The sequence below is a fragment of the Pistacia vera genome, unplaced genomic scaffold (assembly GCF_008641045.1).
Source record: "Pistacia vera cultivar Batoury unplaced genomic scaffold, PisVer_v2 Contig478, whole genome shotgun sequence".
NCBI lineage: Eukaryota > Viridiplantae > Streptophyta > Magnoliopsida > Sapindales > Anacardiaceae > Pistacia > Pistacia vera.
In genome coordinates this window covers 1,333,831-1,405,919 of record NW_022196310.1, presented here as the reverse complement: position 1 = coordinate 1,405,919, position 72,089 = coordinate 1,333,831, and the positions used below count along the sequence as shown (strand labels likewise).

The following is a 72,089-nucleotide window of genomic DNA, read 5'->3' as shown; positions in this document are numbered from 1 at the left end:
ATGACATGCATATATATAGTATTTTATATATATATAATACTATATATATGCATGTGGTAACTTTATCATAACTTTGGGGCATGCAACAATTACACATTTCAAGGGAATCATTACACAAACACTTTTGTCATATTCCACCTGGAGATAAAATAATGATACTGTTATTTAATTATTAACATCATTTCAAGACTTTTCAAAAAAGTCATGCATGGCATAGATAAATAGATTTTATTACTTCAAGAGTAATCATTCTATAACACAAGTTACCTTAAATAAAGTAATAATTTTTATGATACATTTATCTTCTCAAAAACAATCATATCATCTTGCATCACCCTTCTTTTTTGAAACTATTTAAAAACAAATTATTATATTTCAAAAATATAATAATTTATGTCATGCAATGATGCATTATATGATAATTTGATCAAATTAAATACATACATTAAAATTACCGTCATCATATATACATAATATCATAATTCATCACATGAATTAATAATCCATAACTTCATGCCAACATTATTTTCCACCACTAAACACTTACAACATTTGCATACTTGATAATCCGTGGATTATACAGTTTTCATTAGACCTTTTTGTTGGATTTTAGGTACTTTCTAGTGCATTTTGACCTGAATTGTTGCTTAATTCTTTACTTTTCGTGTTTCAGGTTAAAATGGACATTTTGAGCAATTAAGGACAAAATTGGATATTTTTTACTCAGAAATTAAGGATCTCAGAAGATAGGAGAGTTCCGAAGCAGGATAAAGCACGATGAAGCTTGTTCCTAAGGGAGAGTACCGAGAATCGAAGAATCAAATGAAGAAGCAAGCAGAGTGGCAGTTCTGTAATTTCAGAACTTTTCAAGAAGCTTCGCCCCGACGAAGGAATTGTCTTCGCCGCGGTGAAGTAAGCCAGGGACGAGCGTGTCTGCTTCACTCTTCGCCGTGGCGAAGAAGAATGGCGAAGTATTCTTCTTCGCCACAGCGAAAGTCATTATTTTCAGTTTTGTTAAACGCACAGTTTCGCTTTGTGCTTGTTTTGGCTGGGTAATTTGGACAAGGTATAAACGAAAAACTTAGCCTTTTGCCTAGGGAGTCTTCGTCTTTTAGGGTTAGCTACTTTTACATTTTTCCTTGGATAAACTTTGAGCGATTTGGATTGCAAAAGGGAGAAGATTCGATTCTAACTAAAGGATTCATCTTTTGGGGAGATTTCTTATCTTTTATCTCAGTTTCATTATGTTGAACTTGATTATTTCCGTTTTTCGTTTTTGTATTATTGATTTAGCTATGAACTAATCTATTTTGGGTTAGGGTTTTGATTGTAGTTTGGATTTTTAATGGGTTAAGTGTTTGATAGTTTTATTTTTCATATGAATATGCTTTGGTTGTGTGTTTACTCTGAGTTTTAATGCTGTATATGATGAACATGATGAGATTGAGAAATGAATCATGTTAGGCTTCTTGGGTAATCACCATTATAGTATTGGATGCTAGAGATAGATTCAAGAATTAATGAAATCATTGTAGGATTCTTTTGCTTAATGAGTTTGGAATTGTTAATCTTCAATTTGTTGGGTGCGGAAGGTTAATAAGGATGAATAAGAAAACATAGCCCGAGAGGGTATGTTTAACACCTTAGTGAGTTCGATTTACAACCATTGCGTATGAATGTGAATGTAGTGTAATTTTTAGGTTTAACCCATAAAATCCAAATGAAGTCAAAACCCTACCCATTTTGCTTGAATTGATTATCCGTGTTTTCATTTGCATTCTTAATTAAGTTTTTAGTTTAAAAGTCATTATTAATTTTAATTAGAATTAACTCCCATCAATCCAAAGAAATCGATTGCTTCAACTTGATAACATTAGGAAACTCAGTGCTTTGCTAACAATCCTCGTGGGAACGATACTCTACTCATCATTTTATTACTTGTGCGATTAGTATACTTGCTACATTTTGCATGTTGTAGGAAACACGCATCAATACTCTTCATACAAAATACACTTTAATCAAATTAAAGGATAACACTTTTAGCATGTCAAAGCATAAACAATTTAATCAAAGTCATGGATATGAACATGCGTGATTATTTCTTTAAATAAATAATAATGCAAAATTTCCCAAAACATTATTCATCAAAGCATGAATGAGATGACAAATTTTATGGCAAAAAATAGTCATGGCCGAACATGACAAAGAAGAAAGCCATAACATAACACATGCATGTAGTTCTCAATACATCTCATGCAATAACCATCATCCATGCAAACATTATCACATTTTAACACATCTAATCATATTAGAGCAAGATGAAAAACACATTTTCACAAAGTAAGGAGATGGCCGAATCATATACATGCATCAAACATGCTTATTCCAACTAACAACTCATTTAATACAAAAGTATGCTTATTATCAACATTACTATCATTCAAAACACATGAGAATGACATGAAAAACAAACATTTACCTTTGATCTAGGTGTGGCTGAGACATGCATGTAAAGAGGTCGGATGGAAAACTCATTTTTTGAACCAAAGCACTAACATGCAAACTCAACCGTGTATGATGAACATGTGAACACATGGAATAACAAGACTTTTGCTCAAAACCAACATGCAATGAGCTTTTAAGCTCTGATACCATATGAAAGATCCATGAAGAGATGGTAGAAAATGTTGATTGGAAGCATGTAAACAAGACGTGCATGTAAAGATATGGATTAATAGGATTCAAAAACCGTAAATAAAGCATAAAAACATTATACCTTCTCCTAGTGCTTAGGTTTGATTAAGCCAATATTCAAAAGTATGAATCCTCCACACTTTAATACCACCGTGAGAGAATGAGAAAGTGGCCGAACCTAAGAGAGAGAGCTTGTTTTTCTTTTGAGTGAACAAATGAACACTTAACCTAAAATGCAACCATTTGCATTTATATATGCATGGGTCATTTTGTAATTACTTGTTTTTCACTTGCATGCCCCAATAAAATCTTATTCTAAAAAGAGCCCAAGCATTTATTAATTTGCCCTTTGAACAATCAATATTATTCAAGGGCCCATTTAATCTATACTAGTTTACATTAATAACCCATAAGTTTACCCTTTTGCCCTTTAACTATTAAAAGGTTATTTTAGTTCATCTCATTTATCTTAATGCTTTAAGATATAACAATTAAATACAATTAATTATTGCTTGACCATTTTAACCTTTAAAATGTTACGAATAATTTTCTTTGTAACTATGACCATAGAAATCCTGTCATTACCCTCGAAAGGTGCTAGCCCTCTTCGGATAATCATTTCTCTCTCTTATCCTTCTCTAACTTCATAAGGCTATTGGTGTGACCATACAGGTCCACCATGGCTTAGCTGTGAGCTGGTTTCTGGATGAATCCAGAAACCTGTCCAAAGGCCCACAACTATGGTAAACATCTAGCAATGTGCCATAGTCCCTAAACCACGATGAAGAAATACTTCATCGAACCCTTTTCAGATCATATGTACCATGTAGGTAAAGTCCTTCCATTGATATATCCTAATCGAGTACGGATTCATGGAACGTCAAAATCCTAAACTCTATCTTCTACCGAATCATCGATCAATATGTCTAGAACTTGTCATCACGAACTTGCTTTCGTATGACTAATAATATACTCTGGCCAGAGATTCTGATTTCTGACATTTATCGATGTTCATCCAGGAACTCGAATTCGGATGGAGTCAGTGGTACTCCTGATCCTAAATTTCCGAGTCAATGGATCCCTTCTTGACCATCGTTTGTTTCCGCATAAGAACAATGCATGACCAAATAGGCTTTTATCATACGAAACATGACTAGTCTCGTACTTATACACCGTATGAACCATACGCATCCATATCGAATCCGACCACAATGTCTCAGGTCAAAGGACTACATCATGCACTGATATAACCAAACAATAAATCATTGACAACGTGCTTTTCCAAGTGATTTGTCGTTATTCGATCACGTTCGAAAAACAGTTCATCAATCGCTAATCCATACTAATGCCTCAGTGACATGACTATCATCATCATCCGTGCTTATATCAACTCATGATAACTTTCGAAAGCATCCAGTATGCCTACTTTGCAATATAATTGCCCAAATTATATTGCTTCCGTAGGGAACCTTTTGATAAATTCATTTACCGATTAAATGAATCATCTGGACATTTCATATACATACTTTATTTTAAATGCATGACTGAATAAAGGAAGCAATTTATATATATGAATTGAAGAACTATTTCTTCCATTATTTATGATACATATAGATACAAGACAAAATGCTCTGAAACCGACAACACGAATGGTTTCTAGGGCATACACTAACAAGGTCGCTTCTTGCGGGATTAATCAACTTATGGCATCAAATGAGCTCATCATTCCTGAGACACTTCTAGGCGAACAGGAATTTCTCGATGCCGTCGAGCTACCTGAGCAACATACGGCAGGAGAGGAATGAATCCCTCCTGTCTTACATAGACAGATTCCACAGGGAACTCTACAAAGTGGCTCATACTTCCGAGGAGTCCGTTCGGACTCTCATTATCGTGAGGGTTTGCCTGTGGATAGATTTGTGGAAGATACTGCAATCCGAGGATGATGTTTCCCTCACTCGTTTCAACAACCTCACTAAGAAATACCTCCGAATTGAAAATTATGTGGCCGCTCTCAATCGCCATGACCTCAGTCCCTCGAGCAATGCTCCCAACCGGGGGGAGAATAGTAGAAGGGCTGATCACAGATGGGCTAATGACGATCAGCGGAAAGGAAAGAAACAACGATTTGAGCCCAAGAAATCTTATGCCCCAATTCCTCATCGTGATCGCAATAAAAATCAATACACTCCTTTGAATGCCTTAGTGTCAACCATTCTGGATAAGTCAGAGGAGCCCAGCCTGCTGGGAGAGCCAAACCCCATGAAGAATCCCCCCTCAGCTAGAAGCAGCAAAAAATATTGCCGCTATCATTGGGATAATAGGCATCACATTAATGAGTGTCGGGCTCTCAAGCAATCAATCAAAGACCTCACCAAGCAGGGGCATTTCAAAGAGTATGTCAATGGTCCGACTCCCGTTCGGGAAAAGGATAAAGAAGAACCAAGGAAGAAGCGTCGTGGTCGCAAGGGTCTCTACTGTGTAGGGATCATCTTTGGATGACCACACCTCCCTGGGAATTCTCTAGGTGGGTAGGAGAGGTATGCTCGAGAAGCACGTCATGACCCCGTCAATGTAATGAGCATGGCGTCGATCACCTCCTTTCAGAAAGACACGGTGCAATTGCATCATCCCCATAAGAATGCACTCATCACTGTGAATATCTTGTTTCAGCGAGCTTTCAAGAAAATACAACTGGATGAGGTAGACCTAAAGCCTGCCTCCATCCCTCTCTATGTTTTTACTGGGGATTATATGATTCCTAGGGGAACAATCTCACTCCCAGTCATGTTGGGTGAAACCAACAAAATGACCAAAATGATGAAACTTTTGGTGGTAGGCTGTTTGTCCGCCTTTAATAGCATTTTAGGAAGACCTCTACTGAGAAATTTCAAGGTAGACACCTCCATCTACCAGCTAAAAATGAAGTTTCCCACCCCACCAGGGATCGAGGAAGTAAACGGATCTCAACGCAAATCTTGGGCCTGCTACATAAGAGTAGTGCAAATGGCATGCAAGAGAAAAGAAAGGCCAGTAGGCATCCCAGCGCAGGCTATGGCTATCAGCAAGATCGAGCCACAGCCCAACCTAGTAGAGGATAACATAGATCCTCGCATCTAAGAGTGCCCCCACAGTGGGCCAGTTGAGGACTTATCTGAGGTGTCAGTCGATCAAAATAAGCTGACCCAAGTGTTGAGAATCGGGAGTAATCTCAACCCTCAACTCGCCAAAAACCTAACAAGCTTCCTTAGAGATAATGTCGATGTTTTTGCATGGACTCATGCTGACATGGCCAGGATTAGCCCGAATGTCATATGTCATGTACTACACATTGACAATGCGATCAAGCCGGTTTGCCAGAAGAGAAGAGCAATGGATCATGAACGATATGTTGCCTTAAAAACTAAGGTAGATAAGCTCCTTTTGAACGGGTCCATTAGGGAAGTGTTTTACTCGAGCTGGGTTGCCAATCCGGTCTTGGTAAAGAAGCCCAATGGCAAGTGACGAACCTGTGTTAACTTAACTGACCTCAACAAAGCCTATCTGAAGGACTGCTTTCTTTTGCCAAGGATCGACCAGCTCGTTAGTGCCACCTCTGGGCACGAGCTGCTCAGTTTTATGGACACCTACTCTAGATATAATCAGATCCCGATATACAGGCCAGACAAAGAGCATACCTGATGCGTGTTTCCTACAACATGCAAATGTAGCAAATATACTAGTCGCACAAAGTAATAAAGTGATAAGTAGAGTATCGTTCCCACGAGGATAGTGTTATTAAGAACCGATTTCCCTAGTTTAAGTCCTAATTAAAGCAACAATAAATTGGATTGATGGAAAATTAATAACTAAATACAAATTAACAAAGTATAAATGAAAGATAATGAAATTAAAGCAAAACCCAACAACTTAACTAATTAAACAATGCTAAAAAATGCTAGGGTGTTGATTTCACCTAGATACGCTAACCCAAATCATAGAATCTATTACCCAAGTTCTAATTCCTTGATTGAAAATCGAATTCCCTAAGTTGTAAAACATACCTTCTCATGCTACATTTCCCTACTTATCCCTATTAAGCTTCCGCACCCAACAAAATGAAGATTAATAGTTCAAAGGATTTTAAGCTTTGTGGAATTCTATCTAGATTTCATAGATCGCTAAACCTATCTCTAGCGTTTGCTAATCTATGGTATTTATCCCAAGAGGCACAATCACAAATCACTTCTCAGTCTCATTGTGAACAACACACATTTGAATGGTGATCAAGCATCCAAAAGTCATTAAGCAAAGAGATAAACACTCAATCATGAAATTAAAACTCAAAGTAAATCAATTCATATAAATTTGAATCATTGTATCAAGGTTACATCAAACCCTAGCTAAACAACTCAGTTCATACTCAAAAACGAAATAAAATAACAAAAACAAACTGAATCAAGATTCATCATTGAAAAACAAGCAAAAGATGGAGAAATCTTCTCTAATTTGAAGCCCAAATCTTCAATAATCTTCTCCTTCCATGAGCTACCTCCCAAATGACGAACCAAGACTCTTTTCTCTTCCTTTTCACTCTAATTTATACCTCTCTCACTTAAGGATGAAGCCCTAGCAAGCCAAAACGCGTCGTTTTATTTTTACATCTGATGCAGGTTTCGCCGTGGCGAAGATTTTTCCTCACCGCGGCGACTAATTTCGGGCCAAATTTGAGCCTGATAGAGTCTGAATCTGGAAAAGTGTTAAACATATGAATTGTAGCTCTTTCAATTATCTTTCTGGTAATTCAAGAATCACACAATCCAAGGTCTACACCTCAAGTTATGGCAGAAATACTAAAGCACATCCAAAGATATTTTTTCTTCAGTTCCCAACGTACTTTTCACGACTTCAAGCCAATTTTTCACCTTGTCCAGTCAAAATTAGGAAAAACCCAAAACATGAAAGTTATACCTCTTCTTCTTAGTTTTCCAGATCTTCTAAATTCAGGTCATTCCAATTTTCCAAGCTCAAGTTACACAATTTACGCTCAAAACTATCATTTATGCTAAAAATCATCGTTTAGGCCTGCAAAGACAAATTAATAGAATTAGGTAGCAATTATGGCCCAAATTGTATGAAAAGTATCCTAAATCCTATCAAAATTCAATGCAAAATCATAGTGTAAAATATGATTATCAATACCTTGTTCGTTACAGATCGGGGATTGTATTGTTACAAGGTCATGCCCTTCGACCTAAAAACGCTGGGGCAACTTACCATCGATTGGTTAACCATATGTTTTCCCAGCAGATCAGAAAGCCGATGGAAGTCCATGTTGATGACATGCTGGTCAAGTCGCACGTCGCTTCAGATCACATAGCGCATCTCACTGAGATGTTCGACGTAGCTCAATCCTCTTAAATGCTCATTCAGAGTATCCTCGGGAAAGTTCCTGGGGTATATGGTTAACCAGAGGGGCATCGAATTCAACCCTAAGAAGATCCAAGCTCTGATATGAAAACCCTGACCAACCAAAAACAAGTTCAGAGCCTAAATGGGAGAATAGCGGCTCTCAGTTGCTTACCATTTTTCAATATACTTAGGGCCAACAAAAAGTTAAAGTGGACTCCAGAGTGTGAGCAGGCTTTTCAAAGTATAAAAGAACACCTCGGAAAGCCACCTCTCCTATCTGAGCCTCTTCCTAAGGAAATTCTACTCCCGTACTTGTCCGTCTCTCAACATGAGGTCAGTGCAGCTCTTATTCAGGAAGAAGGCAGAGTTCAATGGCCAGTGTATTATGCGAGCAAGCGACTGTTGGATGCCGAGATGTGGTATCCAAAAATAGAGCGATTAGCTTATGCCCTGCTGATCGCTTTCAGAAAGTTTCGACCTTATTTCCATGCCCACACAATCTATGTTCTGACCAACTACCCGCTCAGACAAGTTTTTCAGAAGCCAAAAGCTTCGGGTAAGTTACTCAAATGGGCAATGGAACTGAGTCAGTTTGATCTGCATTACAGACCGAAAGCAAACATCAAAGGGCATGCTATTGCCAATTTCATTTTAGAATTGTCGTACCAGCCGAATCGAGAATCCGAGCAGCAAGCCAGCAAAGTCATCCAAGAAATCGTTTAGAACTTATCAACTTGGAGCCTCTATGTCGATGGTTCCTCGAACAGGAAAAGAGTCAAAGCATGTCTTCTTTTCCTCAGCCCCAAGCGGACTCATATCCATGGAAATCTTTGATTTGGGTTCCAAGCTATGAACAACGAGGTCGATTATGAAGTGCTACTCGTTGGTCTACGATTAGCGAGAGAAATGGGATCAATCATAATCAGTATTCACAGCAATTCCCAACTGGTTATTAATCAGTTCTTGGGAGAATATCAAGCCAAGGAAGAGAACATGATCAACTATCTAAAGAAAGCTGAGGCCGCACTCGAGTCTTTCAAGCACTTCACGATCAAGTAAATTCCAAGAGACAGTAACTCTATCGCGGACGCCTTTACAGGAATAGCCTCGTCGCTAGACTCAGATGTGCCAAAAATTATTCCAGTTTGATACATAGAGATTCCTAGTATCAACTCACCTAAGAAGGCCATAGCTATAACAGAGTCAATTTCCTAGATGACTCCAATCATTCAGTATCTCTGAGATGGGACTCTGCCCAGTGACAAGATTGAGGCAAAAATCCTGCACACCAAAGTTACTCGTTACACGCTCGTCGGAGATCAGTTGTACAAGCGAGGGTTTAGCACCCCTCTTCTCCGATATGCAACTGATGAAGAAGTAGACTATATACTAAGGGAGATACATGAAGGGATCTGCGGTAATCACAATATCGCATGATCCCTCGTCAACAAAATTGTCTGCCAAGGGGAACTATTAGCCTCTACTTTAGGAAGACACTGTCAATTTTGTGAAAAAGTGTGACAAGTGCTAGTGGTTCGCGAACATCCTACGAGCTCCTTCTTACCATTGGCCATTCTCCATGTGGGGGATTGATCTCATTGGGCCCATGCCAGCCGGAAAGAGGGGCATCAAGTATGTTGTGGTCGCGGTAGATTACTTCACCAAGTGGGTCGAGGCTAAACCCTTGGTTACAATCACTACCAAGAAGCTCAAAGACTTTGTCTTTAAGAATATAGTGTGTCGCTACAGATTCCTCATACACTCATCTCTAATAATGGGAAGCAGTTCGACAATGAGAAATTCAAGCAGTTTTGCGATCAGCTGGAGATCCATAAAAAGTTTACCTCAGTCGTAAGATCGCAAGCTAATGGTCAGGTTGAAGCTGTCAACAAAACCATGAAGCACACTCTAAAGGCCAAGCTTGGCGCTATCAAGGGTAATTGGGTCGATGACCTCCCAAAATTTCTATGAGCATACAGAACAACTCTGAGAACCTCTACTTCAAAAAAGCCTTTCTCGCTAGCATATAGCTGCGAGGCTATGATCCTAGTGGAAGTAGGAACTGGTTCGCTCCGGAGAGACCTATTCAATGAAACAAACATTGAAGCACTTCTACATGCAAGTCTGGACCTAGTTGAAGAACACTGCGACAAGGCTCGGTTAAGGATAGCATCCTACTAATAGCGTGCGAAAAGGTTCTTCAGCTCTAAGTTCAGGAGAAGAGACTTTCAGGTCGCCGACTTGGTTCTGAAAGAAGTCCTTCTTGGTACTAGGGAACTGAGTGTGAGGGTACTGGGACCTAACTGGGAAGGTCCATACCACATCGCCAAGGTAATATGACCAGGAACATCTCACCTCAAGAAGCTTAACAGTTCCGAAGTACCGCGATCTTGGAATGTTAAGCATGTTCGCCCTTATTACCAATAATTCCAAACTTGCTCTTAATTTTCTATTTCTTTTACTTGTAAAGTTTTCCTTGTAAACTCTATAAATAAGATCGTTCTTCTTTGTCTTGAACAAATATGCCTTGTATGATCTTGTTCATTATGATGTTTTATAAGTTTCCTGTTCAGATATGCAACATTAGTCTTATGGAAAATTCGGACTTTCTTTTTTATGCTGCGATTACATAAAAACATAAACTTTGAGGCTCAATAGCTAAATACATGGCAATTGAATCATGAGCCGAGATCATAAAGAGCATACTGCTAGTAGGAAGTGGAATTAATACAATGAATTCAAAAGCATCAAACCTCTCTTGTTCGAAAGAATCGAAACACATCGAAATGGTAGAAGTGCTATCACAAGTGGCTAGAAATACTTCTTTTATATATGTAATTTGAGTAAGTATAGTGGGTAGCCAAAAAAGATAAGTAAGAAAGAGTCAAAAGAAAAGTTATGTAGAAGCAGAAGAAGCGATCACTGGTCTCCACCTCCAGGCTCTATGGGCGCAACCTTTGTATCCCCTGGTTGATTGCCGACCATTCGATCAACTGTTGGGTCCTCAAGAACGTATTCCTCCAGCTGGTCATCCTCTAGAGGAGGCTCTTGTCCCTCTTCCTCCTCAGCCTCATCATCAGCTTGGGCCATGGAAGCAAGGATGTCTTGATATTCAATTAGGAGGTCAGAGAGGTCCATCCTCGAATTCCTTGGTCGCAAGCTGTAGATGGCCTGAATTGCCCAATCAGCAACCTTCCTCTCAAGTTTAAAGTTTTGCCTTTTCATTTGATCAGTTAATGAAGCGACCTACCCTTGGGAAAGCTCGAGGTCCATTTCCAGTGCTCTCTTCTGCTTCTCAGATTTTTCCCACAGTCGAGCTCTCTCTTCTTCCGCCTTCATGGCAAGCTCAGAGTTTACCTTCAGCTCCTGCTCTTTCTCGCCACACTCTTTAGTGAGTCTGGCCATTGTCCTTTGGAGCTCTTTGTTCTCCTCGCCTCTCTTCTCGAGCTCAACCTTCTGGAATTCAACTGTACGAAAGGCAGAGTTTCTCTCTATCAAATACTGATTCACCCGGACCTGATACGCTTTTACCTATGTATCCAGAGCCGCGATATCCTGTTTCAGCTTGGCATTCTCTTCCCTTAGCTCGTGGAACCCCCTAGTAGAGTCCAGATTGGTCTTCTGTTGGGCCATATGCAAGACGAGCAGAGATTGCATGAGAAAAGAAACAAGAGTTGACCTCCATTTTCCTAAAAATCATAAAGGGTAAGAAAATCAATTGATATTGGGAAGTCCTCGACAAGAACGAGCTACTTTACCTGGCTTTGCAACTGAAGCATTATAGCCATGAAGTCCGCGGGTTAGGGAGCCATGAACTCCTCAAATGCTGCAGCCAGTTGGCACTCCAGCAGGGTATACACCATTGATTGCAGATGTTCCAAGAGTTGTCCCATGGAATCTAGCACAGGCGTGTCTGCCCCCAGAGTAACTAGTATCTCATCAACCTGTTATTTGCCTGTTCTCTTTCGGGCAACCACGACCTCCCCCTATCCTCTGTGTGAGCTCTCAAGGATCACTGAAAAGCTAGGTGTGCGCCTGGGGGGCAACCTCGAGCGGAAAGCCTAGTAAGGCTGCAATCTCTTAGGCTGCACCCTTAAGCCTTCTGGCTCGGACTCCTATTCTTTAGCCTGTAGCTGGTTCCTTTTCTTAGATCGAGCAGCCGTGGGTTTAGAAGCTTCCCCATGTCACTCTAAGGGTGTTCGCGCACCAGTCTGTATCCCTCTTTCAGGGACATCGCCAGAGATCGTCTTAGCTGGCTCAGTTGGGGCGACTTGGGGAAATATGAACCCCCTGGTCCTCATTGTCGGCCTTGGAACTCTGGGTGGCATGGTCACTACATGAAAGTATGTTAGTGAAAAGATCACTACAAGCAAAAGAAAGAGGTTCTAAGTGTGAGGAAACTTACGAACTAAGGGTTCCAGAGATGCTTCCGGATTGAAAAAACCATATTTTCTCAAGTTGGCATTAGTCACGAGCAGTCTCGCATCGCGACTTTGCTCAGGTAGATTACCGAATGCCATAATTCGGTTGAAATCAATCAGAGCCGTCAATCTGGTCGTCTTATTTCCTGAAATGAGACGAAAAAGTTCGTTAGAAACAAAAATTGAAGGAAAAGGAATAGTTTGCAAATTGAAAGAGAGAAAAACCTACTCGGCTCCTTAAACTGGCAGATGCCATTATACGGAAAAAAGAGAAATTTGGTTTCATAAGCCCCGACGTTACTAAGGTAACCAAATATTCCTCCCTCGATCATAGATCACTTCGAGAGGTAAAAAAAATCTTTATCCTTGCTCTTCTTTAGATAGTAAGAGCATGCGAGCTCCAGCGCTATCAGCTCGCTAAGGCCATTTTCGCCACATGTGATATATGATAATCCGTGGATTATACCATTTTTATTAGACTTTTTAGTCGGATTTCAGGTACTTTCTAGTTCATTTTGACCTGAATTGTTGCTTAATTCTTTACATTTCATGTTTCAGGTTAAAATGGACATTTTGAGCTAATAAAGACAGAATTGGAAATTCTGGACTCGGAAGTAAGCGGATCTCAGAAGTTGGGAGAGTTCTGAAGCAGGGTAAAGCACTATGAAGCTTGTTCCCAAGGGAGAGCACCGAAGATCAAAGAATCAAGCGAAGATGCAAGCAAAGGGGTAATTCTATAAATTCAGAATTTGTCAGGAAGCTTGGCCACGGCGAAGGTTGTTCTTTGTCGCAACGAAGTGCACCAGTCATGCACCAAGCCTGCTTCTTTCTTCACAGCGGCGACGGTTGTAATTTTCAGTTTTGTAAAATGCACAGTTTTACTTTTGCGTGTTTTTCTGAGGAATTTGGGGCGAGGTATAAATGAAAACACTTAGCCTTTTTGGAAGAGGTCTTCGAATAGGGTTAGAGCAGCCTTTTACATTTCCTTAGTTTCATTTTGAGGAATTTTTGGAGATTGAACAAGGGTAAAGATTTGATTTCGAACCAGGGGATTCGTCCTTTTGGGGAGATTTCTTGTCTTTTCTCTTATTTTCATTATGTTGAACTTTAGTATTTTCGTTTCTTTCATTTGTGTTGTTGATTTAGTCATGAACTAACCCATTTTGGGCTAGGGTTTTTATTGTAGTTCGGATTTTTAATGGGTTAAGTTATTGATTATTTTCTTTTCATATGATTTTGCTTTGATTTTGTGTTTATTCTGCATTTATTTGTTTTATGTGATGAACATGATGAGATTGAGAAATTATTCATGTTAGGCTTCTTGGGTAATCACCATTTTAGTATTGGATGCTAGAGATAGATTCAAGAACCAATGAAATCATTTTAGGACTCTTGTGCTTAATGAGCTTAGAATTATTAACTTTCAATTTGTTGGGTGCGGAAGGTTAATAGGGAAGAGTAGGAAAACATAGCCTGAGAAGGTATGTTTGACACTTTAGATAGTTAGATTTACAATCAATGCATGTGAATATGAATTTAGCTTAATTCTTTAGGTTTCACCCATAGAGTCCAAATGAAGTCAAAATCCTACCCGTTTGTTTGAATTGATTTTATCACGTTTAAATCTTGCTTTCATAGTTTAATTTTAAATTTAGTAAATTTTGTTTTAGTTATAGTTTAAATTGTTCCCTTAAATCCAAAATAATTCGATTGCTTCAACTTGAAAACGGTAGAAAACTTAGTGCTTAGTGACCAATCCTCGTGGGAACGATACTTATTCATCATTATATTAACTCGTACGATTAGTATACTTGCTATATAATGCATGTTGTAGGAAACACGCATCAATATATATAGCGACAGCTATCATATACGCATTAAGCATCAGTTGCAATAGAGCGACCTCGAAGTGGTCAATGATCGACCTAATGAAGGGGTGAAAAGGTATCAATGCCCCGCATTTAAAGATGCCTCCGAAATCGTAACCATTCCCTCTAGGGGATTCCGAGCTATATATGTCCTGTGCTGGTAGACATCCACACTAAGTGCATACTGGTCCACTGCCTTTTGTATCTCATCCCGGGTGGCCACCGACAAGGTCTCTTGCATGGGACCTACTTAGGCACCCGACGTCTACGAGCTTGTCCCCTTAGTTGCTTTGGTCGTTGAGGCATCCATAGCTCCTAAAGTCTGAAAAAAAGGCGTCACATAGAGATAACTCAGTCTCTGTACAGTGTTCCATACGATGACGTGGAATAGCAAAAGAAACCCTAATGTGCCTTCCTTAAACCCTAGAAAAACCCTAAAAACCCTTGGAAATGAACCCCCAAGGATTCGTGCCCTAAGTTCTCACTCTTTTTGAAAGAAAAAGCCCTCTTCTCACACTGTCTGGAAATACGCACTGTAAAAGCTTACCAAACAGTTCATACCCACCATTATCACAAAAGTCAAGCAATCAGCAAAATAATAAAAGAAAACGAAGGAGAAATCCTCTTTATCTCTTGGCTGCGGGGAATGAACTTCCTATCGTAACGAAGAGTGCGCATCAACTAGAAGAAAGGCGGACTGATTTCATGAGAGTTTTGCTTTTTCTCTGAAAATATGAGTTATGTGACAAAACTTGAAGCGGGCCCAGGGTTTTATAGGGGGAAAATGACAACTGGCTTCCCTAGGCAAGTGACACTTGGGCGGGATACGTTTCTCACCATTGATTGCGACCACGTGTCATTAATCCGCGAGAAGAAGTAATTGCCATGCTTTGTGAGTGCCAATCAATGCTTCCCTCCATTAGAGCAACCAAGCATCAGCGCAGTTATCTCCACCATATTAAATGCGCCCTCATCCTCATTTAGTGTTCTGAAAGAGAATGTCGTTTCAGCATGGCTTGCATTTAATGCGCATGGCTGGTACTTATTGCGCAATGGACACATTTGTCAGAATAAAGATTATTTTATTGACCAGACTAGCTGTTAAGCGCAACGGATAACATCTGAAGAGGTCATTCGAGTAAAAAACTATTTGTCATGTATCGGTTTCAAGACGATGTGATTCCTTGCTTTCAATAAAAATGTGTAAGTATTCTCAGGTCGCAAGCTGCGGATGAGATTCAAAGCATGTCGGTATGGCACTGAGTAAAGTCTGACCTAGGTCATTGAACCTGTGGGAGAATGCCACCTCAGGTCGCTTGTGCCATTCTTAAAGGTATATATTGCGACCTCCTTGCAGCTCGATCAGCTCGACCAAATGTCATTCGGGACAAGTCAAGTCATGGCATAATCATAAAGTTCTCAAGGTTCAATCCTTAAACCTTAAAAACTGGAGGCTTCTGTTATGCCTAAAAAGTCAGGGCTGACATGGACTCTCATCAGCAGGAGCCAATCAGAATTCAGGGAGGATTTTTGTCATCTAGACGTTGCCACATCTCGCAATGATGGAAAAGGTATGGTTCTCATAAGTGCAGCAGGTGAATGTCAAGCTTGCGAGTGGCTAAGAATCGTCCACCTACCCAAGCCCTATGCAATTTAAGGATATCTCTCGTGCATACAACCAATGAGAAGCGAATTAGGAATTGTACCTCACCTGTCGGACTACAGACTCATGATTATTACCTTGAATCCTCCCACTATAAATAGAGGGCTCCTCTCTCATTTACGGGATTGGCACACTCTCTCTCTCTCTCTCTCTCTCTCTCTCTCAGCTCTCTATATAATATATATATATATATATATGATATATCTATATATATATATATATATATATATATTATATATTTGATTATATATATATATATTCTCTCTAGATTGGACGTAGGAATCGCTTTTGAGAATCCGAACCACTTTAAAACCATCTTTTATTTACTCTCTTGCTATACATTTCCATATCACGTGTAACTTCTAAGCTCGCTTAGCATTTTGCATGTATGAGTCGTTGGTGTCAAAATCAAGGATCAACACATTTAGTTTTCTTTTATACATCCTGCAGGTTGGTGATGTTGATAAGGACCATAAATGTTGGCAAAGGTCTGAATGCATAAAGGAACAAGAAACCACTCTCTCAGGTCAACATAACTTCTACTAGATCAGATGTTGTTGTTGAAACTGCAGCAGCCAATCAGGATTTGCTGCCATCGACTTGTACATTCTCAGCATACAGTGTTGTCCTTGTGTATTCCTTTTATATAGAAAGATGATGAGCTAAAATGGCAGGACTTCTCGCCTTTGAATCATATGATAATGATGTTTCTAGCTACTAATGTGCACGCAATTTAAGTTCCTCCTTTTTCTCCGCATGAGAGGTTTCTGCGGTATTGTAATTGTGAGCAGTGTTTTATACAGTGTAGTTTAGGTTAAAAAATTTGAAAGAAATGAAGATATCCTTGGGTGGTGTGGCTATGAAATTGAGATTGGATGTTATGGTGGCACTAGAGAAGTGTAGCTTTGAGGTTCTTATAGCATTCCTCAGTTTTATCAGCAGTTGCAAATTATGTTATATTTTTAGTGATGACGATTGAAGTTTTTTGTTGGCTTTTAGGCATGTTGAGTAACTATTGAAGGAAGGATTGGTTGATTGGTGCTTGGTATTCTTTTGATTGTTTATTCAATTGTTGGTGTGTGAGGGATGAGCTACTCAATAGGAGAATGAGTTACATAAAGAAGATGTGTTGTCTTGGAATGTGCTTAATAACTGAGTAATACTACATCAACAACTCTCTCTAACAAACTTTCTCTTATAACTTCGACGTGGCAGCTTACAATTGGTTAGTTTATAATTAATTAGTGAGACTCATGCAAGACCCATGTGAGATTCGTTGTGAACTGACTAATTGCAAGCTGCCACGTCAGAGTTGTGAGAGTTGTGAGAGAAAGTTGTTGGTATAGTATTATTCTTTATAGCTTCATGCATCATGATCGCAAGTAAAACAACTTATTCACTGTACTTAACAGTTTTATTAGAGTGTTTTATGAAAAGACATAAATACCCGTAATCAATTTAAATCAATTTATTTTTAATTTTATGTAAGAAAGGTTATGAAAAAGGTCTAACTATCAATTGATTTATATATAGTTTATTAATCCATTTTATATTTAATTAATTAAAAAAATAATGCAAACAACATCAACATATCAATCACGTAAAAACTATAAAATTCACTAACACGTAATGTAACTGAAAGGGGTATATAAAGAATATCACATGAACATGAAGTTCACTACTATAAACCCTGTACGTTAAACTTGAAAGTAGAGAAGCATGTCAGAAATGCAATCAAAGAGAAGGAGACCCGACCTCAGGTTCCAATTTATTGGAGCATTTATGTACTGTTTTCTCAAGTTATTTTTATTTGTAGGACATTTGTTTTTCTGGGTTTATGTTGTCATGAGGATGGAATTTATGTTTCCATGATGCTGGATATATTAGTTTTAGCTACTCTTCATTGTGTTGACGGTTTAACTCCTAATCATTCTATAATTGCTCAGTTTTTAAACTCAATATCATATTCTGGGTTCATACTGCTTTACTGAGATTAGATTTTCTCGTTTCTGGGTTCATAGTGTTTAACTTTATATCTCTCAAAGATCACTATCTCGGTTTCTAAGTCTTTTTATTTACTGTTTTGCTCCTTATTTTCCCTTCACTTTACATATATAGCTTTAGCTTTAGACATACAAAAAACAAATATAGATAACAAAATCAGAATATCTACCCAATTCTAAACAGAAGATTGTAACCAACTTTATATATATAAAGTTGGTTACAATCTTCTGTTTAGAATTGGGTAGATATTCTGATTTTGTTATCTATATTTGTTTTTTATATGTCAAAAGCTGCAGCTCACTAAGTGTTTGATAAAAGTTCTCTATGAAATTAACAAAATAAAGAAAGAAAATTTTGTTAGCCACTTTGAGGAGTTTGTCACTCATGGGGATTTCCCTTATAGATGAATTCTGTTTTTTACTTGAACCTTATGGGAAAATTTGGCCCCTCAATTGTACTTCTTGTCGAAATTCCTTTTAGCAATGTGTGTTCATTGGGGCTTTCTGAGATTTTTGTTTATTGTTTGTTAATCTTGTAGGAGGTGTGAATGGCTGTTTTCATTGTGCTTGGCCCTGTGAAATTTATCCTATTAACGTTATTTTTGTGATTACACTGCTAGTTATCTAATCACCCGCTTTCAATTTTGTTTTAGCTTCAAACGCATGACAAGGTTATCAACAGCATTGAAATGTGGCTTTGTTTCTCCTTTTTCTTTTTACCCTATTTCCTAAGGGAACGTTGTATCTGAACTTCTCAGTTGCAGGCTTTTGTTTAGTCACTGAGAAACTGTGATGCTTCTTTTCTCAAGTATTTATTTATTTTCAGATGAAAAGGTTGAATAGTGAGAGACTACAGATGAATGAGAGAGAAGAAGAATATGGGACCAAGCCTAACTTACTTTGTTTTGGAATGAACATTCAGTTCACTCAGATTCATTTCAGCTGTAAATATAAATGCAGTTAGTTTAGGTTTCCATAAATTCAGGTTGGCTACGACTTAAGACTCTATGCTTGCAAGACTAGATATGTTTATGTCAGATCTTTGCTCTCTCTCTCTCTGAAAAATCAAAATGCTGATTAGACACTTGAATTTTGCTAAACGATTGACAGCCTTTCATCAATATCAAAAGTTCCACATCCGCCTCTTAACCACCACAAAGTCAAATCATCCTCACCTCTCCAACTCCACCACCACTTCCCCAGTCAATCCTGCCCACCTCCTTCGAGTCTGCACTGTCCTTTACCAACAACAAAACTCACCTGAGTCACGCCTCCACTCAAGCCTCTCCACCTGCAACTTCAACCTTACTCACGAATTCTTCCTCCAAGTCTGCAATAGCTTCCAACTTTCTTGGCACCCCATTTACCTCTTCTTTCAATACACTCAAAAGGCAGACCCACATTTTACCCACAATTCAATCACCTTCAACAAGATGGTGGACATAATAGGTAAATCAAGAAATATTGATCTGTTTTGGGAGGTTTTGCAAGAGATGGGACAGCGTCGTCTAGTAAATGATAAGACTTTTAAGATTGCATTAAAGACTTTGGCTGAGGTTAGGGAGTTGAAAAAGTGTGTGAACTTTTTCCATATAATGAATGATTGTGGGTGTGATTATAGTTTGGAGAGGTTAAATAAGGTGGTGGAGATTTTGTGTTCAAGTAAACTTGTTGTTGAGGCCAAGTATTTGGTTTTGAAGTTGAATGAATGGATTAAGCCAAATGGGATTACTTATGGGTGGTTGATTAAAGGGTTTTGTGATGTGGGTGACTTGATTGAGGCTTCCAAGATTTGGAACTTGATGGTTGATGAAGGGTTTATTTCAAGTGTTGATGTGGTTGACAAAATGATAGAAACTTTTTTCAAGATTAATAAATATGAGGAGGCCATGAAGGTTTTTCAGATGATGAGAGTCAAGAGAATGGATGAGTTGGGGCTCTCAACTTATAGACTTGTGATCAATTGGATGTGCAAAAGAGGAAAAATTTCTCAAGCTTATGTGATGTTTGAGGAAATGCTCAAGAGAGGGATTGAAGCTGATAATTTAACATTGTCATATGTAATTTATGGGCTTTTAGCAAGGGGCAAAGTTAGAGAGGCTTATAAAGTTGTTGGAGCTGTTGAAAAATCAGATATTAGTGTGTATCATGGATTGATAAAGGGGCTTTTGAAGTTGAGGAGGGGAAGTGAAGCAACACAAGTGTTTAGAGAGATGATAAAGAGAGGGTGTGAGCCTACAATGCATACCTATATAATGTTATTGCAGGGGCATTTGGGGAAGAGAGGGAGGAAAGGAGTAGATCCATAGGTGAATTTTGACACCATTTTTGTTGGAGGTTCAGTGAAAGCAGGGAAGTCATTAGAAGCTACCAAGTATGTGGAGAGAGTGATGAACAGAGGAGTTGAGGTACCTAGATTTGACTTCAATAAATTTTTGCATTATTATTCTAATGAGGAAGGTGTGGCTATGTTTGAGGAAGTGGAGAAGAAACTAAGGGAGGTGGGGTTGGTTGATTTAGCAGATATATTGAAGAGGTATGGGGAGAAAATGGCATAAGATGAGTTCATAGATCTAATTGTGAATTTTACTTGTATAAATTACTAGACATAGCATATTGCACTACTCGAGTCATGATTTATCTTTCAGAGTGAGTAGAGCAATGATAAGCAGTCTGATGGTTGTTCAATAGAATTTTGTAATGTCAAAATATGAAATAAAATCAATAGTTGATATTACACAGCATTGTAACACCATATAATCTGTTTCATTCGTGGATGGGAGATGTGTGCTTTTGGATTGATAACAATTTGATCTTCTCACTCATGAAATTGTTTTATTTGTTAACATGTGAGATTAACCGAGCATTCAAGATACTATAAATAAAGATGGTCATTATATTAATACTATATTTTCTCTTCGTTTCATCAAAATTTTTAAGTTTAATCTCTTTGTGTCCAACACCAAGGTTATAAGTTAAAGAGCAATTTTCTTTTTTAATTCTTTTTTTTTTCAGAGATTTAGTAAATGTTTAACCTTAAAATTGTGAATATATGTATGTACTTTTTTTTTTAATATAAATTATTACATTTACGAAATTGAAATGGTAATTATTGATAGAAAAAATAACATAATCCAATTCATCAATCTAATGGATATAATAAAACTTAATATGATCATTATTATGTTATGTCACATCAATTTATACTATATATAATTTTTATTTCCTTAAATAAATTGTATTGATATAATAATTTTTTTTAAATAAAACAAGTGGGAATCAGGGATTACAAAATATCTCTGGGAATCAGGGGAACGAAGTATTAGTATGCTTCCCGCATCAAACAAATAATAATAATAAAATAAGCCGTTATAACAAGAATTGCAACGGTCACCTTTTCAAATATTCAAAATGAAAACGAAAATCCCCCCAATTTAACACTCACTCTCCAAACTATATAAACCAAATTATCTTACACACAATTACAAAACCCTAACCATTTTCCACTTTTTTTCCTTCTAACAGTTGAAGAAAGATCTAAATCTCAGTCCTAAAATGGCTGAAAACAAACCAGAAGCGAGGAAAATCCCAGTCTTTACAGTAATAAAGAACGGTGCCATTCTCAAGAACATCTTCGTCATCAACAAACCACCACCACCATCACCCTCCATCACGGCCGTCGAAAATGAAGAAAACTCAGTTCAAGACGATGAAGAGGAGGAGGAGGAAATCTTGATGGTTGGTCGACATCCAGATTGCCACATCATGTTGACTCACCCTAGTATCAGTAGATTTCACCTCCAGATTCACTCTAAACCCTCTTCACAGAACCTCTCTGTCATCGATTTATCGTCTGGTTTAATATAAAATCCTTGATTTTAGGTGGTGATATCTTCATTTAATTTTCATGCGTTTGTGTTTTATTTGGAGGGTTTTTGGTACTTGATGGATTCAGTACACGGGACGTGGGTATCAGAAAGAAAGATTGAATCTTGTGTTCCTGTGGACTGAATGAGGGAGATACTATAAAGATTGGTGGGTCAACTAGGATCTATAGGCTGCATTGGATACCTTTGAGCCACGCATACGATATGGATAAACCGTTTGTATCACCCTTGGATGTGCCCGTCGCAGAAGAGAAAGAAGAAAAATCAAGTGAAACGCATCAGGTGAGTTTACGGCTTACTAGTGAAAATGATGATGCGCATTTGTTTTTAATTAAATTTTCTTGATGTCTTTTAGCTTAGATTATGAATTCAAAGTAAATTTTTCTTTTGTAACAAATATAGAATGGTACTGGAAGGAATGAAGAAGAACTTGTTGAGTGTTAATTGTGATGAATAAAGTAGTTGAAGGTCTTTGTTAAGTTGTTCTAGTTTTCACTCTGTCTTGGTGAAAAAGTGAATTGAGAGTTCATTGGTAGTGGAACCAAAAGAAGAATTGAGTTTGGGTTAACAGTGAAAATGATGAATACCCATTTGTTTTTTTTCTTTCATTAAATGCCCTGACTTTTTTCTGCTGGATATGAATTGAGAGTAAACTTTTCTTTTGTAATAAATAACATGTTGGGTGGATAATTTTAGGTGAAAAGCTTATTTTGGGTGTTTTTTAAATTGTTCTTCTTTTTGTTTTCGGACTGTCTAGGTTGAAAATCTGAGCCATTTCAGATTGGAAAGAGTGAATTGAGTGGTTCATTGGTGTGGAACCAAAAGAAGAACAAACATGCCAGGTGCGAAGATATGATTGCATGTTCAATGTTAGATTAAAGTGCTTTGAAATGTTCTTGATATCTTCTGTTTTTTCTGTTTTTACTTGGCATAGGGTTTGATTCTTTTTCAACTGAAAATTGGAACAACTTGAAAAGAAAAAGTCATTGGTGGTGGAAGAAAATGAAGAAGAATTTGTCAGGTGAGAATTTTGGTTGAAGAACTAAGAAGATGACTAGAAAATAAATTTGAGTGTTTGTCCAAAATTTGTGACTTATATTCTTCTTTCCTTGTACAGGATGAGATTTCATTTTAGTTCATGATAAACCAAGTCATCTCTGGATTGTTTTTGGAGGGGATTTTTTCCTTGTTTTGTGATAGAGATCAGAGTTCTTCCGGAGCAGAGATTCCATTTTCTGGGATTGTACCAATAGACTTGGCTTGTCCTCTGGGGGTAATATGTCAGTGCCTGAAGAGCAGCAAATTGATAAAGAGTAAAATCCCTGTCATGGTTCTATAACAGAATTTATGCCAGAAACTGAAAATTTAGAGAGTTCCTTAAGATTAGGGAAAAATTCCAGGTTTACTCTGGCAAAACGGAAAACCAGTCCATTGCAAGAAGACAATGTAATGAAGAATAATTTAGAAGTTTGGGCTGGTTCTCTATGAAAGAGTGTATGAATTCATCTCGGTTTTAGGGGGAGTTGATCAGAGATCAATACTGAACAGGTCCACAGAGAAAATGAACCCCTGCTGTCCGTCGTTATGCAACCATCTGAGGAGAAAGCAAGAGAAGCCTTCGATGGACAAAAACTTGAATTTGCTATCGGTTTAAACTCTGTTGCTCTAATGAAGAAGGCTTTCCAGAAGCTAATTGTCTGAAGCTGGAAACCACAGCCCAGGGCAGCCTTGAACAGAAGGAAATACCAAGCTTTTGTTCTTTCGTTTTGAAGAGTCTTTGAACTCGTCTTTGCCTGTTGGGGAAGTACTCACGGAGATTACGGATAACAAAAATAGCCCTCCACATCTCTGTTTTATACAAAAGGAGTTGAAGACCAAGAAAACTCTAAGTTTCTCCACTGAGATCAGATAGAAAGCTTAGCTCACATAGCTTTGGTCAAGAAGAGGTAAACCAGCGAGTGTTCTACAGATTCAAACTGGTAGAAGCGAGGAAAGACACAAGAAGTCACAGTAAGCTGATGTAGAACTGCAGATACAGGAGGATATTGAAAACAATCAATTTCAAAGATACTTTTGCTGTTTTGAAGAGGAGGGAAGAAATCTTTACTCCAAACAAGGAGATTTCTCCCCAATACTCTTCCACTAAAGTCCTTGAAAAGAAGGGTAAGCTGGAAAAAATTAAGCCTTCCAGGTCATACAGAAAATCCTCCTCAAAGGTTACTATTAGCCCCAATATCCAGCCAGAAGAAGACTTGATTTCTTCAGACAAAGAGAACCAGACACCAAAAGTTCTCCAAGAGCAGAAATTAGCAGGACATGCTCCTAGTAATCAAGTGAACTTGAAAGATGAGAGGGCGATAATGAAGAAAAGAGCAGAAAGGGTGCCATTTCAATCCCTTGTGGCAAACTTTTCAGGTCGGAGGGGATCAGAAGCCTCACTTTCTAATGCCACAACAAGAAGCAGTCATTCTGTCAATTTGTCTCAAACCATGAAGGTCACTAATTCCTCGTCCATTGGAGAGAGAAGGAGAAGCTGGGCCATGGTAGTGGATGCCACTACTCTTCTAGACAAGGAGTCAAGGAGATCATTACAGCTATTACAAGGTCTCAAGGGGACTCAATTGATCATTCCAAGAATGGGTAAGATATCAAATTATAAATGGTTTCCTCATTTGATATTATATTTTCTGACATTTAATTTTATCAACTTAGTTTACTGCCGAGTTATTTATTTTTCCTGAAAAAAGGATTATTGTCTTTTAATGCTACAGTCATAAGGGAGCTGGATTGTTTGAAACGCCGTGGTAGTCTATTCAGAAGAACAACTGAAGTTTCCTCAGTGTTGGAATGGATTGAAGAGTGTATGGTGAAAACGAAGTGGTGGATTCACATTCAAAACTCAGTGGAGGAGGGAAGGCCAGTTGCACCAACCCCTCCTGCTTCTCCTAGGTCTCTATTCAGTGAAGGGAGTAGTGGGAGTTTTCCTTGTGGAACTAAACGCTGGGGGGTATTTTCTGCAGCTACTACAAGTTTTACAGAAATTGTTTCACCAGCAGCAGAAGACCATATCCTTGATTGTGCTCTTCTCTTCAGGAAAATGAAAAATGATAGACAACTCGTCCTGCTCAGCAATGATGTCACTCTGAAGATCAAAGCCATTGCAGAGGTAACTCTATTTCTTTTGAAATAACTGTCTCTAATGTTGTTATGTTTCAGTCTTTTGAGGGCTTTCAGAGTTTAAATAGAAGCAGTGTGAGATATAAAGTTCGTTAATCTGTTTGTTTCAGGGTTTGATCTGTGAAACAGCTGAGGAATTCCGTGAGAGTCTAGTGAACCCCTTCTCCGAGAGGTTCTTGTGGGCTGACAGCTCGCCTAGAGGACTTACATGGTCGGTCTTAGATGACGTAGTTTTGAAAGAGAGGTACAGCCGTGGCCCTTTGAAGAAGACCTCAAAGGGAGGAGATGGTGCAAAAGGTTTGAAGCTCATTCTGCTGCATAACTCTCATTATGCACAGATGAGAAGTTCAGTTCGATAGAAGAAGAACAGTTTTAGCTTGTACTTAAAAGGATCATGCTTCAGTAGGATTGTTCCTCTGGACAAACTGGTGCTTGGAACTTTGTAATTGCTAATGAGTGCATTGCCCCGTATTCTAAACATCTCTTGCCACTCCAAATTTGTTCTGCTATTTTTATGACTAAGGATATTTAATGGACATCGGTGATAACAATAAGCAAACCTTTTTTATCCACATGCATAAATTAAAAAATTGTATCAAAAGTCAAAACTTGTAAAAATTAGATCTTCCTAAACATTAGTTTTCTCCAACCTACAAAATTGGGGAATAGATATCAGTTAACTCCATGGTTGTCAAATTGTGGATCAAAAATCTAATTTTTCAAATCATGTATCGCGTATTGTATCGTATCATATCGCAGAATATGTTTTTTTTTAAAATAATAATAATAATAATAAAATTTTTCTAAAAATTAATATCATTCTCATGATTAATTAACAAATTTTGAGGTATTATCGGCTTTAAATTATGGTATTACATAATCAAAATTAATCACAAAATTAAGAATATATATCATTTCCTCTCAACCATTCATATTATTTTCAAGATCAATGTCAATATCTATAACTTCACTTGTGTTATTATTACCATGCAAAATGGACAACACATCTTCCTTTTCACTTTTTCTATGCAAAATTGATAAATTTGGACAGGTTTTAGTGAACCGAGTTGGGTGACCCGAATTTGACCTGAATTTTTTTTGGACTTTTGGCCCAAATTAATAAAGTCGTATCGATTTGTATCGATATTTTCAAGGATACAAACGGATACATATCATATCGTAGAATACATATCAACATATCGAAAAGTTTAAGATACACTCTCTGATACGTATAGTTGACGACCCGTATTGAATCGTATCATAGGATATGTATCGCGTACAGTATGATACTAACAACCATGATTAACTTTATGCCAACCGTCACGATAATATAAAGGTTGCAAGCATTTTACGGAATTTATTGGGTGCATGGTTGTCAAATCGTGTATCGTATCGTGTACGAAAACCTAATTATTCGAATCGTATATCGCGTATCGTAACGTATCGCAGGATACACCTTTTTCAAAAAAATAAATAAAATAATAAAAATTCTCTAAAAATTAATATCATCCCCATGATTAATTAACAAATTTTGTGGTATTATTGGCTTTAAATTATGCTATTACATAATCAAAATTAATCACAAAATTAAGAATCTATATCATTTCCTCTCAATCATTCATATCATTTTCAAGATCAATATCAATATCTATAACTTCACTTGTGTTATTATTATCATGCAAAATGGACAACATATATTCCTTTTCACTTTCTCCATCCAAAATTGGTAAATTTGAGCAGGTTTTAGTGAACCAGGTTGGGTGAACCAAATTTCACTTGAAAAATTTTTTGGACCTTTGGCCTAAATTAATAAAGTCGTATCGATTTGTATCAATATTTTTAAGGATACAAACAGATACGTATCGTATCGTAGAATACATATCAATATATCAAAAAGTTTATGATACACTCTCTGATTCGTATCATAGGATATGTATCGCGTATCGTAGGATTCTAACAACCATGATTGGATGAAATGAGTTTATAGGTAGTTTTTTAAGTCCACAATCAAATCCAAGGTTTCTAATTTTAATGCTGAATTAGCGGTTAATCTGAATAATAAAATAATTGGCATGACCCTTGCTTTCTTACCCTTAGATTGACAAAGGTCATTTTTTATCGTCTTTGCACTATAAAAGAGCAAAAAGCAACTCAAAACCTGGAACCAGCATTTTGCTTCATCTCTTTCTTCAAAAATATTTGTCATGGTTATGAAGGTACATGGTGTGTATTGAAGATGGTTTTTCTGAGGATGTCTACATTTTGTAATGGCTTTGGCTATTATTTATGAAGAATGATGTAATATCAATAGGAGATTCAGTAGCTTAAATGGCTGTCATTAAGTTCTTTGATGTGTTCTCCCATGGTTAGCTTCTGGGTGATTTTGGGTAATTTATAGTGTGATTAGTTATATAATTATAGTGTACAATTATTATAATTAATATAATATATTGTTTTAGAAATCCTTAATTTAATAAAACAAATACTACTAATAATAAAATCTATTAATTTTATTGATGCATTTCATAAACTTAATTAAAATCGTCAAAATTACTAATAAACGTTGGTAGTGCTAAGAGGCCTAGGCCACCATAATAAAAAACAAGATGAATACAGTTTTAAAGTAATAAACTCTTGTGGCCAAGCCGGCAGGCCACGAGTACTTACCAGAGCCCTGACGTCGGGATTAGTCTCATACCTTCGGGTATGTGGAGACCCAAGGCTTTCAAAAGAGAAAAAGAAAAAAAAGTAATAAACTCTCAACTAGAAAAGTTTACAGTAACACAGCTAATTTTTGTAGCATTTCAAGATTTTGTGTTTTTAATGGAGTTAAAAGAAACAAGTGTGAAGAAATCGGGGTTTAAATTGTGTTTATTTTGCATTTAAGAGTGTGAATACTGGTTTAAATTATTAAGACCGACTATGTTTGAAAAGCGACACTTAACTCTTCTAAATGAACGAAATTTAATAATAAACTAATTAAATTCAAATGCTTTAAAAATAGACATTAACAATAACTCAATAAGTAGTTATTGCATGAAATAGGAGTTAATTCCTTTGTACTCCCTATGGTTTCAATTAATATTTTTAAGGACAACAGTTTCAAATACTAGAGTTTTGGTCTCTTTCTTTTCAAAATAATACTGTCTTAGTCCTTTAACTTAATAAAATGTTAATTGATTATTAAATTTATGATACAAATGCCCTTTTTAAAAAAAAAAAAGAAAAATTATTTACACAAACAACACTAAATTAAATAAACATTTTACACACTAAAAATTCAAATTAAGTAAACACATTATATACTACAAATTCATCACATTTATATAATTTTAATTTTCAAAAGTGTAATGCGTTAGTGTGTGTGTATACATATATGTTTAATAATATTATAATAAATTTAAAAGAGGGTTTTTTTGTCATTTAAATATAAATTTAATAGTGAATTAATGAGTTAACGACTTTTTCTCACGCATAAAAAGTTTAATGACACTTTCTTACCCTCAGATTTTTAAAATACCTCTATTATGTTTATTTCTGGTTTGGGTGGAAAATATAGTGATTTACGAAGAAGAAAAATCCCCTCTTTTTCTTCTCTTCTTAGTTTCTTTTATTGTTAGCAATTGCTGTTAGCATTGGGGAGTGCCAATGACTAGAAAATCAACAAACAAACCACAAATACTGCAAATAAACATTCCTCAATCATCTTTCAACCCAACAAACACAAAAATTGAATGAATCAAACTCAATTAATCAATCAAAACACAAAAAACCCTAGGGTGGGGAAGCTTCAATCGCCGGCAATTGGTGAGCAAACAAGATCGAGAATATTGGGGCTTTTAGAGAGGAAGATCTAGGGAGTCAATTGGTAGTGACAAGGATGATTTTCGATAATGGAATTGACTGGAAAAGCACGCGGTTGGTTTGCATGATTCTTTCCTTTTTCGGCCGATTTGGCGTTGGGAATCCCGTTTGAGACACCAATCAACTCACTGGCCCCCCATTTGCAAAGCCCCAAACCTTCTCAACGCCAATTGCACGTCGTTCTTCACTCTCCACCACCTAGGGTTTCACTGTTTTTGCATCGATTTTGCTTGATTCCAGTGGCCAAAATCCAATCTTTCACTACACTTTCAACCTCTGATCTTCTATCTTCAAAAGCCCTCAAACCCCAGTACTTAATTACTCATTGTTCATCGGTCATGAATTGTTGCCCTCCGTCGTTTGCTATCTTTTGGAATTTTAATTTTTGATTTCAGATGCAAAATATTTGTTGACCATTCTGCCCTCACTTATAAAAGACTTTTGACCATCTTGTCCTTCCCCACAATGAAAATTACTAAGAAAATTATGTTTTGGGTACTAAAGTAGTATTTTAAAAGTCAGAGGGTGCGACAATGTCATTAAGCTTTTGTTTGGGTGGTAAACAATCATTAACTTGTGAATTAATCTTTTATGGAGTCAGAGGACTAATAGTAGTATTTTGAAACGATAAGAACCAGAACTTCAGTATTTGCAACAATTGCCTTTAAATGTAGACTGAAACCACAGGGACTAAAAAAATTAATTCCATGAAATAAGGGTAAATAAGTGATTATGTATTGTATATGCTACCAAAGACAAAAGACAAAAGCAAAAAATAAGTCAACTAAAATACATTTTATTCAAGCACACAACATGTGTTAAAAAAATATAAAAAAAAAACCAATCAAATTATTTAAAAAAAAAATAACCCATCAATATGCCATTTCATATAAGAGATTCACAAAGGCACCACCTCCTTCTCCAATTCCTCTCTACAAACTTCTGTTAAACCTTGCTGACCCTGATTCACCTGTTGGTCTAATGGCATAGTGGAAGCCATAGCAATGACCCTTCTCTTGTTACCTTCAAACGAGAAAAAGTGTCTGTTTGGTACTACGAAACGGTGAAAATTGGTGTTGCACTTCAGTGAACAAGGAGATGAGGTGTCAATCACACCCATGAATATCTGCATTGTATGCAATTCATTTCAGTGGCTTCCACTACAAATTTTGCTGACCCTTCAGGTGTATGCAATTCCTTCTCCATTTCCTCCCTGCAAACTTTTGCTATGGCTTCCACTCAGTGGCGGACCTAGGATTTTTGCCCAGGGGGCTTCTGTGGCTTCGCCATTGTTTGTCAAACAACTAGTGAGAAATTAAAAAAAAAAATCATTAAACCTTAAACAAAGAAAATAATATAATATAATATAAATTATCTGAAAGAAAATAATGTAACAACATAATACTTTACCACTTGAATAAATCTATGAGAAGCATAACCTTGAGCAAATTATGTTGAAAATAACATTCAATTCACGAGGAAACACAAGAAAATTTTTATGTGGAAAAACCTCTTCAATTAAAGAGAGTAAAAGACCAGGGAAATCTAACGATCTACTTAAATCTAATATAATTAAAAGAGTTTACAATAATCACAATCCACCAAAAATGTTCTACACAAATTTCTTATTTCTCCTCTTTTTTTATCTTTTTATCTTTTAATTTTTTTTTAATTTTTATTTTTTTTACTTTCAAAGATTATAATATAAATTTTCATGACTTTGATCAGGCCTAACCTAAGCTAAAGTCAACCAAAACTTAAATTAAGTCAACGTTGTCTTGACTTTTAATATGAATTAATAAAAAAAGGGGAATTTTTTTTAGTATAAACATAGATAATAATTCAAACTTCTTTAATAATTTTGAGCAGCTAAACGGTGACGTTTGAAATGTAGGAAAATGGTGGGTGAAGAATAACGTTCAGTAAAATATAGTTAAGGTTTAATTTGGGAAAGCATGAACATTTTTAAACACAAAACAAACTCACAAGATCCATGCCTTTTTCCATCAAATTAGAATAAAAACCCTCCAAAAAATAAGCATGATTCAACCCTAAAATAAACTATAATGAAATGAGCAATGCACATACCTAAAATTGAAAAAACAGAAAACGAAGCTGATTGTGGCACCTTGATGAGTAAAAGCTTCAACAATTTCAGTCTTCAAAAGTTTTAAGAATGAATAACATAGAGAAAGTGAAAGAGAGAATGAGAGAATAAAGAATTTTAGGGATAAAATCATAAAAAACAGATGGATGTAGAAAAGAGTGGAGAGAGTTTTAAACTTTTAATGTGATGTAGGCATAAAATATATATGTTAATAGCAACTTTTTTATGAATCTGGATATATATATATATACACACACACGTGAAGATAGGCCTAGAGATATATATATTAATAGAATTTTTTTATGGGCCTATATAAACATTTTTTTTTTTTTTAAAAATGTGAGGGTAGGGCCTACCCTCCAAGGGGCTGGGTCCACCCCTGCTTCCACTATGCCATTAAACCACATACAAAGCAAGTGCAAACTCATCTCTTCGTTCACTGAAGTGCAACACCAATTTTCACCAATTTGTGGTACCAAACAGACACTTTTTCTCGTTTGAAGGAAACGAGAGAAGGGTCATTGCTATGGCTTCCACCATGCCATTAGAACAACCGGTGAATCAGGGCCAGCAAGGTTTGAGTGGTGACTCATTTATTCGACAAAATTTGAGGAAATTGTCACCTTTTCAGCCAATTTTGCCTTTTGAGGTAATTGAGAACAATCCTTTCAAACTCCTTTAAATGGTCTTGTTTGTTTTTGGTCTTTTGTGCCGATTCAAATAGATTTGGTTTCCTGCCGCTAATCCATAGGAAGTTGTTAATGACATGCGTTATATTATTTCACTCTTACTCCATCAAAGTGCCAGATCTATTTTGGAAGGACAGGGGTTTAAGATTTGATATTAGAAAGCGCTGAGATTAAGAAATTAATGTATTAAAATTTCTTTTTGGGATATTTAAGGGCTTTTTTAGAATTCCATGTGTTAAATTTTATTATTTTGAGATTTTTTGTGTGGATAACTTGTTCACGCTCTAGATTCACTCCTATGTAGTAGATCATTCTTTTCATGTATAATATAATACTCTGCTAAATGGTAATAATAGTAATAATGTGGTTGATGTGGATTTTGAAATAAGAAAGGAAACGAAGAAATAGGAGAAGAAAATGAAGAATCAATCAGAAAACAGTTTAGAATCTCGCAAATTATTGTGGGAATTCAACAGACAATAAACTCAATAAATTATTGCGGAATTGCAAGAGAAACGTTCGATGGACAAAAACTTGAATTTGCTACTGGCTTTAAACTCTGGTTGCTCTAATGAAGAAGGCCTCCCAGAAGCTGAATTGTCTGAAGCTGGAAACCACAGCCCAAGGGAAGGCCTTGAACAGAAGGAAATACCAAGCTTTTGTTCTTCTGTTCTTGAAGAGTCTGTGAACTCGTCTTTGCCCGTTGGGGAAGTACTCCCGGAGATTACGGATAACAAAAATAGCCAGACTCCACAATCTCTGTTTTATACAAAAGGAGTTGAAGACCAAGAAAACTCTGAAGTTTCTCCACTGAGATCAGATGGAAAGCTTAGCTCACATAGCATTTGGTCAAGAAGAGGTAAACCAGCGAGTGTTCTACAGATTCAAACTGGTAGAAGCAGAGGAAAGACAGCAAGAAGTCACAGTAAGGCTGATGTAGATCTGCAGATACAGGAGGATATTGAAAACAAATCAATTTCAAAGATACTTTTCTCTGGTTTTGAAGAGAAGGAAGAAGAAATCTTTACTCCAAACAAGGAGAATTTCTCCTCAGATACTCTTCTACTAAAGTCCTTGAAAAGGAAGGGTAAGCTGGAAGAAATTAAGCCTTCCAGGTCATACAGAAAATCCTCCTCAAAGGTTACTATTAGCCCCAATATCCAGCCACAAGAAGACTTGCACTTTTCTTCAGACAAAGAGAACCAGACACCAAAAGTTCTCCAAGAGCAGAAATCTAGTGAACTTTGAACAGGAGAGGACGATAATGAAGAAAAGAGCAGAAAGGGTGCCATTTCAATCCCTTGTGGCAAATTCTTCAGTTCGGAGGGGATCAGAAGCCTCACTTTCTAATGCCACAACAAGAAGCAGTCATTCTGTCAATTTGTCTAAAACCATGAAGGTCACTAATATGCTCGCCTAGAGGACTTATATGGCCGGTCTTAGATGCTGTAGTTTTGAGAGAGAGGAAGAAGACCTCAAAGGGAGGAGACGGTGTAAAAATTTTTAAGCTCATTCTGCTGCATAACTCTCATTATGCACAGATGAGAAGTTCAGTCCGATAGAAGAAGAACAGTTTTAGCTTGTACTTAAAAGGATCATTCTTAGTAGGTTTGTTCCTCTGGACCTGGTGTAAAAGGTTAGTCAATGGACCTCGGGGATAACAATAAGCAAATAGTATACTACTTTTTCCCGCTCAAATAATTGCTTAATGATATTTTTCTACCCATAAACTTTTAAAATACTACTTTATCTCCTAAATTTATATTCCCTTTTTTATTTCAACATCGTTGCAATCTCAAACCACCACCATTCACTTCTCCGATCATCACTCACCAAAATCCCTTAAACCCTACTCCCGTCAACTCCACCAATTGTCAGCAATCAAGTGATTAGGGTTTGCACAACCACCCCTCCCAAGTCAAATTCTGATAAATCCCAATCACCAAAGTCCAACTTTTTATTACCAAAAGACTCATTGACCTCCCCTCTTCAAAAGCCCAGATAGTATGGACCGAGTTTGTTCTCTGTTCGTCATCGAAATATAAATTTAGATAGTAAAATAGTATTTTAAAAGTTTGTGGGTAGGAAAGTGTCATTAAGCTATTATTTGGATGGGAAAAAGTAGTTAACTCATGAGCAAAACCTTTTTATTCACATGCATAAATTAAAAAAATTGTATCCCGACGTGTAAAAATTAGATCTTCCTAAACATTAGTTTTCTCCAACCTACAAAACTGGGAAATAAATATCGATTAACTTTATACCAACAGTGGCGATAATATAAAGGTTGCAAGGGTTATATAGAATTATTGGGTGTAAGGCGTCTATAGGTAGCTTTTTAAGTCCACAGTCAAATCCTAAGACCCTATCCTGGACAAACGGTAGAAATTAGTGTATGGTAGAGGCAAAGGGAATTTCTAGTGTAGCTGTGAAATTCGGAAAGAATACCAACTGCGAACACTAATGAAAATTTTAAACCAAAGATCCTGATATTGTAGAATAAACTAAAGAGATCCATAAATTTTTTAATAATTAAGTATAAGAAATTATATTATGGCAGCCGTAATAATGAAATATGAAAAACACATAAATTTGAATAATGAAGAGGGCAATTTTGCGTTGTTGCTTTGTTTAGCTTTTGTGTTTAGTTGCTTAGTTTAGTAATTAGTTAGCAGTCTTAATAATTACTTAATTTTTTTATGCTTAATCTAGGGCTTATCCTATGATAGGGTGGCCGTTTTTTATATGACCTTTTGTAAATTATTTCTCTTTTCTAATAATTATTTATTTACCAAAAAAAATAAAAAAAAGAGAGATAGCAATTTTAATGTTGAATTAGCTGGTAAATCTGAATAATAAAAACACTTTTCTAATTGGCATGACAAGGGTTTCTTACCCTTAGATTGACAAAGGTCATTTTGTTCTGTCTTTGCACTATAAAATAGCAAAAAGCAACTCAAAATCTGGAACCAGCATTTTGCTTCATCTCTTTCTTCAAAGAAATTACTTCAAAATTATTTGTCATGGTTATGAAGGGACGTGGTGTGTATTGAAGATGGTTTTTCTTCAAAGAAATTACATGACCAAATCCAGCTAATCGTGTACCGTTTTAGCAACTGTCAGTCAAATCTGACCGATCTATATCATTTCGACAACTGTCAATCAACATTCGTCCTGGATGGTTAGGGGTGTTTTGGCTAATTTTTAAACTTTTATTATGACAAAGGTACTTTAGCAAAATCTCAAATGTAGTGGGTTATAAAATAATCAAAATAATTATAATATATAAAGAAGAAGGACAATTCAGTAATCTATATAACATACCCATCAATTTATTCTCTCAACCAAATATATCCATATAACATACTCAACAATTTATTTTAATTTAACCAAACATATTTAATATAACATTCTTATTAATCTTCAAAGTAATCTATCTTTCTTTTAATATAACAATCTCAGTAATATAATATTCTCAAACCAAACGCCCCCAAGTAGTTATGCATAAAATAAGAGTCAACTCCTTTCCAGTCCCTATGGTTTCAGTTGCTAATTTAAGGACAACAGTTTCAAATGCATTTTTATATCAATGTTTAATAAATTTAAAAGAGCGTAATTTTGTCATTTTAATAAATTTAATAGTGAATTAATCTTTTACAGAGTCAAAGGACTAATAGTAGTATTTTGAAACGATAAGAACCAAACTTCAGTTTTTGCAACAATTGTCCTTAAATGCAGACTGAAACCACAGGGACTAAAAAGAATTAATTCCATGAAATAAGGGTAAATCAGTAGTTATGTATTGTATATGCTACCAAAGACAAAAGACAAAAGCAAAAAATAAGTCAACTAAAATGCGTCTTATTCAATCATACATAATGTGAAAAAAAAAAAAAAATACTATATATATGAAGATTCTTTATAAGAGTTTTTGTATAAAATGATGTGACAGCTATCATATTATTAGTTTTATATCAATCTTTTTTTTCTTTTCACAAATTAACGATGGAACAGCTGCCACGTCACTTTTTTTTTTGTACCTCTACCATTTCCAAAAAAAAAAATAACCCATCAATATGCCCCTTCACAAAGGCACCACTTCCCTCTCCAATTCCTCTGTACAAAGTACAACCTCATCCTCTCGTCATAAAAACTAACCTAAACACCCCCTATACAACGATTGGTCATTGATGTCTGACAAAGTCGGGTTTTTAGATTTGGGTTGTTTGCATTTTGGTTTCTCTTCATATTCATTTTCTTAAACTGACATGTTTTCTCCATTTTACCCTTCAACATTAAACTTCACTAACATTAAGTGAGATAACTGTCACTTTTTGCAAATAATGGAGTTCCATAATATTTCGTTAAACCTTGTGCATGTGAAGAAAGTATCCAATACTCATTTGAGCTAGCTCAGCTTGTTGCCGTGCGCAAGTCCACCAGAAGGTGCCGCCGCCTCTCACTTTGTTCACTGCGCCTGCTGTCCTGCCGCTACTCGTCGCCCACCATTTCCGGCGTTGTCAGTAGGCCGTGCGTATACTCTATTTTTTTTTCACTAAAAGTTTCATTATTTTTTTTTTTTTATGGGAAATAATTAGTTAATATATGGACAAATAAATTTATGCCTGTTTGTGTATTTACATGTTTTATTAATATATTTTGAGTATTTTAGTGTAAAATGGATTTTTATTTTTTCTGTTAATCAGTTTAGTTTCTTAGATATGTTTGATGTTAGTTCACTGACAATTGGAAATGAATATTTTCAAAAATAAAATATTGAGTACTTTCTGTCAAAATGAAATCTTGTTATATTATTAGTCTTGCATTTGATGTTACAACTCTAGTTATTTTCTTTTTTAATTTTTAATTTTGGATATTGGTCCAGTGTTTTGGGTGATGCCTGGGAAAGCAAGTCAAAAAAAAAAAAAAAAAATTATAAATTCAAGCCAAGCCCTTCCCAAATATGGGCGGCATATTTCAGTAGCTCTCTTACAACCTTAAGAGATGTTTGGTTCTTGCTAGGTTTACACGACTTCCTTTCTTAGTTCTGGCTGTCTCCAATTTCGTAACTTCATTCTCTTAATTAAGGTATGCTCACCGAACCTATTTTCTCCCTGTCTGGAAATTGGGTTAATTGCACTTTCTTTGTATGTGGAAACTTAATGCTATTCTCGTAAACATGTTTGGAGGCTGAAATGAATTGCATACAATGCAGATATTCATGGGTGTGATTGACACCTCATCTCTTTGTTCACTGAAGTGCAACACCAATTTTCACCAATTTGTGGTACCAGACAGACTCTTTTTCTCGTTTGAAGGAAACAAGAGAAGGGTCATTGCTATGGCTTCCAGTATGCCATTAGACCAACAGGTGAATCAGGGTCAGCAGGGTTTGACTGGTGACTCATTTATTCGACAACATTTGAGGAAATTGTCACCTTATCAGCCAATTTTGCCCTTTGAGGTAATTGAGAACAATACTTTCAAACTCTTTTGGAAGGTCTTGTTTGTTTTTGGTCTTTTGTGCTGATTCAAATATATTTGGTTTCCTGCTGCTAATCCATACAAAGTAGGAAAATGCTCTATTACTACCTGCTTGAGTATACCGAATTTTGTTTTGGTGAATTCACTTCCTTTGAAATAGTGGATTCCCTGTTTTCTTAAAAGAAAAACATATATATATTTTTTTATAGGTTTTGTCGATCAAACTTGGAAGAAAACCTGAGGATATTATCAAAATAGATGCAAATGAAAACCCCTATGGTCCACCTCCAGAGGCAAGTAATATGCAACATCATACTCCCTTTCTTATGTTCTAGTCTATAATGATTACTGGTATCATTTTTACATCTGAATACTCCTTAGTCTCCTGAGTAAAAGTTTCAGATTGTTTGTAGGTTAGTCAAGCATTGGGACAATTGAAATTCCCGTATATCTATCCTGATCCTGAAAGTCGCCGACTGCGTGATGCCTTATCTAAAGATTCAGGGCTTGAATCAAATCATATTCTTGTTGGCTGTGGGGCAGATGAACTCATTGATTTAATTATGCGGTCAGTTAATAAAATTTGTGACTATTTATTTAATGCTTATGAAACTATGCATTAATATCTATGTAACTTAAAGAACTGTGAAGTTTATAATAGTTTATTGTTCCTTTTGTTTATCTATATCTACAGATGTGTACTAGATCCTGGTGACAAGATTGTGGACTGCCCTCCGACCTTTACAATGTATGAATTTGATGCTGCTGTTAATGGTGCACATGTCATCAAAGGTAAAGTTTAAGCTTTCTGGTACCTTTTAATTTCTGCAACATAGCTTTTAAAGTTGTTAATTACATTTTATGATTCATTGTCATGGGTTATTTTATTTAACTCTTACTCCATCAAAGTGTAAGACCGACCTATTTTGGAAGGAACAAGGGGTGATCAAGATTTGATATTAGAAAGGGCTGAGATTAAAAATAGTGTATTAAAATGTCTGGGTTTGTTTTTGGGATATTTAAGGGCTTTTTTTTTTTTTTTTTTTTTTAGTTAATTTTAGAATTCTGTGTGTTAAATTATTATTTGAGTTTTTTGTGTGTGACAACTTGTTCACGCTCTGGATTCACTCCTATGTAGATCATTCTTTTCATGTATAACATAATACTCTGTTAAATGGTGACAATAGTAATAATTTGGTTGATGTGGATTTTGAAGTAAGAAAGTAAAAGAAGAAATAGGAGAAGAAAATGAAAAAGCAATAAGAAAACAGTTAGAAACTCAGAAATTATTGTGAGAATTCAACACAGAAAATGCAGTTCTCATAATTAAGCAATTCTTCATAATCCTTAAAATACAAAGATGTATAAGTTAACTTTCTACCTCCACTTTCTTAAATCAAACTTCGATTTTAAAACCCAAAACTATTAAGGATTAGAAATCTTTATGTTAGGATTCCACATTGGAAGGGAAAAGGGTGGGCATGTGGGTTATAAAGGGTTTGGGCACTCTTCCTTAACAAGCTGGTTTTCCAAGGAGAATTCGACCCAAGCCCATGAAAGACCCATGACCTAGCCCAATTGTTTGAGTTATTGAGGTGGGTTCTTATCAATTGGTGTTAGAGCATGATTCTAAGCCTACGTGGCAGCGCACGTGTGGCAAGTTGATCCATGGCAGGCTAACCTTTGGCCTGGGCTGCTATCCCGATAAAGGGCATGGAGGCCCGAGGGAAAGGGGATCCGCGTAGTCACCCAAGGGTTAAAGAGGCCAGTAGGGGTAAAGAAGCCGACATAGACGTCGGTTGCGGAAGCGTGGCGGAATATTAGAATCCCACATTGGAAGGGAAAAGGGTGGGCATGTGGGTTATAAAGGGCTTGGGCACCCTCCCTTGGCAAGCCGGTTTTCCAATGAGAGTTCTATCCAAGCCCATGAAAGACCAATGGCCTAGTCCAATTGTTTGAGTTGTTGGGGTGGGTTCCTATCACTTTATCACTGAAAATTAACCTAAAACACTTCAAGACAATATTTACTATCTAATAACTAAAAAACCATTCAACTACAAGATTCAATTGACTTTAACTACTGCCAGATCTTGCAAAACAAAATTTAAAATGAGTACCCTTTGTAGACTAGAATAGGTAAAACTTCCAAGTATGACAAACCTTTTCCAGGATCAAATAGTCCTCTTTGTTATCTGTCCCTTAAGCCATGATTCATGTGTTTATCTTTTAAGATGCAACTTTATTTGGTGTAACCTTTTGCAGTTCCGAGGAAGTCAGATTTCAGCTTGAATGTGGAACTCATTGCTGATGCTGTTGAGCGGGAGAGACCAAAATGCATATTTCTAACTTCTCCAAACAATCCAGATGGAAGGTTATTCTCAATTTTCTCTGCTCACTGGCTGTGTTTGTCTGTTTCTGTGGTGAAAACTGTAGTTCTTTTGGAAGAGATACAAGGGATTTGGCTAATCTGTACCATGATCATTTTATGAACACTTGACTGTGCACTGAAAATTCCTGTTTTAACGCCAAAATTTGATATTTTTTGAGTTTCAACATGCTATTTTTGATATATGTGTAGAAGTAATAAGCACCTGTTTATGATCTTAAATCATTTTATTCTCATTGGTTTTTATGTGTTGGAGCTCAATTCTCATGCTCAAGTTTGATATATCAAATGATTTCACATTATTGAAAACTTCTTTTTTTTTTTTTTTTTGTCTAGAATAAACTAACATCCAGGTAGCTCTTTAAAGAGGTTCTTAACAATGATAATGACAAAGGTCTTGACCTCTGATGCCTAACATGTATTAATCTGTTCACACATTGATTTAAAAGCATACTTGTTTAGCATCTTTAAAAACAGTTAAGATGGGTTTTATCTTTGTATTCAGGCAAAATTGTCAAAACAACCATTTTGTTTTCAAGATGCTCACCAAATTAAATCTTTTTTTTTTTTTCACATTTACATCTTCGGTGTAATACTGATGTGCTTATTCTGATAGGGGAGTTTCTGAACTGTGATTTAAATTTGGAATGTGGAAAAGTGCACGCAATTCTTTTCTGATGTCTTGTAGGTTTTCTCTTGACAATTTTTTTTTTTTTTGGTCATGTTAACTATGGTTTCTCAGTATCATCAATGAGCAAGATCTTTTCAAGATCCTTGAGATGCCCATTTTAGTGGTATTGGATGAAGCATACATCGAGTTTTCAGGTCTTGAATCCAAGATGAAGTGGGTGAAGAAGCACGATAACTTAATTGTCCTTCGTACATTTAGCAAAAGAGCTGGTATGGTCTTTCTGTCTTTGCTTATTGTTTTCAGTTTCTTATGAATCAAGCTTAATGTGCAGAGTTGTGAAGGTTGCAGATTTTTACTATTTCAAATGTATCAAATAAAACTCATTGCTTTGTTTTTCTTCTCCTTTAAATAACCATTCAAGTACAATAATGTTGTTAGGAGGAATTTTGTCATATTTTAGTGTTATGTTAAATAATGGAGCAAAGGATTTGTAGAAGGTCATTGATGAAAGAATAAAGATAGGTTGACTAACACTTCTTACAATTTTCTCTCACAAACGTTGACGTGATATCTTGTAATTGTTCAGCTTGCATTTGGTCAGGCTGGACCTATTTCAAGCTGACCAATGACGAGTTGACACGTCTCTTTTGTGAGAGAAAGTTAATAAGAAAGGTTTGTGAGTGTAGTATTACTGTTAATGAAAACATGGCTGATCCATATTTTGATTTATAAACTGCACTGTTTGTTGGTTGGCTGTGTGAGATAAACTAAATTTATTTTCCCTATATATATTGCTTATAATATAAACTTTGGGTTGAAAGACTTCTTTGTATCAATTTTGTTGTAGTTTACTAAGGGTCGGCTTAGAATTATAAAATAATTAGCTTGCTCTGATTGTCTGATGATACATACCATTAGAACACGAAAGTAACCTATAATTTGGTTAATATAAAATAAAGTTCTAACAATGTCCTTGAGATTTTAAAATTCACTCTTTGTAATTGGTAGCCTTTTTAATGGTGGGATAGCAGCTTTTGTTGCTCTATGTCGAGGATGTGATGATGAGATATANAAGAAAGGTTTGTGAGTGTAGTATTACTGTTAATGAAAACATGGCTGATCCATATTTTGATTTATAAACTGCACTGTTTGTTGGTTGGCTGTGTGAGATAAACTAAATTTATTTTCCCTATATATATTGCTTATAATATAAACTTTGGGTTGAAAGTCTTTTCTATATCAATTTTGTTGTAGTTTACTAAGGGTCGGCTTAGAATTATAAAATAATTAGCTTGCTCTGATTGTCTGATGATACATACCATTAGAACACGAAAGTAACCTATAATTTGGTTAATATAAAATAAAGTTCTAACAATGTCCTTGAGATTTTAAAATTCACTCTTTGTAATTGGTAGCCTTTTTAATGGTGGGATAGCAGCTTTTGTTGCTCTATGTCGAGGATGTGATGATGAGATATATCTGTCCAATGAATCTTTTACCGACAAATTAGTGTTATACTGGATTACTTTATTTAGCTATATGTGTAACGATTTAACTTTTTCCCACTAAATCCATATTGTAATGAAATTGGCTGCAGGTTTAGCTGGACTTCGTGTTGGATATGGAGCATTTCCTCTGAGCATAATTGAGTATCTTTGGCGAGCAAAGCAACCTTATAATGTTTCTGTTGCCGCTGAAGTTGCTGCATGTGCAGCTTTGCAGAACGCTACATATCTGGAGGTTTTATCCTTTCCGTTATGGCTTTTATTTTGTGCTTGTATTATATTCTGATCCAAATATAGAACCCCTTTTAGCATAATTCCTAATAGCAGTTAAACAATATATATCAGAATGTGAAAGAGATGTTGATACAAGAAAGGGAGAGGCTCTTTAAACTTCTGAAGGAAATACCATTTCTCAATCCATATCCAAGCTATTCAAATTTTATTCTTTGTGAGGTTACTTCCGGAAAGAATGCTAAGAAACTAAAGGTATATATTCTTTTCCTGCAAATCCTTGCTTTTACATAGTAAAATAGTTTTACTTCTGCATCCAATAGTTTGCCTGCTATAATGACATTTGTTCTTTTAATTTTTTGGTTTTGTTGTTGTCATGGCTTATGTATATTTTTCATATCTGTAAACCTTGTCTTGTTCAGTAGTTTGTATGATGTCCCTTTGATGTTTCCATGCTCCCAAATTAGGTAGTTCTAAAGTGCCTAACTTGGGTTTACCGCTGCCCTTTGTCTTATGACCCTTAGAAGTTCTTTGAACTTCTTTAAATATTAATGCCAAGAATTGTGTAGTTCCTTAACTTTCCCTATCTTGCATTTAGCTTGCATGAAGTGATCGGTATAGATTTGTTTACATATTGAATCTAATGCTCTATAATTATAGGACCATGTGATGCTGCTACATCATTGAGACATGCAAATTTTATTTGACATTGAAGCAGATTGGATTTTTTTTAATAACATGTGTGCATTGAATTCAAGGCAGGATTTTTTGTCATACTCTATAATCTTTTAGTGCTGAAATTTATGGTATATCTATGTCAAATTAAACATTACTGATTGTTTTACAAGAGCCTACTTTTATCTTAATTGCTAACTAGATAGTAAAGGAATAAAAGAAGTCAAGGAGGCTTTGTGTTTAAGATTTACTCGGAGAAGTCCTAAGACCTTGTGGTTTGGAGTTACTGGAGGGTGTGTTGGAGGCCAAAGGCTTCGGCCAAAGATGAAGTGGACTAGTGGATGCTTGAGATCCACTAAATATTTTATTTTATTTTTTCAAATTGTAAGTTTAGAGGCAAATTTGTGGCTTTAAGAAGTTTAAGACAAGGATAATCTGCTTCATCCTTTCTCTTATTCAAAGTCGATAAGTGGATAGAGCCAAGGAGTTTGATTTTATTTTAGTCTACTATGGGAAGGAAATTGGTTTGGGTAAATTTCCAGTGATACAATCTTCTTCATTTGGGGATAAGGCTGAGTTTCTTAATATTATTGAGGTTGTTGACTTGCTTTTTAAGTAGCTTAATCATTGGTACATTCAAGAAAGAAGATTGTGTAGCTCATACCCAAGTTTGCTGTGAGATAGGCGGTTGGCCTATGAAGTATATTGGAATGTCTTTGCAAAGCAACCCTGAGGTTATGGCTTTTTAGAATCTGGTTATTGAGAAAGTTCATCAGAGTTTGGGAGGTGGAGAAAAATCTGTCTTCTGAGGGAGGTAGACTCACTCTTCTATTGTCAGCAGCTTCTAAGTCTTACTTTTACCTTCTTATATTCCTAAGGATGCAGCAAAAACTAGAGAAAATTATGACAGGTTTCTGCTGGGAAGAAGAGAAAGGAAAAGAGAGCACTTGGTTGCAGAATAGTTTCCCAAGCCATTTCTAAAGGGGAAGAGGAGGAATATAGCTCTGCCATAAAAGTGGCTTTTTGAGATTTCTTTCAGAAGCAATTCTCCTTTGCATGTTGTCATTAGAAATAAATATGGACTTCAAAAGGATGTTTGGGACTCCAACGTAAGCACAGGGGTTGTGGTAGGTGCCATCCTTTGGCACTAAATTATTCAATTTGTGAAGTTGGAAATTGGAAATGGTGAAACAGTTTTGGTAGACTAAGACAAATGGATGGGGGAAGTTGCATTTTTTAGGTCTTTCCCAAAAAAAATTTAAGTTGCCTGCAAGTCAAGGGTTCTCTAATTGCCAATATGGTGGTTTCCTCTCCTTCTCATTGAGGTTGGGACTTTCAGTTCCTTCCAAATATGAATGATGTAGAATCTTGAATGGTGTTGTATGTTGTAGAATAGTTTCTTTGATAATTTAATTAACCATCATAAATTTCTAGAAATGGTCTGGTCTCAGTTTTCAGGCTTGTAAAACTGGTGATTTCTGGTTATTTAGTCAGGTTGAATTTAAGTGAATGATAATCTTTGTTTATTTATTTATTGTTGCATATCCGAGAGACGGCCATACAACATACCTCTTTAGAGGTACAAGACTATTGCATGAACCCTAGATATGTGGAATCATCTATAAACTACACATTACTCGTAAGCCCAAGTATAGGGCGATCTATATTGAATCGTATCGTATGATACGTATCGAGTACGTAGGATATAATAAACATGGTCAAAATTACTTATAAACAAGTAGTGCTAAAGGCCTAAGCCACCATAATACAAAACAAGATGAAAACAATTTTAAAGTAATAAACTCTTGTGGCCAGGTCGGTAGGCCACGAGTACCTACCAAACCCTGACATAGGGATTAGTCTCAACTTCGGGTACGTGGAGACCCAAGGCTTTCAAAAAAGAAAAAAAAAAAGTAATAAACTCTCAACAAGAAAAGAATACAGAAACAACAGATATTTTTGTAGCATTTCAAGATTTTGTTTTTAATGGAGTTAAAGAAACAAGTGTGAAGAAATTGGGGTTTAAATTGTGTTATTTTGCATTTAAGAGTGTGAATATGGTTTAAATTACTAAGATCCCATGTTTGAAAAGCGACACTTAACTCTTCCAAATGAACGAAATTTAATAATAAACTAATTAAATTCAAATGCTTTAAAAATAGACATTAACAATAATAGTTATTGCATGAAATAAGAGTTAATTCTTTTGTACTCCCTGTGGTTTCAATAATACTTTTAAGGACAACAGTTTCAAATACTAGAGTTGTGGTCTTTTTCTTTTCAAAATACCACGTCTTAGTCATTTAACTTATAAAAATGTTAATTGATTATTAAATTTATGAAAATGATACAAATGCCCCTTTAAAAAAAATGAAAAATTATTTACACAAACAACACTAAATTAAGTAAACATTTTACACACTAAAATTCAAATTAAGTAAACATATTATTACTACAAATTCATCACATTATATAATTTAATTTTCAAAAGTGTAATGCGTTGTGTGTGTGTTGTGTATAGTGTATATAGTACACTTTTTTTTTTTTTTATCAAGTTTAAATATTTTAATAAATTTAAAAGAGGGTTTTTTTGTCATTTCAATATAAATTTAATAGTGAATTAATGAGTTAACGACTTTCCTATGTAGAAAAAACTTAATGACACTTTCTCGCCCTCAGACTTTTAAAATACCTATTTACTACCCAAATATTATGTTTCTTTTGGTTTGGGTGGGAAATATAGTGATTACGGGGGAAAAAAAAAAAACCCCCTTTTTTCTTCCTTCTTAGTCTCTTTTATTGCCGGCGATTGCTGTTAGCGTTAGGGTGTGCCAGCGACCAGAAAATCAATAAACAAACCATAGATACTGCAAATAAACATTCATCAATCGTCTTTCAAACCAACAAACACAAAAACTGAATGAATCAAACTAATTAATCAATCAAAAACAAAAGACCTAGGGTGGGGAGCTCAATCGTCGGCGATTGGTGAGCAAACAGGACGAGAATAGTAGGGCTTTTAGATAGGAAGATCTAGGGAGTCAATGGTAGTGACAGGGATGATTTTCGATGATGGATCGACTGGAAAAGCACGATGGTGGTTTGTATGATTTCTTCCCTTTTTGACCGATTTGGCGTTGGAAATCCCGTTTGAGACACCAACAATTCAACGGCCTCCATCTGCAAAACCCCAAAACCTTCCAACGCCAATTGCACGTCGTTCGTCGCTCCGCCACCTAGGGTTTCAACGTTTTTGCAACGACTTTGCTTGATTCCAATGGCCAAAATCCAATCTTCCACTACACTTTCAACCTCTGATTTCTGCTTGAAAGCCCTCAAACCCCAGTACTTAATTACTCATTGTTCATCGGTCATGAATCGTTGCCCTCCACCCGTTGTGTCTTTTGGAATTTTAATTTTTTATTTCAAATGCAAAATGTTTGTTGACCATTCCGGCTACTTATAACAGACTTTTGACCATTTTGTCCTTCCCACAACGAAAATTAATAACAAAATTATGTTTTGGGCACTAAAGTGGTATTTTAAAAGTCAGAGGGTGCGAAAGTGTCATTAAGCTTTTGTTTGGGTGGTAAACAATCATTAACTTGTGAATTAATCTTTTATGGTGTCAAAGGACTAATAGTAGTTATTTTGAAAAAATAAGAACCAAAACTTCAGTATTTGCAACAATTGTCTTTAAATGTATACTGAAAACATAGGGACTAAAGAGAATTAATTCCATGAAATAAGGGTAAATGAGTAATTGTATTGTATATGCTACAAAGACAAAAGCAAAAAATAAGTAAACTAAAATACATTTGTTCAATCACACAACATGTGTAAAAAAAAAAAATAAAAAAAAATAACCCATCAATATGCCATTTCAAATAAGAGATTCACAAAGGCGCCACCTCCTTCTCCAATTCCTCTCTACAAACTTCCGTTAAACCTTGCTGACCCTGATTCACCTGTTGGTCTAATGGCATAGTGGAAGCATAGCAATGACCCTTCTCTTGTTACCTTCAAACGAGAAAAAGTGTCTGTTTGGTACCACGAATTGGTGAAAATTGGTGTTGCACTTCAGTGGAGCAAGGAGATGAGGTGTCAATACACACACGATATCTGCATTGTATGCAATCATTCCAGTGGCTCCACTACAAACTTTTGCTGACCCTAGGTGTATGCAATCCCTTCTCCAATTCCTCCTGCAAACTTTTGCTATGGCTTCCACTATGCCATTAAACCACATACAAAGAAAGTACAAACTCATCTCTTTGTTCACTGAAGTGCAACACCAATTTTCACCAATTTGTGGTACCAAACAGACACTTTTTCTCGTTTGAAGGAAACGAGAGAAGGGTCATTGCTATGGCTTCCACCATGCCATTAGAACAAACGGTGAATCAGGGCCAGCAAGGTTTGAGTGGTGACTCATTATTCGACAAATTTGAGGAAATTGTCACTATCAGCCAATTTTGCCTTTTGAGGTAACTGAGAACAATCCTTTCAAACTCCTTTAAATGGTCTTGTTGTTTTTTGGTCTTTTTGCCGATTCAAATAGATTTGGTTTCCCCACTAATCCATATAAAGTTGGCAAATGCTCTATTACTACCTGCTTGATTATACCCAATTTTGTTTTGGTGAATTCACTTCCATTGAAATAGTGGATTCCATTGAAATAGAGCAAATTAATGATACTTAATTTTTTTATGCCTAATTAGGGCTTGTCCATGATAGGGTGGTCGCTTTTTTATAGAGTAATGCTATGGGTACTGATGGATCTTATTAACATCTTACTAACCTTGTTAAATTACATATGGTATCCGTACTATGCTTTATATTTACAAAGTTTAGTACGATGGTCAATACACTCGTAAGTACGCATAGTATTATTCTTTTTTAGACTTTTGCAAATTATTTCTCTTTTATAATGATTATTTATTTACCCAAAAAAAAAAAAAAAAAGGAGATAACAATTTAACGTTGAATAGCTGTTAAATCTGAATAATAAAAACACTTTTCTAATTGGCATGACAAGGGTTTCTTACCCTTAGATTGACAAAGGTCATTTTGTTCATCTTTGCACTATAAAATAGCAAAAAGCAACTCAAAATCTGGAACCAGCTTTGCTTCATTCTTCCTTCAAAATAATTACTTCAAAATTATTTGTCATGGTTATGAAGGGAGGTGTGTGTGTATTGAAGATGGTTTTTTCTCAAGAAATTACATGACAAGATCCAGTTAGTCGTGCGCCGTTTCAACGACTGTCAGTCAGATCGACTGATAGTGTATCATTTCGATGACTGTCGATCAACATTCGTCTTGAGTGATTAGGGGTGTTTTGGCTAATTTTAAACTTTATTGTGACAGAGTTACTTTAACAAAATCTAAATGTAGAGGGTTATAAAATAATCAAAATAATATAATATATAAAGAAGAAAGACAATTCAGTAATCTATATAACATACCCACATTTATTTCTCTTAACCAAACAATCAATAAACATACTCAACAATTTATTAATTTAATCAAACATATTTAATATAACATTTCTAATCTTTAAGGTAATCTATCTTCCTTTTAATATATATTCTCAAACCAAACGCCTCTAAGTAGTAACGCATGAAATAGGAGTTAACTCCTTTCTAGACCCTGTGAAGGACAACAGTTTCAAATGCATTTTTATATCAATGTTTAATAAATTTAAAAGAGCGTAATTTGTCATTTTAAAAATTTAATAGTGAATTAATCTTTATAGAGTCAAATGACTAATAGTAGTATTTGAAACGATAAGAATCAAAACTTCAGTATTTGCAACAATTGTCCTAAATGTAGACTGAGACCACAGGGACTAAAAGGATTAATTCCATGAAATAAGGGCAAATCCGTAGTTATGTATGTATATGCTACCAAAAGAAAAAGACAAAAGCAAAAAATAAGTCAACTAAAATACGTTTTATTCAATCATACATCATGTGAAAAAAAAAAAACCCATCAATGATCAATATGCCATTTCCCAAGGGCACCAACCCTGTACAAAGTTTAACCTCATCCTCTCGTCATAAAAACTAACCTAAACACCCCCTAACAACGATTGGTCATTGATGTGACAAAATCGGGCTTTTACTTTTTAGATTTGGTGTTTTCTTCTTGGTTTCTCTTCATATTCATTTTCTTAAACTGACAAGTTTTCCATTTTACCCTTCAACATTAAACTTCACTAACATTAAGTGAGATAACTGTCACTTTTTGAAAATAATGGAGTTCAATAACATTTCGTTAAACTTGTGCATGTGAACAAAGTATCCAATACTCATTAGAGCTAGCTCAGCGTTGCCGTGCGCAAGTCCACCGAGGAAAACAGAAGGTGCCGCCGCCTCTCACTTTGTTCACTGCGCCTGCCGTCCTGCCGCTACTCGTCGCCCACATTTCCGGCGTTGTCAGTAGGCCGTGCGTATACTCTATTTTTTTCACTAAAAGATTCATTAATTTTTTTTTTTTATGGGAAATAATTAGTAATATTGGACAAATAAATTTATGCCTGTTTGGTTATACATGTTTTATTAATATATTTTGAGTATTTCAGTGTAAAATGGATTTTTATTTTTTCTGTGATCAGTTTAGTTTCTTAGATATGTTTGATGTTAGTTCACTGACAATGAGAAATAATATTTTCAAAAATAAATATTGACTACTTTCTGTCAAAATGAAATCTTGTTATATATCAGTCTTGCATTTGATGTTACAACTCTAGTTATTTCTTTTCTAATTTTGGATATTGGTCCAGTGTTTGGGTGATTCCTGGGAAATGAGTCAAAAAAAAAAAAAAAAAAAAAAAAAATTATAAATTCAAGCCAAGCCCTTCCCAAATATGGGGGCATATTTCAGTAGCTCCTTTACAACCTTAAGAGATGTTTGGTTCTTGCTAGGTTTACACGACTTCCCTTCCTAGTTCTGGCTGTCTCCAATTTCGTAACTATTCTCTTAATTAGGTATGCTCACCGAAATATTTTCTCCCTGTCTGGAAATTGGGTTAATTGCACTTTTTGTATGTGGAAACTTAACGCTATTCTCGTAAACATGTTTGGAGGCTAAAATGAATTGCATACAATGCAGATATCATGGGTGTGATTGACACCTCATCTCTTGTTCACTGAAGTGCAACACCAATTTTCACCAATTTGGGGTACACAGACAGACTCTTTTTCTCGTTGAAGGAAACAAGAGAAGGGTCATTGCTATGGCTTCCAGTATGCCATTAGACCAACAGGTGAATCAGGGTCAGCAGGGTTTGACGGTGACTCATTTATTCAAAAATTTGAGGAAATTGTCACTTATCAGCCAATTTTGCCCTTTGAGGTAATGAGAACATGCTTTCAAACTCTTTTGAGGGTCTGTTTGTTTTGGTCTTTGTGAGTTCAAATAATTTGGTTCCTGCTGCCTCAATCCATACAAAGTAGGAAAATGCTCATTATACCTGCTTGAGTATACCGAATTTTGTTTTGGTGAATTCACTTCCATTGAAATGTGGATTCCCTGTTTTCTTAAAAGAAAAACATATATATATTTTTTATAGGTTTTGTCGATCAAACTTGGAAGAAAACCTGAGGATATTATCAAAATAGATGCAAATGAAAACCCCTATGGTCCACCTCCGAGGCAAGTAATATGCAACACATACTCCCTTTCTTATGTTCTAGTGTATAATGATTACTGGTATCATTTTTACATCTGAATACTCCTTAGTCTCCTGAGTAAAGTTTCAGATTGTTGTAGGTTAGTCAAGCATTGGGACAATTGAAATTCCGTATATCTATCCGATCCTGAAAGTCCGACTGCGTGATGCCCTATCTAAAGATTCAGGGCTTGAATCAAATCATATTCTTGTGGCTGTGGGGCAGATGAACTCATTGATTTAATTATGCGGTCAGTAATAAAATTGTGACTATTTTTTAATGCTATGAAACTACGCATTAATATCTATGAACTTAAAGAACTGTGAAGTTTATAATAGTTTATTGTTTCTTTGTTTATCTATATCTACAGATGTGTACTAGATCCTGGTGGCAAGATTGTGGACTGCCCTCCGACCTTTACAATGTATGAATTTGATGCTGCTGTTAATGGTGCACATGTCATCAAAGGTAAAGTTTAAGCTTTCTGGTACCTTTTAATTTCTGCAAACATAGCTTTTGAAGTTGTTAATTACATTTATGATTCATTGTCATGGGTTATTTTATTTAACTCTTACTCCATCAAGTGTAAGACCGACCTATTTTGGAAGGAACAGGGGTTTAAGATTTGATATTAGAAAGGGCTGAGATTAAGAAATAGTGTATTAAAATGGCGGGGGTTTTTTTGGGATATTTAAGGGTTTTTTTTTTTTTTTTTTTTTTTAATAGTTATTATAGAATTCTCTGGTTAAATTTATATTTTGAGGTTTTTGTTATGGAGAACTGTTCACGCTCTGGATTCACTCATGTAGATCATTCTTTTCATGTATAACATAATACTCTGAAATGGTGACAATAGTAAAATTTGGTGATGTGGATTTTGAAGTAAGAAAGAAAAAGAGAATAGGAGAAGAAAATGAAAAAGCAATAGAAAACAGTTAGAAACTCAGAAATTATTGTGAGAATTCAACACAGAAAATGCAGTTCTCATAATTAAGCATTCTTCATAATCTTAAAATACAAAGATGTAAAGTTAACTTTCTACCTCCACTTTTTAAATCAAACTTCGATTTAAACCAAAACTATTAAGATTAGAAATCTTTATGTTGGATTCACATTGAAGGGAAGGATTAAAGGATAGACAAGGTGGTGCGATGGGGTTATAAAGGTTTGGGCACTCCTTAACAACTGGTTTCAAGGAGATAGACACCCAAGCCCATGAAAGACCCATGACCTAGCCCAATTGTTTGAGTTATTGAGGTGGGTTCTTATCAATGGTGTTAGAGCATGATTCTAAGCCTACGTGGCAGCGCACGTGTGGCATGATCGGCAGGCTAACCATTGGCTGGGCTGCATCCGATAAAGGGCATGGAGGCCCGAGGGAAAGGGGATCCGCGTAGTCACCCAAGGGTTAAAGAGGCCAGTGGGGTAAAGAAGCCGACATAGACGTCGGTTGCGGAAGCGTGGCGGAATATGAATCCCACATTGGAAGGGAAAAGGGTGGGCATGTGGTTATAGGCTTGGGCACCCTCCCTTGGCAAGCCGGTTTTCCAATGAGAGTTCTATCAAGCCATGAAAGACCATGGCCTAGTCCAATGTTTGAGGGGGGTGGGTTCTCTCATATCACTGAAAATTAACCTAAAACACTTCAAGACAATATTACTATCTAATAACTAAAAAACCATTCAACTACAAGATTCAATTGATTAACTACTGCCAGATCTTGCAAAACAAAATTTAAAATGAGTACCCTTTGTAGACTAGAATAGGTAAAACTTCCAAGTATGCAAACCTTTTCCAGGATCAAATAGTCCTCTTTGTTATCTGTCCCTGAAGCCATGATTCATGTGTTTTCTTTTAAGATGCAACTTTATTTGTGTAACCTTTTGCAGTTTCGAGGAAGTCAGATTTCAGCTTGAATGTGGAACTCATGCTGATGCTGCGTTGAGCGGGAGAGACCAAAATGCATATTTCTAACTTCTCCAACAATCCAGATGGAGGTTATTCTCAATTTCTCTGCTCACTGGCTGTGTTTGTCTGTTTCGTGGGTGAAAACTGTAGTTCTTTTGGAAGAGATACAAGGGATTTGGCTAATCTGTCCCATGATCATTTCATGAACAGTTGACTGTGCACTGAAAATTCCTGTTTTAACACCAAAATTTGATATTTTTTGAGTTTCAACATGCTATTTTTGATATAGTGTAGAAGTAATAAGCACCTGTTTATGATCTTAAATCATTTTATTCTCATTGGTTTTTATGTGTTGGAGCTCAATTCTCATGCCAAGTTTGATTATAAATGATTCACATCATTGAGAACTTTTTTTTTTTTTTTTTTTTTTTTTTTTCCTGTCTAGAATAAGCTAACATCCAGGTAGCTCTTTAAAGAGGTTCTTGACAATGAAATGACAAAGGTTTGTCCTCTGATGCCTAACATGTATTAATCTGCTCACAAATGATTTAAAAGCATACTTGTTTAGCATCTTTAAAAACAGTTAAGATGGGTTTTATCTTTGTATTCAGGAAAAATTGTCAAAACAACCATTTTGTTTTCAAGATGCTCACCAAATTAAATCTTTTTTTTTTTTTTTTTTTTTTTTTTTTTTTTTTTTTTTTTTCACATTACATCTTTGGTGTAATACTGATGTGCTTATTCTGATAGGGGAGTTTCTGAACTGTGATTTAAATTTGGAATGTGGAAAAGTGCACGCAATTCTTTTCTCATGTCTTGTAGGGTCTCTTGACCATTTTTTTTTTTTTTTTTGGTCATGTTAACTATGGTTTCTCAGTATCATCAATGAGCAAGATCTTTTCAAGATCCTTGAGATGCCCATAAGGGGATTGGATGAAGCATACATCGAGTTTTCAGGTCTTGAATCCAAGATGAAGTGGGTGAAGAAGCATGTAACTTATGTCCTTCGTACATTTAGCAAAAGAGCTGGTACGGTCTTTCTGTCTTTGCTTATTCTTTTTAGTTTCTTATGAATCAAGCTTAATGTGCAGAGTTGTGAAGGTTGCAGATTTTTACTATTCAAATGTATCAAATAAAACTCATTGCTTTGTTTTTCTTCTCCTTTAAATAACCATTCAAGTACAATAATGTTGCTAGGAGGAATTTTGTCATATTTTAGTGTTATGTTAAATAATGGAGCAAAGGATTTGAGAAGGTCATTGATGAAAGAATAAAGATAAGTTGAAAAACACTTCTCACAATTTTCTCTCACAAACGTTAACGTGACAACTTGTAATTGGTCAGCTTGCATTTGGTCAGGCAGGACCCATTCAAGCTGACCAATGACGAGCTGACACGTCACGTTTGTGAGAGAAAGTTAATAAGAAGGGTTGTGAGTGCAGTATTACTGTTGATGAAAACATGGCTGATCCTATTTTGATTTATAAACTGCACTGTTTGGTGGTTGGCTGTGTGAGATAAACTAAATTTATTTTCCCTATATATATTGCTTATAATATAAACTTTGGGTTGAAAGACTTTGTATCAATTTGTGGTAGTTTACTAAGGGTCGGCTTAGAATTATAAAATAATTAGCTTGCTCTGATTGTCTGATGATACATACCATTAGAACACGAAAGTAACCTATAATTTGGTTAATATAAAATAAAGTTCTAACAATGTCCTTGAGATTTAAATTCACTCTTTGTAATTGGTAGCCTTTTTAATGGTGGGATAGCAGCTTTTGTTGCTCTATGTCGAGGATGTGATGATGAGATATACTGTCCAATGAATCTTTACCGACAAATTGTTATACTGGATTACTTTATTTAGCTATATGTGTAACGATTTTTAACTTTTCACACTAAACTTGTAAAAATTAGATCTTCCTAAACATTAGTTTTCTCCAACCTACAAAATTGGGGAATAGATATCAGTTTAGTTGTCAAATCGTGTATCATATCGTGTATTGAAAATCTAATTTTTTGAATTATGTATCGCACATCATATCATATCGCATTGTCGGATACGCCTTTTTCAAAAAAATAAATAAAAATTTTATAAAAATAAGTATCATTCCCATGATTAATTAACAAATTTTGTAGTATTATTAGCTTTAAATTATGGTATTACATAATCGAAATTAAGAATCTATATATATCATTTCCTCTCAACCATTCATATCATTTCCAAGATCAATGTCAATATCTAGAACTTCACTTGTGTTATTATTATCATGCAAAATGGACAACACATCTTCCTTTTCACTTTCTCCATGCAAAATTGATAAATTTGGACAGATTTTAGTGAACCGAGTTGAGTGACTCGAATTTGACTTGAAAATTTTTTTAGATCTTTGGCCCAAATTAATAAAATCGTATTGATTTGTATCGATATTTTTAAGAATACAAACGGATACATATTGTATCATATGATACATATCAAAGTATCGAAAGGTTTAGGATACACTCTCTGATGCGTATCGTTAACGACCCGTATCGAATAGTATCATAGGATATGTATCGCATATCATATGATACTAACAACCATGGTTAACTTTAGGCCAACCATCGCGATAATATAAAGGTTGCAAGCATTTTACGGAATTATTGGATGCATGGTTGTCAAATCGTGTATCGTATCGTGTATCAAAAACCTAATTTTCGAATCATGTATCGCGTATCGTATCGTATCACAGGATACGCCTTTTTTCAAAAAAAATAAATAAAATAATGAAAATTTTCTAAAAATTAATATCATCCCCATGATTAATTAACAAATTTTGTGGTATTATTGGCTTTAAATTATGGTATTACATAATCAAAATTAATCACAAAATTAAGAGTCTATATCATTTCCTCTCAACCATTCATATTATTTCTAAGATTAATGTCAATATCTATAACTCAACTTGTGTTATTATTATCATACAAAATGGGCAACACATCTTTCTTTTCACTTTCTCCATGCAAAATTGGTAAATTTTGGCAGGTTTTAGTGAACTGGGTTCGGTGACCCAAATTTGACTTGAAAATTTTTTTGGACCTTTAGCCCAAATTAATGAAGTTGTATCGATTTGTATCGATATTTTTAAGGATACAAACGAATACGTATCGTATTGTAGAATACATATCAACGTATCAAAAAGTTTAGGATACACTCTCTAATACGTATCGTTGGCGACTCATATCGAATCGTATTATAAAATATATATCGCGTATCGTAGGATACTAACAATCATGAATGGGTGTAACGAGTTTATAGGTAGTTTTTTAAGTCCACAATCAAATCCAAGGTTTCTAATTTTAATGCTGAATTAGCGGTTAATCTGAATAAGAAAATAATTGGCATGACCTGTGCTTTCTTACCCTTTGATTGACAAAGGTCACTTTTTATCGTCTTTGCACTATAAAAGAGCAAAAAGCAACTCAAAATCTGGAACCAGCAGTTTGCTTCATCTCTTTCTTCAAAAATATTTGTCATGGTTATGAAGGTACGTGGTGTGTATTGAAGATGGTTTTTCTGAGGATGTCTACATTTTGTAATGGCTTTGGCTATTATTTATGAAGAATGATGTAATATCAATAGGAGATTCAGTAGCTTAAATGGCTGTCATCAAGTTCTTTGATGTGTTCTCCCATGGTTAGCTTCTGGGTGATTTTGGGTAATTTATAGTTTGATTAGTTATATAATTATAGTGTACAATTATTATAATTAATATAATATAGTGTTTTAGAAATCCTTAATTTAATAAAATAAATACTACTAATAATAAAATCTATTAATTTTATTGATGCATTTCATAAACTTGATTAAAATCGTCGCAAACATGGTTGTCAAATCGCGTATCGTATCACGTATCAAAAACTTAATTTTTTAATCGTGTATCGCGTATTGTATTATATAGTAGGATACACCTTTTTCAAAAAAATTAATAAAATAATAAATAAAATAATATTAATTTTCTAAAAATTAATATCATCCACAAGATTAATTAAAGAATTTTGTGGTATTATTGGCTTTAAATTATGGTATTACATAATCAAAATTAATCACAAAATTGAGAATCTATAACATTTTCTCTCAACCATTCATATCATTTCCAAGATCAATGCCAATATCTATATCTCCACTTATATTATTATTATCATGCAAAATGGACAACACATGTTTCTCTTTACTTTCTCTATGCAAAATGAGTAAATTTGGATAGGTTTTAGTGAACTAGGTTGGGTGACCCGGTTCTGGCCCGAAAATTTTTTTTGGGCCTTTGGCCCAAATTAATAAAGTCGTATAGATATTTTTAAGGATACATATCAACGAATCGAAAGGTTTATAATACACTCTCTGATACGTATCGTTGGCGATCTATATTGAATCGTATCGTATGATACGTATCGAGTATCGTAGGATACTAATAACCATGGTCAAAATTACTTATAAACATTAGTAGTGCTAAGAGGCCTAAGCCACCATAATACAAAACAAGATGAAAACAATTTTAAAGTAATAAACTCTTGTGGCCAGGTCGGTAGGCCACGAGTACCTACCAAACCCTTGACATAGGGATTAGTCTCATAACTTCGGGTACGTGGAGACCCAAGGCTTTCAAAAAAGAAAAAAAAAAAGTAATAAACTCTCAACAAGAAAAGAATACAGAAACACAGCTAATTTTTGTAGCATTTCAAGATTTTGTGTTTTTAATGGAGTTAAAAGAAACAAGTGTGAAGAAATTGGGGTTTAAATTGTGTTTATTTTGCATTTAAGAGTGTGAATATGGTTTAAATTACTAAGATCCACTATGTTTGAAAAGCGACACTTAACTCTTCCAAATGAACGAAATTTAATAATAAACTAATTAAATTCAAATGCTTTAAAAATAGACATTAACAATAAGTAGTTATTGCATGAAATAAGAGTTAATTCTTTTGTACTCCCTGTGGTTTCAATTAATACTTTTAAGGACAACAGTTTCAAATACTAGAGTTGTGGTCTTTTTCTTTTCAAAATACCACTGTCTTAGTCATTTAACTTAATAAAATGTTAATTGATTATTAAATTTATGATAAAATGATACAAATGCCCCTTTTAAAAAAAATGAAAAATTATTTACACAAACAACACTAAATTAAGTAAACATTTTACACACTAAAAATTCAAATTAAGTAAACATATTATATACTACAAATTCATCACATTTATATAATTTTAATTTTCAAAAGTGTAATGCGTTAGTGTGTGTGTGTGTGTATAGTGTATATATGTACACTTTTTTTTTTTTTTTTTATCAATGTTTAATAATATTTTAATAAATTTAAAAGAGGGTTTTTTTGTCATTTCAATATAAATTTAATAGTGAATTAATGAGTTAACGACTTTTTCCTATGTAGAAAAAACTTAATGACACTTTCTCGCCCTCAGACTTTTAAAATACCTATTTACTACCCAAATATTATGTTTCTTTCTGGTTTGGGTGGGAAATATAGTGATTTACGGGGGAAAAAAAAAAAACCCCCCTTTTTTTCTTCTCTTCTTAGTCTCTTTTATTGCCGGCGATTGCTGTTAGCGTTAGGGTGTGCCAGCGACCAGAAAATCAATAAACAAACCATAGATACTGCAAATAAACATTCATCAATCGTCTTTCAACCCAACAAACACAAAAACTGAATGAATCAAACTCAATTAATCAATCAAAACACAAAAGACCCTAGGGTGGGGAAGCTTCAATCGTCGGCGATTGGTGAGCAAACAGGATCGAGAATAGTAGGGCTTTTAGATAGGAAGATCTAGGGAGTCAATTGGTAGTGACAGGGATGATTTTCGATGATGGAATCGACTGGAAAAGCACGATGTTGGTTTGTATGATTCTTTCCCTTTTTCGACCGATTTGGCGTTGGAAATCCCGTTTGAGACACCAATCAATTCAACGGCCTCCCATCTGCAAAACCCCAAACCTTCTCAACGCCAATTGCACGTCGTTCGTCGCTCTCCGCCACCTAGGGTTTCACCGTTTTTGCAACGACTTTGCTTGATTCCAATGGCCAAAATCCAATCTTCCACTACACTTTCAACCTCTGATCTTCTGTCTTCGAAAGCCCTCAAACCCCAGTACTTAATTACTCATTGTTCATCGGTCATGAATCGTTGCCCTCCACCCTTTGTTGTCTTTTGGAATTTTAATTTTTTATTTCAAATGCAAAATGTTTGTTGACCATTCTGGCCTCACTTATAACAGACTTTTGACCATTTTGTCCTTCCCCACAACGAAAATTACTAACAAAATTATGTTTTGGGCACTAAAGTGGTATTTTAAAAGTCAGAGGGTGCGAAAGTGTCATTAAGCTTTTGTTTGGGTGGTAAACAATCATTAACTTGTGAATTAATCTTTTATGGTGTCAAAGGACTAATAGTAGTTATTTTGAAACAATAAGAACCAAAACTTCAGTATTTGCAACAATTGTCTTTAAATGTATACTGAAACCATAGGGACTAAAGAGAATTAATTCCATGAAATAAGGGTAAATGAGTAATTATGTATTGTATATGCTACCAAAGACAAAAGCAAAAAATAAGTAAACTAAAATACATTTTGTTCAATCACACAACATGTGTTAAAAAAAAAAAATAAAAAAAAATAACCCATCAATATGCCATTTCAAATAAGAGATTCACAAAGGCGCCACCTCCTTCTCCAATTCCTCTCTACAAACTTCCGTTAAACCTTGCTGACCCTGATTCACCTGTTGGTCTAATGGCATAGTGGAAGCCATAGCAATGACCCTTCTCTTGTTACCTTCAAACGAGAAAAAGTGTCTGTTTGGTACCACGAATTGGTGAAAATTGGTGTTGCACTTCAGTGAGCAAGGAGATGAGGTGTCAATCACACCCACGAATATCTGCATTGTATGCAATTCATTCCAGTGGCTTCCACTACAAACTTTTGCTGACCCTTCAGGTGTATGCAATCCCTTCTCCAATTCCTCCCTGCAAACTTTTGCTATGGCTTCCACTATGCCATTAAACCACATACAAAGAAAGTACAAACTCATCTCTTTGTTCACTGAAGTGCAACACCAATTTTCACCAATTTGTGGTACCAAACAGACACTTTTTCTCGTTTGAAGGAAACGAGAGAAGGGTCATTGCTATGGCTTCCACCATGCCATTAGAACAACCGGTGAATCAGGGCCAGCAAGGTTTGAGTGGTGACTCATTTATTCGACAAAATTTGAGGAAATTGTCACCTTATCAGCCAATTTTGCCTTTTGAGGTAACTGAGAACAATCCTTTCAAACTCCTTTAAATGGTCTTGTTTGTTTTTTGGTCTTTTTTGCCGATTCAAATAGATTTGGTTTCCTGCCACTAATCCATATAAAGTTGGCAAATGCTCTATTACTACCTGCTTGATTATACCCAATTTTGTTTTGGTGAATTCACTTCCATTGAAATAGTGGATTCCCATTGAAATAGAGCAAATTAATGATTACTTAATTTTTTTATGCCTAATCTAGGGCTTGTCCTATGATAGGGTGGTCGCTTTTTTATAGAGTAATGCTATGGGTACTGATGGATCTTATTAACCATCTTACTAACCTTTGTTAAAATTACATATGGTATCCGTACTATGCTTTATATTTACAAAGTTTAGTACGATGGTCAATACACTCGTAAGTACGCATAGTATTATTCTTTTTTATATGACCTTTTGCAAATTATTTCTCTTTTATAATGATTATTTATTTACCCAAAAAAAAAAAAAAAAAGGAGATAACAATTTTAACGTTGAATTAGCTGTTAAATCTGAATAATAAAAACACTTTTCTAATTGGCATGACAAGGGTTTCTTACCCTTAGATTGACAAAGGTCATTTTTGTTCATCTTTGCACTATAAAATAGCAAAAAGCAACTCAAAATCTGGAACCAGCATTTTGCTTCATCTCTTCCTTCAAAATAATTACTTCAAAATTATTTGTCATGGTTATGAAGGGAGGTGGTGTGTATTGAAGATGGTTTTTCTTCAAAGAAATTACATGACAAGATCCAGTTAGTCGTGCGCCGTTTCAACGACTGTCAGTCAGATCCGACTGATAGTGTATCATTTCGATGACTGTCGATCAACATTCGTCTTGAGTGATTAGGGGTGTTTTGGCTAATTTTTAAACTTTTATTGTGACAGAGTTACTTTAACAAAATCTCAAATGTAGAGGGTTATAAAATAATCAAAATAATTATAATATATAAAGAAGAAAGACAATTCAGTAATCTATATAACATACCCATCAATTTATTTCTCTTAACCAAACATATCAATATAACATACTCAACAATTTATTTTAATTTAATCAAACATATTTAATATAACATTTCCATTAATCTTTAAGGTAATCTATCTTCCTTTTAATATAATATTCTCAAACCAAACGCCTCTAAGTAGTTATGCATAAAATAAGAGTCAACTCCTTTCCAGTCCCTATGGTTTCAGTTGCTAATTTAAGGACAACAGTTTCAAATGCATTTTTATATCAATGTTTAATAAATTTAAAAGAGCGTAATTTTGTCATTTTAATAAATTTAATAGTGAATTAATCTTTTATAGAGTCAAATGACTAATAGTAGTATTTTGAAACGATAAGAATCAAAACTTCAGTATTTGCAACAATTGTCCTTAAATGTAGACTGAGACCACAGGGACTAAAAGGAATTAATTCCATGAAATAAGGGCAAATCAGTAGTTATGTATTGTATATGCTACCAAAGAAAAAAGACAAAAGCAAAAAATAAGTCAACTAAAATACGTTTTATTCAATCATACATCATGTGAAAAAAAAAAAACCCATCAATTGATCAATATGCCATTTCCCAAGGGCACCAATTCCTCTGTACAAAGTTTAACCTCATCCTCTCGTCATAAAAACTAACCTAAACACCCCCTATACAACGATTGGTCATTGATGTCTGACAAAATCGGGCTTTTACTTTTTAGATTTGGGTTGTTTTCTTCTTGGTTTCTCTTCATATTCATTTTCTTAAACTGACAAGTTTTCTCCATTTTACCCTTCAACATTAAACTTCACTAACATTAAGTGAGATAACTGTCACTTTTTGAAAATAATGGAGTTCAATAACATTTCGTTAAACCTTGTGCATGTGAACAAAGTATCCAATACTCATTAGAGCTAGCTCAGCTTGTTGCCGTGCGCAAGTCCACCAGAAGGTGCCGCCGCCTCTCACTTTGTTCACTGCGCCTGCTGTCCTGCCGCTACTCGTCGCCCACCATTTCCGGCGTTGTCAGTAGGCCGTGCGTATACTCTATTTTTTTTTCACTAAAAGTTTCATTATTTTTTTTTTTTTATGGGAAATAATTAGTTAATATATGGACAAATAAATTTATGCCTGTTTGTGTATTTACATGTTTTATTAATATATTTTGAGTATTTTAGTGTAAAATGGATTTTTATTTTTTCTGTTNATTGGAGAGAGGAGAAGCTGGGCCATGGTAGTGGATGCCACTACTCATCTAGACAAGGAGTCAAAGAGATCATTGTAGCTATTACAAGGTCTCAAAGGGACTCAATTGATCATTCCAAGAATGGGTAAGATATCAAATTATAAATGGATTCCTCATTTGATATTATATTTTCTGACATTTAATTTTATCAACTTAATTTACTGCCAAGTTATTTACTTTTCTTGAAAAAAGGATTATTGCCTGTTATGCCTAAAAAGTTAGGGTTGACGTGAACTCTTGTCAGCAAGAGTCAATCAGAATTCAGGGAGGATTTGTGTTGTCTAGACGTTACCATGTCACGCAATGACAGAAGATGTACAGTTCTCGTTAGTGCAGCAGGTGAATGCCAAGCTTACGAGTGGCTAGGAATCGTCCACCGGCCCAAGCCCTACGCAATTTAAGGATATCTCTCATGCAGACAACCAAACGGGTTAGGAATTGTACCCCACCTGTCGGACTGCAGGCTTATAGTTATTACCTTGAATCCTCCCACTATAAATAGATGACTCCTCTCTCATTTACGGGATTGGCTTATCTTAGTCTAAACAGCATACACACACACACACTCTCTCTCTCTCTCACTCACTCACTCACTCACTATATTCTCCCTAGATTATAACTCAACTCGCTATCTGCGACCATCTATTAATATAACTACAGTGGATGTAGGAATCACTTTTGAGCATCCAAACCACTTTAAAACCGTCTTTTATTTACTCTCTTGCTATACATTTCCATATAAAGTGTAACTTCTAAGCCCACTTAGCATTTTGCACGTGTGAATCGTTGGTATCAAAAACAAACATCAACAATTTGACGCTACAAGGAGGGCATGATTTAGTATCTGCTCTTCATTAGAAACCTCTGACTAATCGGTCTTACCCATCAGCAAATGGCTCGTGGTTTTGAAACTGAATGAACCGACTTTGACAATGAGGAAATCCCCTAGGTACAGGATGACACTTCTTTCGAAGTGCCGCCAGTCCACCAAAAGCATCATGGCGGATATTCCTTCAACCTCAGAACTCGACCCAACTATGATGAGTTACCTGGAAAGGTTCAAGAATATTCTCCAAACGGTTAGCCAAAGGTTGGACTGTTTGGATCTGGTCATGCCGCCAGAGTCCAATGAAGCGGTGCCACTGCCAAAGATGTTTACAGGTCACTAAAAAATGCGGAAAAGATCAAAAGCCAATACTGTGCGCAAAAGTATGGGAAAGCAAGTGGCGAGCAGCGGACCAAAAGGCTCCGAGGGACCAGCGACTCAGTGAATATCCATGGCATTGCGACTCAGTGACAACATGATTTGTCCTACGCCACGTCGTATGGGCACTCCTACAAAAGTGCAGGGTAGGGAGATTCCCAATATCGTCAAAATGACTCATACAGGAAGCCCCCGTTGTTCGCGGGTTGGTTTGGACCACCACATAAATCGGGAAAACTCCCCGAGCCATTCAATGCCTTGACACAGTCCTAGCTAGCACGTGTCAAGGTTTTTTGGAGCTTCCGATCGAGTTAAGGAAGAGCCCAATTTCTTAACCGCAACCATGAGGGTCAAACCCACGTTGCAGAAAGTGATCTGCTACCTCAGATTAAGGAACTACAGTGAGCTGATCCAAAGCTCAAGGCTCAGTAGAATGAACATGGGAAGGTCGCAGAGTCGTCTCCCTTTTCTCTAGCAGTTTTAGCTGCTTCTCTCCCATCGAGGTTCAGAATGCCCAACATGCAGGCATTTGATGAGAATTCAGATCCGCAAGATCACCTTTACGAGTTCAACGACCTTATGGAACTCTACCAAGTCTTTGACTTGGCCAAATGTTGATGCTTAACAGTAACCCTCACTGCCCATGCCAAGCGCTGGTTTAGGTTGCTTCCCGCAGGATCAATCAACTTATGGCATCAAATGAGCTCATCATTCCTAAGACATTTCCAAGCGAACAGGAAGTTCTTGATGCCGTTGAGCTACTTGAGCAACTTACGGCAAGAGAAGGATGAATCCCTCAAGTCTTACATAGACAGATTCCATAAGGAACACAAAGTAGCTCATACTCTCGAGGAGTCTGTTCAGACTCTCATTATCATGGGGGCTCGCTCGTGAGCAGATTTGTGGAAGGAACTGCAATCTAAGGATGATGTTTCCCTCACTCGCTTCTACAACCTCAGTGAGAAATACCTCCGAAATGAAAATTCCATGGCTGCTCTCAATCGCCATGACTGCTCTCCTCCCCTTGGTCCCTTGAGCAGTGCTCCCAACCGGGGGGAGAATTGTAGAAGGGTTGCTCGTAGATGGGCTAATGACGATCACAACAAAAATCAATACACTCCTTTAAATGCCTCAGTGTTTTTCATTCTGGATAAGTCAGAGGAAGCCAGCCTGCTCGGAAAGCCAGAGCCCATGAAGAATCCCCCCTAAGCTAGAAACAGCAAAAAATACTATCGTTGTCATTGAGATAATGGGCATCACTCCGATGAGTGTTGGGCTCTCAAGCAAGCAATCGAAGACCTTATCAAGCAGGGACATTTCAAAGAGTATTGTCGATGGTCCGACTCCCATTCCGGAAAAGGATCAAGAGGAACTAGGGAAGAAGCGTCCTGGTTGCAAGGGTCTTTATTGTGTAGGGATCATCTTTGTAAGACCACACCTCTCAGGGAATTCTCGAGGTGCCTAGGAGAGGTATGCTCGGGAAACCCGTCATGACCCCATGAGTGTAATGAGCACGACGCCTCGACCCGCTAAGGTTCGTAGAGAAGGGGAGATCACCTTTTCTGAGAAAGGCGATTGCATCATCCTCATGAGGATGCACTCGTCATTGCGCCTAAAATAGGCTGCTGCGAAGTCCACATAATGTTGGTGGACAATGGAAGCGTTGTGAATATCTTGTTTCAGCGAGCTTTTGAGAAAATACAACTGGACGAGGCAGACCTGAAGCCTACCTCCATCCCTCTTTATGGTTTTACCGGGGATCATCTGATTCCTAGGGGAACGATCTCACTCCCGGTCACGTTGGGTGAAACCAATGAAATGACCAAAATGATGGATTTTTTGGTGGTAGATTGTTCGTTCGCCTTCAATGGCATTTTGGGACGACATCTACTGAGAAATTTCAAGGCAGTCACCTCCATCTACCATCTAAAATAAAGTTCCCCTCCTCGACGGGGATCGGGGAAGTAAATGGATCTCAACGCGAATCTCGTGATTACTACATAAGAGCAATGCAGATGGCATGCAAGGGAAAAGAAAAGCCAATAGGCATCCCCGAGCAAGCTATGGCGATCAGCAGGATCGAGCCACAGCCCGACCCAATAGAGGATAACATGAATCCTCGCATCCAAGAGTGCCCCCATAGTGGGCTAGTTGAGGACTTATCTGAGGTTTTAGTCGATCAAAATGAGCAGACCCAAGTGTTGAGAATCGAGAGTAATCTTAACCCTCAGCTAGCCAAAAACCTAACAAGCTTTCTTAGAGAGAATGTCGATATTTTTGCATGGACTCATGCTGACATGACCGGGATCAGTCCAAATGGGACCTGAACGATATGCTACCTTGAAAACTGAGGTAAATAAGCTCATTTTGAACAGGTCCATTCGAGAAACGCTTTACCCGAGCTGGGTTGCCAATCTGGTCTTGGTAAAGAAGCCCAAGTGCAAGTGGCGAACCTGTGTCGACTTCATCGACCTCAACAAATCATGTTCGAAGGATAACTTTCCCTTGCCAAGGATCAACCAACTCATCGATGCCACCTTTGGGCACAAGTTGTTGAGTTTTATGGACACCTACTTGGGATATAATCAAATCTTGATGTACGCACCAGATGAAAAGAATACCTTGTTTGTTACAGATTGGGGACTGTATTATTACAAGGTCATGCCCTTCGGCCTAAAAAACGCTGGGATAACATACCAGCGGCTGGTTAATCGTATGTTTTTCGAGCATATCAAAAAGTCGATGGAAGTCGATGTTGATGACATGCTGGTCAAGTCGCATGTTGCTTCAGATCATATAGCGCAACTAGTTGAGATGTTCGACGTACTCTGAAGGTACAGAATGAAGCTCAATCCTCTTAAATGCTCATTCAGAGTATGCTCAAGAAAGTTCTTGGGGTATCTGGTTAACCAGAGAGGGTTCTCGAAATTAACTCTAAGAAGATCCAAGCTCTCCTTGATATGAAAAACTCGACCAACCGAAAACAGGTTCAAAGCCTAAATGGGAGAATAGCAGCTCTCAATCACGTCATATTGAGAGCAACAGATCATTGCTTTCCATTTTTCGATATACTCAAGGCCAACAAAAAGTTCGAGTGGACTCCACAGTGCGAGCAGGCTTTTCAAAGCATAAAAGAACATCTCGGAAAGCCACCTCTCCTGTCCAAGCCTCTTCCTAAGGAAATTCTACTCCTTTACTTGTCCGTCTCTCAACATGTGGTTAGCGCAACTCTCATTCGAGAAGAGGGCAGAGTTCAATGGCCAATGTATTACTCGAGCAAGCGACTATTGGACACAGAGATGCGGTATCCAGAAATGGAGCAATTAGCTTATGCCCTGCTGATCGCCTTTAGAAAGTTATGACCCTATTTCTATGCCCACACAATCCATGTTTTGACCAACTATCCGCTCAGGCAAGTTCTTCAGAAGCCGGAAGTTTCGAGTAAGTTACTCAAATGGGCAGTGGAACTGAGTCAGTTTGATCTGCATTACAGACCAAAAGCAACCATCAAAGGGCAGGTTGTTGCCGATTTCATTTCAAAATTCCCGTACCAGCCGAATCAGGAATCCAAGCAGCAAGCCAACGAAGTTATCTAGGAAATCGTTCAGACTTTATCGACTTGGAGCCTCTATGTTGATGGTTCCTTGAACAGAAAAAGAGCCGGGGCAGGTCTTCTCCTCTTCAGCCCCGAAGGGACTCGCATCTATGGAATTCTTCGATTTGGGTTCCAAGCTACGAACAATAAGACCAAATATGAAACACTACTTACTGGTCTACGATTAGCTAGAGAAATGGGATCAAGCGCGATCAGTATTACAGTAATTCCCAGTTGGTTGTTAATCAGATCTTGGGAGAATATCAAGCCAAGAAAGAGAACATGATTAGTTATCTTAAAAAAGCTAAGGCCGCACTCGAGTCTTTCAAGCACCTCACGATCAAGCAAATTTTGAGAGATAGTAACTCTGTCGCAGACACCTTGGCAAGAATAGCCTCATCGCTAGACTCAGATGTGCCGAAAAGTATTCCAGTTCGGTACATAGAGATTCTTACTATCAGCTCGCTTGAGCAGACTGTACCTATAACAGAGTCAATTTTCTGGATGACTCCAATAATTCAGAATCTCCAAGATAGGACTCTACCCAATGACAAAACTGAGGCAAAAATCCTGCGCACCAGAGCTGCTCGTTACACGCTCGTTGAAGATCAGTTATACAAGTGAGGGTTTAGCGCCCTCTCCTCTTATTTGCAATTGACACAAGTGAGGGTTTAGCGCCCTCTCCTCTGATTTACAATTGATGGAGAAGCAGACTATATTCTAAGGGAGATACATGGAGCGCCAACAAAATTGTTCGCCAAGGGTACTATTGGCCTCTACTTCAGGAAGACACTGTCAATTTTATGAAAAAGTGTGACAAGTACCAGTGGTTCGCGAACATCCTACGAGCTCCTTCCCACCAGCTGACAACAATGACCAGCCCTTGGCTGTTCTCCATGTGGGGGATTGATCTCATTGGGCCCATGCCAGCCGAAAAGGGGGGCGTCATGTATGTTGTGGTCGCGGTAGATTACTTTACCAAATGGGTCGAGGCTAAACCCTTGGTCGCGATCACTACCAAGAAGCTCAAAGACTTCGTCTTCAAGAATATAGTGTTTCGCTACGGGATTCCTTATACACTCATCTCTGATAATGGGAAGCAGTTCGACAATGAGGAATTCAAGCAGTTTTACGATGAGTTGGGGATCGATAAAAAGTTCACCTCAGTCGCAGGACAGTAAGATAATGGTCAGGTTGAAGCTGTCAACAAAACCATCAAGCACACTTTGAAGGCCAAGGTTGGCGCTGCCAAGGTTATTGGGTCGATGACCTCCCAGAAGTTCTATGGGCATACAGAACAACTCCGAGAACCTCTACTTTAGAAACGCCTTTCTTGCTAGCATATGGCTGCGAGGCTATAATCCTAGTGGAAGTAGGAACTGGTTCGCTGGGGGGAGACCTATTCAATGAAATAGACAATGAAACACTTGTACGTACAAGTCTGGACCTAGATTAAGAACAGTGTGACAAGGCTCGGTTAAGGATAACATCTTACCAATAGCGTGCAAAAAGGTTCTTCGACTCTAAGGTCAGGAGAAGAGACTTTCAGGTCGGTAACCTGGTTTTGAAAGAAGTCCTTATCGGTACAAGGGAACCGAGTGCGGGGGTATGAGGACCTAACTGGGAAGGTCCATACAACATCACCAATGTAATATAACCAGGAACGTATCACCTCAATAGGCTTAACGGCTTCGAAGTACTGCAAGCATGGAATGCTGAGCATCTTCGCCCTTATTACTAGTAATTTTGAACTTGCTGTTAATTTTCTATTTCTTTTACTTGTAAAGTTTTCCTTGTAACCTTTATAAATAAGATCGTTCTTCTTTGTCTGGAACAAATATGTCTTGTATGATCTTGTTTGTTATGATGTTTTACAAGTTTTATGTTCAGATATGTAACATTAGTCTTGTGAAGTACTCGAATTATAGAAGTGCTATCACAAATGGCTAAAAATACTTCTTTTATATATGAAATTTGAGTAGGTACAGTGGGCAACCAAAAAAGATACGTAAGAAAGAGTCAAAAGAAAAGCTTTACTGGTTTCCACCTCTAGGTTGTGCGGGTGCGACCTCTATATCCCTTAGTTGGTTGCCAACCATCCGATCAGTTGTTGGGTCCTCGAGGACGAATTCCTCCGACGGGTCATCCTTTGGAGGAGGCTCTTGTCCCTCTTCCTCCTTGGCCTCATCATCAGCTTGGGTCATGGAAGCAAAGATGTCCTAATATTCAATCGGGAGGTCGGAGAGGTCCATCCCCAGATTCCTTGATCGTAAGCTGTAGATGGCCTGAATTGCCCAGTCAGTGGCCTTTCTCCCAAGTTCAAGGTTTTGTCGCTTCATCTGATCAGTTAATGAAGCGACCCGCCTTTGGGAAAGCTCAAGGTCTATTTCCAATGCTCTCTTCTGCTTCTCAGAATTTTCCCACAGTCGAGCTCTCTCTTCTTTTGCCTTCATGGCTCGCTCAGAGTTTACCTTCAACTCCTGCTCATTCTTGCCACACTCTTTAGTGAGTTTGGCCACTATCCTTTGGAGCTCTTTGTTCTCCTCAACTGTCTTCTCGAGCTCAGCCTTTTAGAATTCCACTGTGCGAAGGGTAGAGTTTCTCTCTATCAAGTACTGATTCGCCTGGACCTAATACGTTTTTGCCTCTGTAATCAAAGCTGCAATGTCCTGTTTCAGCTTGGCATTCTCTTCCCTCAACTCGTGGAGCCCTCTAGCAAAGTCCTAATTGGTCTTCTATTGGGCCATATGCAAGGCGAGCAGAGACTGCATGACAAAAGAAACAAGAGTTAACCTCCATTTTCCCGAAAATCATAAAGGGTAAGAAAATCAATTGATATAGAGAAGTCCTCGACAAGAACGAGCTGCTTTATCTGGCTTTGCAGCTGAAGCGTTGTAGCCATCAGGTCGGCTGGTCGGGAAGCCACAAACTCCTCAAAAGCTGCAACCAGTTGGCACTCCAGCAGGGTATACACCATTAGCTGCAGATGTTCCAGGAGTTGCCCAATGGAGTCTAGCATAAGCGTGTCTGCCCTCGGAGGAACTGGTATCTCGTCGACCCGTTGTTTGCCCGCTCTCCTTCGGGCAGCCGCGCCTGGTAAGGTTGTACCCCTAAGCCCTCTGGCTCAAACTCTGATTCTTTAGCCTGCAACTGCTTCCTTTTCTTAGTTTTTTGACCCATGGTTTTCTACTTAAGGGCGCAAGCAACCGCAAGTCGAGAAGCTTCCCCATGTCGCTTTGAGGCTGTTGTGCACCAGTCTATATCCCTCTTGTGGGGACATCACCAGGGATCATCTCGACTGGCTTAGTTGGGGTGACTTGGGGAAATATGAACCCCCGGGTCCTCGTCGTTGGCCTTGGAACTCTGGGTGGCATGGTCGTTGCATGAAAGTATGTTAGCGAAAAGATCACTACAGGCAAAAGAAAGAGGTTCTAAGTGTGAGGATACTTACAGACTAGGGGTTCCAAAGATGCTTTCGGATTGAAAAAACCGTATTTTCTCAAGTTAGCAATAGTCATGAGCAGTCTCACATCGCGACTTTGCTCGGTTAGATTACCGAATGCCACAATTCGGTTGAAATAAGTCAGAGCCGCCAATCTGGTCGTCTTATTTCATACAATGAGACGAAAAAGTTCGTTAGAAACAAAAACTGAGAGAAAAGGAACATTTTACAAATTGAAAGAAAGAAAAACCTAGTCGACTCTCTAAACTGGCAGACGCCATCATACGCAAAAAAGAAAAAATTGGTTTCATAAGCCCCAACGTTAATGGGGTAACCAAATATTCCTCCCTCGATCGTAGATCGCTTCGAGAGGTAAAAAGAATCTTTATCCTTGCTCTTCTTTAGATAGTAAGAGCATGCGAGCTCCAGCGCTGTCAGCTCACCAATGCCATTTTCGTCACATGCGATATACATAGCGACAGCTATCATATACACATTGGGCATTAGTTGCAATGGTGCGAGCTCGAAGTGGTCAAGGATCGACCTAATGAAGGGGTGAAAAGGTATCAACACCCCACATTTAAAGATGTCTCCGAGATTGCGGCCATTCCTTTTAGGGGATTCCGAGCTATATATGTCCTGTGCTGGTAGACATCCATGCTAAGTGCGTACTAGTCCACTGCCTTCTGTATTTCATCCTAGGTGGCCACTAAGTTCTCACCATTTACAAGAGTTGTATGGTGACAACTCAGTGGTGAAGCAATACGAATTAAGTTCGATACTATTCACAATGAGGCTTAAGGAGGGAGTTGCTCCAGATGATCATGTTATGAAAATGAGCAATATTATAGGGTAACTGCGTACACTTGAGATTGTGATGCCACATAGTCTTGAGGTGAATTTGATTCTACAATCCCTTCCACCAAGCTTTAAGCCCTTCATCACAAATTATAATCTCAATAGGATTGAGAGCACTCGTGCAGAACTGTCGAATGAGATTCAACAGTTCTATAAGCAGGGAAGAAAAGAAAAAGGGCAAGAGGATGTTTTTGCAGCTTCTTCTAGTAAGACTAAGAAGAAGCAATGGAAGTAAAAGAAAAGTCCAAATTTTGGACCACAAAAAAGGCCTTTTAAGAAGGATGCTTCTAAGACTGAGAAAGGCAAAGAAAAGGTCAATGATAAAGGCCAGTGTTTCCACTACAAGAAAGATGGACATTGGAAGAGGAATTGTCCTATTTATCTAAAGAGCTTGAAGAAAGCTCCAGCAGGTATGTTTCATTCTTATGTTATAGAATTTGAATTAAATGTTAATTCAAATGATCATTCCTGGATATTAGATTCATCTACTACATCTCACATTTGTGTTTCATTACAGGCACTGCAGAATAGTTCTGCACTGTTAAAAGGTGAAGTAATTTTGAAGATGGCAAATGGAGCAAAAGTTGCGGCCGAGGCAATGGGGACTTGCCATTTGACATTGCCATCAAGACACATTTTGTATTTATACAGAACTTTGTATTTTGCCAAAGCAACTAGAAATCTCATTTCTATTTCTGTTTTATTTAAATCTTGTTACAAAATAAAGTTTAATGGAAATGAATGTCTAATTTATTTTGGAAATGAATTAGTTGGCAAAGCAATTAATACAAATGGTTTGTATGTTTTTGTAATGAATGATTATGACATAATGAATACCATTACAAATAAGAGATCTCTGAATGAAATTAATCCAAAATTACTTTGGCATCATCGATTAGGTCATATATGAGATAAAAGGATAATCAGGGTAGAAGCAAAGGGGCTTTTAAGCCCATTGGGTTCAGAGCCCTATCCAACTTGTGAATCCTATCTTCAAGGAAAAATGACCAAATCATCCTTTAAGGATAAAGAGGAAAGATCCAAAGAATTATTAGAGGTTGTACATTTCACCTTTACAGATGATTATTTTAGGTGTGGGTATTTGTATTTAATGAAATACAAATTTGAATCATTTGAAAAGTTCAAAGAGTTTAAGAAAGAAGTAGAGAAACAGACTAGAAA

General features: G+C 36.5%; 1 protein-coding gene and 2 pseudogenes across 1 annotated transcript; all 3 read left to right on the top strand.

Annotated features, from left to right (window-relative positions):
* The first annotated feature begins 17,739 nt into the window (after positions 1-17,739).
* LOC116146409 lies at positions 17,740-20,710 on the top strand (annotated as a pseudogene).
* An 842-nt stretch (positions 20,711-21,552) lies between these two features.
* On the top strand, positions 21,553-25,623 carry LOC116146438 (annotated as a pseudogene).
* Positions 25,624-36,204: 10,581 nt separating this feature from the next.
* Positions 36,205-42,295, top strand: LOC116146437 (histidinol-phosphate aminotransferase, chloroplastic-like). The gene is made up of 10 exons (XM_031431833.1): positions 36,205-36,294; positions 36,787-36,852; positions 36,980-37,228; positions 37,458-37,541; positions 37,662-37,816; positions 37,943-38,040; positions 39,511-39,619; positions 40,377-40,534; positions 41,863-42,005; positions 42,116-42,295. The coding sequence occupies exons 3-10, from the start codon at positions 36,986-36,988 to the stop codon at positions 42,293-42,295; spliced, it is 1,170 nt and encodes a 389-aa protein (XP_031287693.1). The 5' UTR covers positions 36,205-36,294; positions 36,787-36,852; positions 36,980-36,985.
* Positions 42,296-72,089: the final 29,794 nt, after the last annotated feature.

Bases quoted from the DNA above. Each gene is read 5' to 3' on its own strand.
- LOC116146437 (XM_031431833.1), top strand. From the start codon at position 36,986: ATGGGTGTGATTGACACCTCATCTCTTTGTTCACTGAAGTGCAACACC. The intron at 37,229-37,457 runs GTAATTGAGAAC...ATTTTTTTATAG, and splicing joins AGCCAATTTTGCCCTTTGAG to GTTTTGTCGATCAAACTTGG. The intron at 38,041-39,510 runs GTAAAGTTTAAG...AACCTTTTGCAG, and splicing joins TGGTGCACATGTCATCAAAG to TTCCGAGGAAGTCAGATTTC.